Genomic DNA, 72,089 nt, shown 5'->3' on the forward strand with positions numbered 1-72,089 from the left:
AGTATACATTAGCAGGATATACAGAAATGTTATGTTACAAGTACTACTGGATTGGAAATACACCTGGGAGAGAGCAACTCTATCATATAAGAAGTGATTCATGTTTGAATCACTGTACAATACGCTGCCTTGTACAAAAAGATATACTGTACAGAAAGTTCAGTTTTGCAATTATTTTCTTCAGAATAATGAGAGTTAACATTGTTCATCATGTCTTCTATCGCTGTTTCTGTGTTTATATATTTATAAGCAGCTGTATGCCATGATATATGCCCTAAATGTCAGTAATACAGTTAAAATGCTATTTATGGTATCTGATAAAGTGGCTACATAAAATGCTATTGAGTATGTCTTATAAAACGCTTCGATAAAAAGCTGTGGAATATACCTCATACAGTGATGATACAGTGCTATGAATTTGCCTCATATAGTCCTAGGAAACATACATCTAGGGCACTGATCAAACTGTGAAACAAATTAATTTGCATGGCATCTAGTTTTGCAGTACTCAAATATATTTACTTAGAAACTAGTGTAATTTTGATCTTCCAGTTGGAAGGCAAAGAGGAAGGACATCTCAAAGTCACCATTTTGAGCACGTTAAGAAAAGAAAAGGCATGACAGGCTGCTTGTCTAGGAGTGAGGTGGACCAGGAACTATAAATAGATAGGAAAAGTCAGACAACACCATAAAACATATTGTTCTTGTGACAATATAAATCAGTTCCTCAGATTGACCTAAATGCAGTTTATTCTGTCGAAACAGGAGGGAAGAGAACAACCTTAAAAATACCTGCATGTATCAGCACATCATGGAGGTTTCATTTTGAGAAAAACCACAGGTTAGCCTGTCATACGTTATTATTCGTAGTACAGCAAAACAATAAAAAATAGGATTAACTTAACAGAAAGGACAGTATTTCAGGGAGTCTCTGTGTTTTGTAGCTTCTGTAGAGTCTGTTTTCAGAATCTGAAGTCAAGAAAAATATTAGGACTTCTAAGAGAGATCTCATTGTCAGAATGATAATGGTCTTCTTGTCTGTGAATTTTATTATTCGGTTGAGCACTGCTCACAGTAAAATACAGCTTGCTGATTGCATTCCCAAAATTTATCCTCTCTTCTTATTCTATAGATTTAAGTATCTCCCTGAGGTCCAAATTTATTGCTGTCTTCCAAGGAATTTTCTTTCTCTTGCTCTTGTTCCAGACCTGCCAGGTATCCCAGGTGTCACTCCTCAATACTCTTCCACTCTAAATGCCTTCATTATTCCAGCAATTACTTACAGAGCTTTTCTAAATAGTTTTTCTCTCCCTGGAAATAAAGGTGACCCAGGATCTCGGCTGATCTCCAAGGATTTGCATGATGTATGGCATGAGACTCAACATTACCACTTGGAGGGACAAAAACTTGTCTGTTCACTTGATTTGACCTAAATCAGAGTTGAAGCATTTATGAGCAAAAAGTATTTAATCGGTAATGAGCGAACTACACCTTCAGGATTATTATCAGCAATAGAACAGATAGACCACAGTAACACATATTGATGAGGTGTTGAAAACACATCTCAGTGCCTAATTTCCCCCAAATTGTAACATGCAGAGACCATGACAGACATGACCCCTCTGGTGGGTATTAAACATGAACAGGCCTTGATGTTTTGGTCATGTGTCTGTGTATGACCACTGGAGTGCTGAACACATGTGGAGGCACCACAGGCCTGTAGAGAAAGCTTCCCATAGAGTGGTTTGTTATTTGCTTATAATAATCACATAAGAATATGTAAATTGTAGTCTTACTTAAGCCTGTTAGTCAAAGTAAGCAATTTTCTTAACTGTTTACATTAACCCATTAATTAACCTTTAGCCTTTTTAGGCTTTTGCCTTTTAGTTTAAAAGCCTAACCTAGGTAGATTCCTCAAACTTTGAAGATGCAGGAGGAAGTATGACTTTGCAGTATTTTATACCAGAGGTAAAAAGATTATAATATGTAGAGAACTAGGAAGCTTAAAGGCAATATCCTGCAATACATCAAGTCGAATACCAAGAATGCATTTACATAATATTTAGATTTAATTTGATGATTGCCTGGGTTATCTTAGGAAGGCTTATACATTTTGTTTTCTGTTCATTGAATTTGCTGTTTCAAAAGGAACAGCTTTGGGAAAGCTGCAGAATTAAATCCTTTTATCTGTCCACTGAATTAGTTCAACTGAGGGGACAGTTATACTTATCTGTTGGACTTTAACCAAAAGCTATTCAACAGAGAAGGTGCTTCTGTCTGCTGAGACCACTGACAAGAATGCCAACAGGGATACAACTTTCTGAGCCAGTAACTTCAAAGAGAGCTGTGCTTTCATTTCAGTACAAGTCAAGGATGTATAGCCAGCAATTTTGCAAAAATCTGTGCCTTGGCATTACTCTAAACTGTATTCTGCCAAATGTTGTCAACAGCAAAAAGGTTATAATATGTAAGGGATTCTTTAAGCAATAAAGAGATGTTTCTGGCTCAATTTCCCACCCATAAATCTAAAAAAACCCTGCTTGCTTCCCATGAGGGTCCTTATAAGGCTAGGCTTCTAAACTCAGAAGTGCTGAATCTATGTACAGCACCAAAAATCAACTGTCTGTCAGAAAAAAATACAGAATAGACTTGTGCAAGCTCATAAACTACATCAAACTGTCATCTGAAGATGAGGGAACATATGATAACAAAGAAGTGTGTTCTTGATTTGTGGCAATATGGTGTGGAATTGCAGGCCTGCTAAAAGAATAGATGACAGAGATTTATGGCTGTCCACTTTGAACGAAAGATCAGATGATACTAGGCAATGAGATATGTCTGTGCATTTAATTTCCTTAGCAGATGAAACTCTCTAAAATGCTACTGCCCCCATATTCTCGTTACTTATTTGTTGTTTATCTGAAGGTGGACTGCAGAAAGGCTTTTGTGCTTGAAATCTTATGCTTTTTTCCCCCAACTATATCAATGTGTGAAAGATTCTTGTCTCCCAAACAATCTCATCCTTTGCATCATCATAGTACTTAAATAACCAATCAGCAATCAAGGCACCATTGTGTCAGGCAAAAAATGGAATCAAATCTATGCCATGAAGAGCAGTTCTCTTGATACAACACTGAGGGTGTGAAATTCATTTTTCGTTATTGTAAATGTTATTTACAGCAGTCACTGTAAAACCTGCTTTTTCCATGGTCAAACTTTTAGCTTATTGCCTTCTCTCCTCAGATGACATTAAATTTAGATCAGACCGTCCATACAGGCTCTATGCATGCAATCTCAGTAGATGATCTATGCATGTGAAAAAATCCAAGAGATGAGATGCATAAGCAGGAGAGCAAGTTTTTCTATATGCATAAATGAGATACTTTAAAAGTGTCAAATGAACATATATAAAATATGATAAATTTTTACACATTAAAACACATTTTAAGCTATGAAACTGTTACAAGTGAAAAAATGTATTTCAGAATACCGTACCTGAAAAAAAATAAATAGTGCATTGAAAGAGATGCAGTCATGCTGTTTGTTTTCATGTGTTTTTACCTGACAAGAAGTCATAAACATTAATGTCTAAAAATATTCTGTTGATAAGTAGCAAAATATGTTTGACACATTGAAGAATGAGAACAAAAAGGAAATTGTAACAATTCACATTGCTTTATGTATGGCTATTCAGCATTTATCCCTTTATTTTTAATTACTATAGCTTCACAAATTCAGTAGCAAACAACTTTCCATTAATTTAATTATTTCAAACAAACAAACAAACAAACAAACAGGTTTTTAGATTGATGTCTCAGTTCTTATATGAATAGGGAATGGCAAAGTATAATTTCTCAGCCTACTATCTTATTTTTAAAAATTGCCTGGAGTCTAAATGGTCTTCTCATGGAGTGCCATGTCAGCAGTATGTGTGTGATTCTGGAGCTCTAACACAAACTTGTAAGTGTAATGAAAGAAAATTCAACAGAATATAGCCTAAAAATCTCTACTCTGGTAGACCAAATGTACAAGCATAAGCACACTGTCAATGGTTTCTGAAATGGCAGAAGCTGAAATTAAAGTATGTGATAAAAGCCAGTTTGTTGCCGTCAAAGACATCATTCAGGTTTCTGGACAAGTTTACTGGATATTGCTTAAATAAATTCATTTATATAAAATCTAGTATCAAATTGGATCATAGCTTGTCTTATCTGAGAGTGAAGCCTATGTCTGACTAGTGGTTTAACTTTATTCCCAAGAATATTTACTTCTAAGTTAAACTTTACACACTTAACAGTGACTCACATGAATCAAAACTCACTGCACCATTTCGTTATAACAGGGAAAGTTAATGATTTTTCAAGTTTCTGTGTGACTCAGACAGTAGTGAGTAATAAAAAGAATGTACATAAAAATTATATTGATTTCAGGCAAAATAGCAAGATACTGAAGTGTCATATGAAATGTGGATCTATGCAAATCAGTTTTAATAAATAGGTTATCAGAATGCAAACAGTAAAACCAAGAAAACTACCATGAATACTAAACTGCTTAAATAACATGAAAACCATGATATTTTTTGAGAACAAATTCTATTTATTTCACTTCTACACCTGCTATGGTAAATAGGATTCCCATGTTGTTTTTACAGGTGTTGGAAATGTAGGCGTGCTGAGTCCATAATAACTAATTCTCCTCAACTTGCCCATGCTGTGCCACCTCACACACACCCACCCAAGCTGAGTGAGAAGTGCCATATGACATTGGACATTAGATGTCTGTACAACTCCTCTGTTATGCATCTCAAGCTTCTGCATCATGGAAGACTCTAATGCTTATGTGGCCTTCTGTACTCCTGCTTTCAATCCTGGAGTGAAAGGAAAGGGTGGAATTTAACTCATCATACAGGGAAAGGTTGGATAGACAAAACCAGAACCAAGGCATTAGTAAACTCTATCAGATCATGAAATAATAAAAACTGAAAAAATTATGAATTGTGGCTGATACTGTGAGAAGCAATTAAGAAAATCAAAGCTGTCCTTAATCTATTCAATTTAGTCAGCCTGATACCAAATATACAACAATATACATAAAGCAATGGTCTGTGCATCCTGGTTTGGAATGGTAGAGGCTAACAGAAAATACACAATATTAGATTTGTCCAAGTATTTGTGACCTGATTGATCCCCAAGTACCTGAAGCCATTTAATCCTGCTCTGAATGAAAGGTGGATCATGTTACATCACAGCCAGTCTATGTCAGTCCATCCTATTTTTCCGCACCTAATCACCCGAAGTTTCATCACAGTTTTCTTCCTAAAGCCATGACAAGACTGCTAGAATTAGAAGGAAATAGTGAGTTTCTCCTTCCAGAAGAGAGATATTTGGAAAGGAAAAACACAAGATACTGTTAAACTGGAAGATGTGAGTGAGTTGCAAAAAAAGCACTTAAGACAAAATAAAATCATCTGCCACCTGACATATGTTAGAAACTGAATGATTCTAAAGTCTGAAAGTTTTGCTAATTTTGAGGTAACCATAGCTTTTATTTTTATTTTCACTTCAATGAAATAAATCTAATATGGTCATCCAATATCTGAGTGAGGACTCCTGTTCAAAGAATTATGAACTTCCTTAGAAATCACTTTGATGTAAAATTGAAGGTCCGAGTCAAAGAAACACAGAATATACATATTTGGATACACAATATCTATAATAAAATTAATAATATATATAAAAATTTTCATCAAGAAAGAACAGACGGCTAGGTCAAATCATGACTCTGGGAAAGCAGAACATGTTCAGGGACCTAATAAAAGTGTTAGCATTTTATAGAGTCATTAATGGTGTTATAATTACTCTGAACAATTTTTACAATACTCATGTTCACTCAAATAAATAACAAATTAATGGATGTGGTGACTAATTTTTTGTAAAGTACTGAGCTGTAGCATTAACTTCTAAAATCAAATATTAATCTTGATTTTCATCATGCATCCATTATTAAAACAATAAAGCATTATTAAAATTCTTTGTATGCATTTTTTCTATACTGTTTTTTTTGTTTAACTCTGGAACTCTTGCCCTCTTCTTTCACAGTGAGTGTCTGTACAAGTGGTTTAAGTGCCTTTTGTGTTTTTTTCTGTCTTTTCTTCAGAAGTGCCACCTGTGTTCTTTACTCTCTTTCATTCTGCAAGTTTCTCATGTATCACCATTTGTCTCCACCTTTGCTTCTATATTTCTTGGATCCTCTATTAACTTCTTTCAGGGCTAAACCCTAATTATGGAGTGAATCGATGCTTGCATGTGTCAGAAATTGAAGCTGCAGATGCATCCAAGCCTAGGTTTTCATTGCCTACAGTTTTTAAGGCACACCTGTTTTTGTAGGCAGTACAAGTGGGAAGCAGAATACACAGATTTACATCCACTAGCCTTAGGCACTCCAGCCTAATAAAGGAATACCCTACTGGATGTGAACCCAGAAAGATAACCTTCAATATATGCTCAGAGGAGAGACTGATGAACTCCCTCATTAGACTGCTGTGGCAGTTCACTCTGTGGGTGTCTCTCTAGTGGTGTACATACTTTATTTTAATAGGAAGAAAAGTTATATTAGAAGAATGAGGTTTCAGTTGCTTCATCCTCTGTAAAACATTGCAAATCATATAAATTCAATTTGGCAGTGAAATGGAAGGTGAGTAAAGATTAGGCCAAAGGAGGCAGTTTGGCTAGTCCAGAGGTGTATAGCAGAGAAACAGCTAGGCCAGCTCCATTCTGTTGTGTTTATTAGTTAACCTGTCCCTGCACATTTTGGAATAAAGTAACCAAAAGAGCAACACATTTTGGAATAAAGTAAAACTTTAAGCACAAGACTATTAACTGCATTTTAATAGAAAACTCTTCCCCTCATCCCCCAATCCCATTTCTAACACAGTTTGCGGAGACTGACGAGTAACAGCAGTCAGGGCACCAGTTGTTGCCTCATCTTTCACAGCTATGCAGGGGAAGGCATTGCTGTGCCTCATCAGATATACTTAGGGAAATCATGCCACTCCATAAGATGCTTTCTCAGGAAAGAAAAAGGAAAAGAAGATGTTGTTTATGGAAGAGTCTTTCCTCTGGAAAGCTTGGGTTTTTTTTGTTTGTGTGGTGATACTGTTAGGGTTTCTTGTTTATTTTTTTGATCAGATGATATTTATTGCCTGTCCCAATAAGACAATCTGTATTTCTGTTTTCAGTTTAAAATTTGGTTTGGTTGCAAAAAGCAGGGAAGGACAATGCATATTGGTGGTAGTCTGTTTTGTTGGGTTTTTTTAATTGTTTAGCAAAGCAGGCAAATAATATTATTGAGCTATGAAAGTCTTAAAGTCTGTTTTTAGTCTGGTAGGTTAATAACTACAGTAATTTCACGACCACAAGGCGCACCGTACTATAAGGCACACCCCCTGGGAGTCGGCAAAATCCGCAACTTCGTAGATCAGATAAGGCGCACCAGACTATAAGGCGCACTTTTTTTGCAGTGAGGCTCCGCCCCCAGCTCACCCCACGTGGTTGCAGGTCGAGGCCCCACCTCAACCCAGCAGCCATTGGCCCCTAGGCCTGCCTCCACCCGGCAGGGGCGGTGCCGCAAGCCACCGGGCCACCCTGCACCCGGCAGCCATGGGCCCCCGGGACTGCCTGGACCCAGGAAGGGGGGTGCCGCGGGCCCCCTGGGCAGCATTCACCTGGCAGCCATGGGCCCCCAGGCCCGCCTCCACCCGGCAGGGGCGGTGCCGCAGGCCTCCGGGCCTTCCTCCACCCGGCTGCCGTGGCACTTCCGGCTCCCCCCACGGCTCACAACTCACACTTCCAGTTTGACAAATTTCACAACTTTGTACATCAGATAAGGCGCACTGGACTATAAGGCGCACTTCCGGGTTGAGGGAAAATTTTAGTCAAAAGGGTGCGCCTTATAGTCGTGAAATTACTGTAAATGCAGTTATGTGGTCCAAATAGTTCTTCTGGTGAAAAAGGATGTTTCATGATTAATTAAAAAAAAAAAAAAAAAAGCACCTTGCTTTTTAGACATGTGTCAGTTAATCCTTTTGCTGAAAAAGAAGGCTATTTTATATCCAAAGGTATCAAAGATCTTAAGTATAAGATCTAGGGAGGCAAAGGAGGAAACTAAGCTTTTGCACAAGGATGAACTTGTATCCTATGTTGGATGTCCTTGATCTTCTGAAAGACAAGATGATGGATGTCTGAATTTCCCTGTAAGAACTACCAACTTCAACTTGCTGCAAAGCTTAATCTTCCCAGAAATTATTATGTAGAATAGGAGATTCTTTCTATTATGCTTATTTCTTATGCTAAAGAGTTCAAGCCCTTTTGATTGAAATTTATCTGTATGAGAGTTATGAAAACTTTGTTGTTGTTTCTGGCACTGTTTAGTATTACTATAAATGATAAGACTGAAGTACTAAATGTTCAAAAAATGTCTGCTAATCTATACAACCACATTCCTGAAAATGCAAAAGAAGAGAAAGTAGATTTGATAAATTACAGTAATTTCACGATTATAAGCCGCACTGAGTATAAACTGCAATTCCGGGTGCCAGCAACTTTTCATTCTTTGTCCATACATAAGCTGCACCTGATTATAAACCGCACGTTACAATACAATAAAATGTATCTATTCTATCACCATCTGTTGAGGGTGCGGGCAGTGATCCTTATCTCAATGGCAGATATTCTGCTAATGGGCCATCCGTTGAAACCAGGCAGGGCATTGTTCTTTATCTTTTCACAACCCATCCTTCCTCCAGCCAGTCATTTTCTGCTAATGGCCCATTGAGTCCCACTATTTGAATGATAAAATTACTTCAACCCATTGGAAGTTGCTCCAGCCAGGGGAAAGAGCCCAACATTTCTTACCAAGATAAAACAGAGGTATTGGGACACTAAGGGAGCCCCTTTCTCCACTGGACTCCAGAGGAAAACTGGATTTCTCCACATCACCGCTGGACCTCCGGAGGGAAACTGCACCTTCTACAGGAGCACTGCTCCAACTGAATCACATCTGTCACTGCAGGAGGATGCAGCCACCATTTAATGGGACTGCTACCAACATCCTGCCTGACGGGGTGTTAGGTTGTACTCTGACTTTGTCAGGGTTTGGAGTTTGTTTCTTTGTAGTACTGTATTTCTATTTTAATTTCCCTAGAAAAGAACAGTTACTCCTAATTCCCATATTTTTGCTTGAAAGTCCCTTGATTTCAAAATTCTAATAATTTGGAGGGAGGGGGTTTACATTCTCCATTTCAAAGAGAAGTTCCTGCCTTTCTCAGCAGACGCCTGTCCTCCAAACTAAAACAGCAACTTTTTGTTCTTTGTCCGTATATAAGCTGCACGTGATTATAAACCGCACTTTGGGTTTGGACCAAAATTTTAGTCAAAATGGTGCGGCTTATAATCATAAAATTACTGTATTTTCATTCACTCTTTATTTATGCAGTGTTTTTAGATAGTTGATGCTCTCTATATTAAATTTTATTAAATATGTGCTAGGATTTTGAAGTGAAGGGTGGATAGACTTATATTATCATTGACTGATCTACAGATTTTTTTTTTTTTTTAATCTGAGAACTAGGAGGATTGTTTTCTTGTTTTGTCTGGGGTTTTCTTGTTTGTTTTTGTTTTTTTAATATCTAGATATCTATAAAGAATTAAACACTTAGATTCTTTCCAGTATCTCTCTAGGCCTTGCTTGTATATATAACTGAAAAAATCTGTGTTTGGCCTCCTCTGTGTGCTAAGGAGATTAGCCTCCTTGGCAAAAAGAGATAAAGTAGGGGTCTAAGGAGCCGAGAAGATTGCTTATATACAGTTGTAGGCATTTCCTTTATAAATGTGTTTGAAGTTACACCTCAGCTATATAGTGTAGCATGAGGTGAATCCTTTTCCCCTTTTTTTTTTACTCAATCGTTTTCTGGAGATGTATGAGACATACTGTCTTCCCATGTTGGTGTGGACCCCTTCAACTGTGGAGCATTAATTGCCCTAAATATAGCTGTTGCCTAGAAACCCCATTATACTCAGGTAACACAGCAAAAAACCTAAATTCCATCTGGCATTAGTGTAATCATGTGTGCCCTGTGCATACACAGGGAAACTGAAAAAGGGTAGTGCCTAAAATGTGCAATATCTGTTGTACTTTTAATGTATTCTTCCTCACTGTGCGAACAAACTGTAATAACTGTACGCTTAATCTCCATCCACTTTCAAAATCCTTATCGAAACATCCAATTTCTATCTCTGAATTTTTGATATCTATTGCCTGTGACAGTAGTTATTTTCCATCATAATTTTTTTTAAGGATGCGGTACTGTTCTCTTTCTTCTGACACTCAAGATATTTATGCTTTGCACTTTTTCCCTTGAAGCAGAAAAAGCATGAAGATGTATTTATAGTTGTTTAGAGGGCAAGGGGGAAATAATTGAAACAGTGCAAGGACTCTTCCTGCCTCAGCATTTCCCTTACGTGACCTTTAATAAGGAAGAGCTCTTCTTTGCTATAGAACCCTGCCTAGAAACTGTTATAGAATGACAGGACACAATTATTACCTAACACAGTCACACAGTCTGTGACTTAAACAGGTAGTCTTTTGTGTGCTCTTTAAATTAACTGCTTAGCATGATCATCAGAATAAGTTGTCTAAAGTTTTATTTCTGTTTGTTAATCAGCTTTTGCATATTAATTTAACACTTAGAGACTTACAGGAGCTTAACAAGTCTTCTTGCTTGTCTTATTGTTTTCTGGAGTATGAAAAGAGTCACTACAATGTCTTGATGTCTTTGGACTATTAAGTGGCTGATATCATCACCAGTTTTCTGGTTGAATTGCAATATTCTTGCTTTATAGATGGAAAAAAACAATAAGCATGGAGGCCAGACACTTACAAAGTTTGACTGAAAATTCAGTTGAAAACAAGCATGGATACTCTGTTATAAACATAGCTAGACTGAATGCCTTTCAGAGTTTTTTTTGTAATGCAGTTTTGTGGTATTTTTAGCAATGCCAAAATTTTTACTATTAAGTCTGGAACATAGTCTGGACTATCTGGGTTGCATTCTCTCTTGCTAGGTAAATACATGACCAGTTTTCTGAAATTGTTAGTATAACTGCATCATGTATTTTTTAATAAGATGTGTGATTTTGTTGTGCTTTAGTTTGCTCCCCACCCCATTGTGTTAGATCTGTACAGAGTACAGACAACTCTTGGGAAGATTTGCTGATGAAGCAGAGATCTGCAAAAGGGAAAGCTTGAAAATTTTTTGTTAGTTTACCATTTTTAGGCTACTGAAACTTGAACAACAGTATTAGGATTAATTATCCTATAATTAAATTTGAATTCCTGTCTTAGGCTTGTTGAAGATCATTGGAGATCCTCTAGATTTGGGCCTAACTAATGCATTGAAGGTGAAATTGAATGAGCTTAATATTTGAGTTTCTCAAGTAGTGTCTTCAATACTTGAGAGTTGAGCTTAAATACAGTATTGTGAATGCCCTCTAGAGCTTTTGCAAAAGCTCTAGAAGCCTTTTATTTTTAGTATAACTGCTGGAAATGCAGAGAGCTTGTTTTTGCCAAAGAAATTTAATCCATCTTTTTTTAAAAGATCGATTTCATATGTAGTTGCTCCCTTAATACTTCCCTTACTGTTTATTTATTTCAGCAAATACTAGTTTGTGAAAAGTGTTATGAAATTACTGGTTACGCTACTTTAGAACCTGCTTAACGAGTTGCAAATTTCAGATTTTTTTCCTTACGGCTGGACTATTCTGAAAACATGTCCTGATACTAATACTAAACCTCTCAGAAAACATGGCTTTAGTAGTTTTATCTTCATCACTGCTTTAATTTGATTTGGGATCAACACCTTTTTTTTCCCTTTAACATACTGCATTAGGGTTTTTCTGGGGAGTTTTAAATCTGTTTCATGTGGGTCTTGAAGCAGGGGTGAAAACACATCTCTTTCAAGGCAGTCATATCAACTCATCAAAAACAGCAGCAAAGGGAAGCTCTCTAATGTTTTTTTTTCTCTATATAACCCATATGCTATCAAGAGGCATTAGAAGTATATGTGCTATCCTATGGAAACTAAAATTTTCTCAGTATTGACAGAGCTTTCCAGCTATGATTAATGCAAAAGCCTGACTATTCTTACACAGTGATGATTCTTACACTATGATGGTACACTGTTTATCTGGGGAGAAATCCCTTCTTATGTAAAAATAAATATGATGTCTGGCACAGCAGGTCCCTTGGTATTCGTAAGGTTGAAGCTCTTTACCAAGGCAGCAATGAAGCTGTTGAGCTGGATTTTTCTAGGGCCTCTGTGGTGGTGGTTTTCGTTCATTTCTCTCATGTTGTTAAACCCAGACTGTGGGTCTTGTGCTCTGCACCTGCACACACTGATCGTGTTTTTGTGGGCAGGTTCATGAGGCAAGTGACTGCCACTGATAGGAAATTCATCTTTCCCCCTCTCTAGTTATTTTTTGTGTGTGTTTTGTAGATTTGAGTTTGTACTATTTAGATTTTTACTCCAAAGTCTTCTTACTAAATATTCACCTGAAACTATGGAGCAAAAAATTTCTGCTGAAAGGAGACAGCATACATTAAGCTATTACTATTAGTTAGATTTAAAGGCTGGAAGTAGATGCCTAGAAAGATAAAACTTAATTCTTGTCGTGGCTGTTTTAATATAAAAAAAAATATATTGGTTTTACTTCTCAGTCCACAGAGAGAAAGGAATGCTATTTTAAAAGACTGTTTTTTATACCTAGGTTAATACATTACACTGGTTCAATTGGAAGATGACATATAAAGGTATAAATGTTTTTTAAATGGTGCATTAAAAAAATCACTGAATCCAATAAGGAACTGTTTCCTATTTCTGCTTTCAGGTGGCTCCCATAAGGGGAGTAATACAGCTTCAAATTGCTCCAAAAAGGGAAGAGACTGATTAGTACATAAGACTGTGAATATATAGGCTGGCTGGCAGATATTGTTTAAACACTCTGTTCTTCTGGAAACTCAGCATTAAGGAAGTAGTCAATATTTGAAGATTCTTTAGGGTCTGTGTTTAGGTAGATTTCTCCACTTTAAACAGCTCTTTGTGTTAGGGTGTCCTTAAACTGTTAGGTCCCTTTAAAATCTTTTGTTCAGGCAAGTGGATTTCTCTTAGCCTACTTTTATCGTCTATCCTAAAATGACTGTGCTTTCCTTCTTTAGGATTAATCAATAGGTGTTCTATTGATTGTCCTACTCAGCTGTAAAGGGGTACCTTTTTGATAGGTAAAATTTTGCTGGAATGAAATATGACTCTTACCAGCACTTGTAGGTCAAGGTTTTCTTCCCCTGTGCTGAAGATGAAAAATAAAAATAAATCTAAAATTGAGATTGTCTTCATGCAGTACATGAGGTTTGTGTTTCTTGCCTCTCTCTTTCCTTGCTTAAATTTTTTATGAACACCTTTAGAAAATGTCTGAATCTTAGGCTGTATAAGGTATTTCATTTAGTCATCTGGAGGATGCCAAACTTTTGTTGACAAATGAATTTTCTGTGGTATTTGTGCTGTGAGAAATACTGTTTTAGGATTTTATGCATATGCCTATATTGGTAAATTAAATAAGTATGGGTATGTCATAAGCACAACTGTACTGTGTCAGTTTGCCTTAATGCCAGAACACTAGAGTCCTAGTCTTTAAAACTATAATTGCTGTTTCTAAATTGTCATTTGGGAGTAGTTTCTGAACATTGCCAATTCCTGAATTGTGCCCGAGAACAGTCTGGGAGAGCACTGTTTAATCCAGGCCAAAAACTATGCCAGACAGGACTGTTGTGACAATTAAAACGACAGATAATTGAATTCCAATGCTGTGCAACACTTTCTAGTACTAATGAAATAGTACATGTCTAGCCAACATAATAAGCTAAAAAGTGTTTTGGTTTTGTACATTTCAATGTGTCAGTTAACTTCAGAATTGACCCTTATGGGGGCACACACAAACTGCCTTAATATGAAAACATGTAATGAGTTTAAGCTGTAGACAAAATAATTGACACAGCATTGAACAGTTCAGTTCACTCGTGTGGCAAATCAGCATTTGATTTTGTAAACTAGCATGTTTTCTTTGTTTTCATTTGTCTTTTATTTGTTTTCTGTTAATGTTCTGTTTCATTATGTTAGACTATTTCAAATGTCAGAGTGTTAAGAGTTGGAGAAAAGTACCTTTATACTCAGGATTAACTAATGGTGAATATATTACACATATAATCATCCTGCTTATTGGTCTTCTCCCACTTATGTTAAAGCTGTAGATCTTTTGAGTATCTTCAGTGGGAGCAGAAACGGAAATAGGAACTTCTGGCTTTCAGCTACCAACATATGACAACTTATATTTTCTGTAAAATAGTGATCAAGTATGTTTCCACTCTGTCATACAAATTTCAAATGTTTATATAGCATGCATTCATGTTCAGCCCTTAAATGTTCATCATTATTTCTTGAGCACCTAATTGGTACATTTATAGGAAGAAATTTAAAGCACAGTCAACTGCTATAACAGACACACTGCTATCATATGGAGTTTTTTAAAAAGTAGAAAATGTTAACCTTGCTGTAGGACTTCGTCTTCACCCATTTGTGCCACAGAAGTTTGTAATCACTGCTCTACATATTATACAGACATTAAGTTTTCTGTTTTTAAGGGGAAAACATGAGATCATTTTCTCAAATTTTTCTGAATATTTGATATACCTTAGAGTTCCAAAATTTTTGTGAAGAGCTGATAAACAGGAATGGTCTAAATGCAATATGGGCTGATAAATGTATGGCTTCCAATTAGCTCCTCAGTGGATCATCAACTATGAGAGGCAGAATATTTTGACAGAGGGTAGATTTAGAGAGCAATGAAAACATCAGCCACCGATATAGTTTTCTAACAGAGGATTTCTGAAGTGATAAACCCTTAGGAAAAAAAATTCTTCAAGAAAGGAAGGAGTGAAAGGAAAGATTTGGGTATAGTTTTATGAATGACTTAAATATACTCATACAAGATTCAGTCAATCACGTTTCCAGTGTCACCACCAGCACTCCTTGGTCTGACTGCAAGTTAGCTGTGTAAAAAAAACAAAGCTTGAGATGTTTTTCTTGACCAAAAGCAATTGTATAAGGGACAGCGCTAGGAACCTCTTTTGCACAAGCAAGGAGATCTGAAAATATAGACCATCAGTGAGCTTGAGGAGAAAACTGGGGGCCTCTGTTTACAACAGCAATGCTAATTGATTTGTGAAACTGCACTTCTTTGACATTGCTTTGAAAAATGTGGAATCTGCCTGGAACGGGCTGCTGCAGAGTTCTTTATTTTTAAAGAAAGTGAACAAATAAAAAGCCTCGGACACATAGACAAAGTTATTTTGCATGAACAGATCTTTTTATTACAAGCTTATGTATGCCCATGTCATGTATCAGCCCTTCCCTGGTTGCTGTCAAGATGTTTTTTATCTTAAAACTGGATGGCTTGACCTCAGGATGCTTGTCTTCTGTGTTCCAAATGCAGACATTGCCTAACCACAGCTGACCTCCTCTCTAGAGACTGATAGAAAGTTGAGGGAAGGGAAAACATTCTCAGAAAACAAACAGATGTGTTTGACACCCAGGATTCACAACATAATACTACATGAAAGCTACCTCAGAGACTACCTGGAAGGAGTATTCAAGAAGATATTCACAGCAAGGGTATGGAGCAATAACACCTAACCTATCCCCTCAAAGGGGTTGTAGAATTGCATGAACATCCTGTGGAGAAGTATAGAAACAGTCCGGAAAAATTGCTTCAGGATTTTTGCATATAAAATAGCTTATGTACAACTACAGAGGATAAATGTCCAGTTATTTTACAGGGAGTGGGTTTTTATTTAGCAGAATTAGGCTGTCATTAGGATGCTCAAAATTCAACAAGCAGGAAAGGGATGGCAAAGTAAATTGTATCTTTCAGCATTGTTGTTTTGAAGCTTTAAAATGCATGCAATACTGAAAAAGTAAGTTCTTACATACTGGCAAGTAGTACTGCAGTTTACTACTGTATATCCTGTTGGATATAGAGTAAACATGTTGGCAGTTTCCTAGTCAGACTTGGCAATAAGAAATTCCACATTTCATGTGAAGTTTTCATTTTGTTAGAGTAGAACATAATGATTTAAGGAGTTATGACATTCAACATCACTGATTGTGAGATCACTTTAATAATTCTCTTTATGTCATGGTAGGAAATTTGTTAACATTATTAATACCTTATCTTGCACATCCATCCTGATAAGCTGACATTTTGTGCAAAGTAACTCATTAAAGTACCCCATTTTCATTTTTTTTTCCTTTCTGGATGTATTAGATATAAAGTATAAAATCATACTTGTAACGATGGAGGTTGGCTCAATAACTGCCTTTACGATTCTGTTCATTTGTGGCTTAATAGCATACTTTTAACTCAAGTAACTCTATTTCTTCTTCCAACACTCAGTAGATGAGGATAAATAGACTGAAACCCCAACAGAATAAATTATGTTGAAATGAAATAATTATGTGTCAGAAGAATGAAGGCTAATGTCTTGATTTATAATGTGAATTCTTTCTGTTGGAGAGTGTGAGGTAACTGAAATATATATTTGATAGGCCAAGCTGTCTTTGATTTGTAGTGGTGTCATGGCTAACTCACGCCACCAACCGAGGACCGTGTAGGTGTTCACCCAGTGGGGTGGGAGAGAGAATAGGAAGAGCAAATGAAAACTCATTGTTTGAGATAAAATCAGTTTAATAGGGAAAGCAAAAGCCACATGCTCACTAGCAAAATAAACCAAGGAATTAATTAATCACTTGCATGGGCAGGCAGGTGTTCAGACACCTCTGGGAGAGCAGGGCTCCATCACATGTAGCAGTGGTGACTCGTGAAGACAAAGGTCCTCACATCAAACAACTCCCTGCCCATTTCCCTCTTCTTCCCCCAGCTTTATACACTGAGCATGATGTCCTATCATATGGAATATCTCTTTGGTCAGTTGGTGTCACCTGTCCCAGTTGTGTCCCCTTCCCAGTTCTTCTCCACCCCCAGCCCCCTTGCCAGCATGGCAGTGCTAAAAGCAGAAAAGGCCTTAGAACTATTTAAGCCCTGCTCAGCAATAACAAAACATCCCTGTCTTATCCACACTGTTTCCAGCACAAGCCCAAAACACAGCCCTCTACTAGCTATGGTGAAGACAATTAATGCTACCCCAGCTAAAACAAGGACAAATTGCTAGCTTCAGGTTCACTCAGACTTATTCTCTAGTATGAGAGTGTGCAATGGTGCTTTTGCCCAGAACATGCATTGTCTTACAACCCCACGTGGAACAGGTCATACAAATTGTATTGACTATTTTATCATCGGTTTGAAATAACTGAGAAGACATTCATACTTCATTATTGAGTAATGAAGCATATTTAGAGTATTACTTCTTTAGCATAAAACTTAGAAGTGCCCATGTCTTTCATTATGATTTTGAGTTTTGTTAAATAATAAAGGAGAATGCATAATAGTATTCAATAAAATCAAACCTGTTAAAATGCATTGACTCTCCTTCAGGCATTTGCTCTTCATGGGATAGGGAGTAGATGGGGAGCTGCAGGCACTTTAATTTAGGATAGTGTTTTACTGAAGTTTCATATAATACTTGATCCCAGTTTAAGCCTTCAGATTTATCATATGTTGTGCTACTACACCTGAAGCAGTTTCTGGTTCCATTGAGAGCACAGATCCTGTGCTATTTCTCAGGGAGCAGCAGATAGATGGTGAATATATATTGCTGGTTACAACAGCTCTTAGAAGAGAAAAAATGTATCTCATCTTTGAAACTTATAAGAGTAAGATTTCTTTTTTTTTTGGCATGACAGTGCTTGGCAAATAAGTGAAATGAAAAGAAAGCATGACAGAGGAATATCTAAGTTGAAGCATCTAGGCCTTCCCTCACACTACAATATTGCATTGTAGCTGCAAGTGCTACAAGTCATACTACAAGCATGAGAAGTGATGCTACCCAACATTTGGCAGTAAAAACTTGCTCTGTAGTTGAAGGAACTCTAGCATTGTGTGTTCTTAAAGAATGAAAATTATTCACAGTACATAAAAAAATCACAAAATTGATTCAGTCATTCTTTCAGTTTTATTTTTTGAAGACTTATCCCATGATAAATTAATCTAGGTAGATTAATTTCTCCTTGCAACAGAGTTGCGGTGTACTATGCTTTACTTGTAACATCTTTTTGATGGAAAAAAGCAATTTGCTTTCCTGTATTCTATATAACCCAGTGGGATTAAATTCCTACTGTTATTACTGAATGCTTGTAAGGCAGTAGGTGGAGGGGGAATGCAGTGGAAAAGGAAACTGTCTGCTACCAGAGGCTGGAGGGAATGCAGGAAACCTGCCTTTGAGAAGCCTTTACTAATTCTTACTACAGTTACCAGTCCATATGTTTAATTGCCAACTCAACAGCAGGAGGAGGGAGCTGCAAAGCTAGAAATAGGCTTGGTGAAGCAATGGTCCTTCCTATAATGACTGGTTGCTCTCTCTTTAGATGTGGGTAAAGAAGATGGTCTGCAGGATTAGCAGCCTTTTTTTTAAAGAAAAAAAAAAAAAAAGACAAAAACTTATGGTTGTAAGATTTGTCACAAATGTTAGTCCATTTTCTATTCAGACCATCACTGTGAAACAAAAAACTCCAGTGTACAAGTGGTTTTACATGTTAAATTGCAAGACCAGCAGGAATTGAATTCTCCACAGTACTGACATTAGTAACTATCACGGAATTGTCCTTAGCTAGATGAGTCACTCTGGTAATGTCTACCAGGGAGTTCTTTTGTCCCTTAAAGTGGGACATACAGGACATACAGCAATATTTTCTGTTGTGTCACAGAATCAATTACGGTGGAAAAGACCTCGGAGATCAAGTCCAACCTATGACCAAACAACACCTTGTCAACTGGATCAATGCATTGAGTGCCACATCCAGTCTTTCCTTAAACACCTCCAGGGATGGCGACCTCACCACCTCCCTGGGCACCTCATTCCAATGCCCAGTCACTATTTCTGTGAAGGATTTCTTTCTAATGTCCAACTCAAACCTTCTCTGACATAGCTTAAGACTGTGTCCTCTTGTCCTCTCATTGGTTACCCAGGAGAAGAGACTGACCCCCAGCTGGCTACACCCTCCTTTCAGGCAGTTGTAGAGACCGATAAAAACTCCCTGAGCCTCCTTTTCTCCAGGCTTAACAACTCCAGCTCCCTCAGCTGCTCTACACCCTTTATCAGCTTTGCTCCCTACTCTGGACATGCCCCAGCACCTCAATGTTCTCCCTAAATTAAGGGACCCAAAACAGAACACAGAATTCAACATGCAGCCTCACTAGTATGGGGAGATGATCATTGCCTTCATCCTGTTGGCCACACTATTTCTGATACAGGCCTGGATGCTATTGGCCTTCTTGGCCAGTGCTGGCTCATGAGTTCAGTAAATGTGCAATCAGTCTTCCTGAAATTCTGCAGTTTAAGTAATGACTCAGACCTTTCTCATTATTCTCACTGAATTATGCTCAGAAGTAAATTAATTTTGTTACTGATTAGTTTTGTCCTTCCCATTCCTATCCATTTAAGTTGATACATGACAAAGAGCAAAATTCAATGCCAAATAATGTTGTGGTATCAGTCTGATAAGGTGGTGCAATTATATTTGAGCAAATTAACAGGAAAGTAACAAATAAAGAGGTAAATAAAATATGCTAACTTGAGACCACTACTGACAGCTTTGAGAATCAAAGGCAATCATATAGTGACTTCAAGATAATCAACAAAGAGATGCACTTGGCTGATTCCTGGAATCAAGTTTTAAGAGTTCTGGAATGGTTAACAAAGTGAAGTATTAGTTGAGTAAAATTCATATTATGCATTTATAGACTTTATAGATATTGAAAACTACATTGGTGATTTATTTTGTGGAGTGGGTTTCATCACTTTAAACTGAAGGTGGATTCACAATAGGAGCTATGGTGAATTTACCACAAAAAAAAGGGGAAGAGACAAAACCGAGGCAGTAAAATACAAAATTCTGTAATGTACTAACACCTCACTGATGCTTACTTTTCCTGGTATGATATGGCTATCCTGGGCAACGAAGGACAACCAAGTTGCTCATCCATCATACAAATTCCTCCCCTACTCCCATTTGCATCATGGCTGAATTTGAATCTGGATTTGATATTTGTGTGTTTCATCTTGCTTAAATGTTACCTTTGAAGGAAGGTACTGTTTCAACTGAATTGAGCCTGATGCTCACCAATCTTCCTTTGATAGCTTTTTATCTTATGGTAATATGAGCTAGGGAGTGGGGAACTGTTATTTTGACTCAAACCTAAAAACTGAGGAAAACCTGAAATCTTGAAAAAGAAATCTTTAAATCTGGTACAAGAACTATTATTTGCTAGTTATGGTGCATCAACAGAGATCTGAGAATGTTCATTGTGTTACAAAATGGAGAAGAAAGAAAAGAATTAAAAAAGTTTAGTTAAAAGTATAAGAGCAGCGATAGTTATGCTGCTACACTTAAAGTTTGTATTTCTTAGTGGATGATCTCTCTGCATTTAGCATATAGAAGTTTTTTTTTTTGTTCCAATTTGGGTCATTATTCTTTAAAACAAGAATTTTCTTTTAAAAATAAGTCAGAAATTATAGAAAAGCTGTGTTTCTGTCATACTTTTGGCCTTACCACATATCTATAAGGAAGGTCTATATACACGAGGAATAGTTCAATGAACTATTGGCTAAATAATTGAGAATAATTTGGAGAGGGTCAGTATGACAGAGATCAGCATTTTCCTAAACTTAATTCCTTTAGTTGCTGCTTATCATCAGTTCTTTGACTTTATGTAGCTGGTCCAGCCTGGGATCTCATTGTACTTTACTCTTGTAGAAATACATGAGTCTTACAAAAATTCTTAGTTTTTGCAGTCTTGAATTCTAGAAAAATCTTTCCTGGGCGTTTTGCAGGGACTGTCTTCTCAAGTCACTTCAGATGTTTCTTTATCAGGTGACTAGAAATCTGTTGTGACAGAGTGACATAACCATACCCAGCCATTGTGAACACAAGCATCATCTAAAAAAAAAATTTGGAGGCTGTTTAGTGTATTTGGAATGCATTTTGAAAACGTTCAGATACTCTAATCATAAGATGATGCATTTTATGCCTCTTGTTATACCTCTTATTCCAACCACTGAGGGAAAGAAACATGCTCCGTATAGTGCACTTGCCTTGTTTTGATACTGCAGTTTTAAGATAGTAAAGTTTGACATTTAGTCTATGAAATTAAATTGTTATTGATATCCAGTCATAAGATTTAGTCTCTGAAATTAAACTTTATTGCTGTCCAGTCATAAAACAATACTTGAGCCATTCAATTTAAAACTGACTGCGCAGTGTGGCTTTTTAAATACATCCTGTTCTTGCAGTGAAGGTATAGGTTTATCCATAGAGAAATTCTGAAGAAATATTTACAACATAATACATTTCTGTACTATTGCAAACACATTATACAGCAGATTTCTGTCACTTGGTTATGTAATGAGTGAACAGTGCCCTCATTACCAGTTCAAATGGGGAAATTAAAGTATTTGACAATGGACTGTTCTTTCTAGTACAAACATGGTGAAATGTCTTGTGACAGGAATAATGCAACTTTGAAGTATTTAAATTGCAATGGAAGCTTACAAAAATGAGTTCTAGCCCTTCATTTTGGCTAGAGAGTGGCCAAAACTTCCCTTAGTTTGTTCATTTAAATCATTTTCAGCCTCATGATTACTCCTGTAAGTTACTGCTTCATTAAATATAAAAACTTAGATTTTCGTCTACTTTATACTCATAGTTAAATAAATCTTCTTTGTTCTGAGATGAAGGTAAATTTATGAAATACTTAGCATTATAGTGAGAAAAGCTGCTCTAGTATACAAAGCAGAAATGTTTCTCAAGTAGAGAAGAATCAGGTCTTCGCTTTGGATTTTTTAGCCTAAAAAAATCTTGTTAGAGTTTCAGAGAGGGAGAAGGAGGAGAGGAAACAATGGTTATTAAACAGAGAAGGAAATATTTCTCTTCTTGCTTTGTGGGAGGAAATTGTTGACTTTTGAATTGAGTGATTTACCTTTACAACTGGTAAGTTGAACTGTTTCCAGAGTTGTCATGTTCTGTTCAGCACAGAGAGAGAAAATGGAATTCTGTTGATCAAATAAGAAAGAAAAAGCACTGTATTATAGAAGGGAAAAATAGAACAAGAAAACATTCCTTCACAGTGCTCATAAATTTAATTTGATGCATAGTAATTTCATGTGACTGTTTAAAATATTTGGATATAGTTTGTTTGAAGTATTTTTAGGCAAAGTGTTTGAAATAGTTAAAAGAAGAAAAAACAAAAGCTATGCTGCAAAGGCTAACGTTAAAGGGAAAACATTTTCAAGGGAGAAAAGGTAAATGTTATTTCATTAATGGGGAAAAGTGATATGTTGTTACCAAAATAGATTAAGAACAAATTGTGGTTACAAACAAAAACCTCAACTACAAAAAAAAAAAAAAAGAGAGAAATCACACATACAGTCCTTCCAAAGGCAGACTGCCTTATGCTGAGCAACAAGATTAAGTGAGGAGGATGGTCAGCTTTGTGTGCCACCTACTATCTCCTAGGAACATCATTATTAAAAACATTGTTGTATTGAATGTAACTCTATCCTCTGACAGTATCTGGAACTTATAATATGGTCAAAACACTAGCATCTAACACTCTCTTTTTTCCAGTCTGTGTATTGGCAGTAAACAGTGGAGCATCTCTGACATATGATATGAAAGATAAAAGATATGTGGAAATTAGCCAGACCTAAGTCCCGTATGGTGACTTACATGAGATGCTTCAATGCTGATAGCACAAGTGACACTAGCTAGTTTGTTTTACTTGTGTCACTCACTTACAGTAGTTTCACAAATACAAGCCACACGGAGTATAAGCTGCACTTCCGGTGCGTCGACAACGTTGATGTCTTTGTCAATAAAAAAGCCGCACCCATATATTAGCCGCACTTTCGTTCGTAGCGAGGATCCGTGTACAACTTTCACAAATTTGCCAATTAGTAACAGAATCGTGGCATAACGGGGTTTACTGACTCAGAGCGGGGCCAGGCAGGCTCGGCCCACTCATGGTTGCCGACGGGGCCGGGTGGCCCAGCTCGGCACTATGGCTTGGCGGGGCCGCTCGGGACCGGCCAGGCGGTGCTGCCGCTGCCACCGCCAGGCTCGCTCACCCCCCCCACCGCCTGCACCACCACCGCCGCGTTTGCTCACCCTGACCGGCACTGCTGGCCCCTGCGCCACCGGGCTCCCCCACGCTGCTAGTCCTGGTTCTGCTGGGTTTCCCCGCACCACCGGGCTCCCCCGTGCTACTGGCTCGGGCTCTGCCGCTCCCCCCGCACCGCTGGCCCCGCCTCTGCCAGGCTTTCCCACCTCTGCCAGGGCTGGCCGGGCTCCAGCTTGGCTTGGGGCTGCTGTGGGCTCTCACTTCCATGTTGGTAGCTTTTAGAATATTGTTAATATATTAGCCGCCCCGGAGTACTAGCCACACTTCTGGGTTTCCACCAAAATTTTGGTGAAAATGGTGCGGCTTGTATTCGTGAAATTACTGTACTTGTGTCACTCATTCAACACACAGCAGCAACATCAAGGCATGACTTAACAGTGTCAAGATCTTGATGTTGGCTCTCAGATAAATTGCACTTAATAGAATATCTGAATAATCAGAATTATTATAGTATTAAAATCAATAAGATATCTTTGTATTAATAGTATCATTATACATAATAGTAAAATAATTATTATAATAATAACCTCCAATAATTTTAAGTGAGAAATATTTATTTGTATGTTTCACTACTATTATTGCTTGTATGTAGCCCTTTAGATGAGATCAGGCATACAAGGAATCCATTCTGAGGTGACAATAAGCTCAGTTAAAGCTACCCATGTGCATCCTATCATAACATACAGGTTGCAAAACTAACCAAGCTAGTTAGTTTAGGTTCTGAAAAAGGACAACTAACTATTTCTTTCAACTGAAATGCATCTATTTAACTTAAGAGAGGTAATTTATTGTATTTGAACTCATATTGTCAAAAAGAGGAAACAAGACAACTCCTTTCTGAGACGGATACTTATTTATACAATATGTCAAAATCTCCAAATACTTTGATAATTTCAAGGAATAAATAATACCATATTTTAGAGGTAGATAGGGCAACACAAATCTAGAAATCTTAGTCATGATCATCAGATTACAGGGAAAAAATATTTCTTTACCAAAATTAAAAAGAAAATGTTTAAGTATTACTTTAGAATCTATATTTCTAACCTTTTTTTCTTTGATTGGTTCAGCTTTTTTTTGGACAATTCTTGGTCCCACTAAGGTAACACATTACTCAGAAGAAGCATTAATTTGATACAACTATATGTTATACACTTATAAAGCAGTGAATATGTTTAAGATGCAGAATTTTTTGCATGGTTTTATGTTCAATATCTTTGACACTATGGAAAGGGCTGATATGTAGTTTAGTTATATCACAAAAAAGTTAGCATGCATGTATCCCACTAACCTTAACAAGTCATGGCTCTATACTGATAAAATGAAGTAAGGATGGTACCTTGAGATTTGAATATGAAGGGAAAGCTCTTATTTTAGTGCTGGTGTTCCTCAATTATTGAACTCTTAGGCAATATTATTAAGAAAAAGTCATTTGTTGGGAGTTTTTTAAATCTCTGAATTCCTAATTATTCTCCAAGGATACATATTTGTTCTTGGACAGGTAGTTCATAGAATATTTTTCTTTAGAGAATCATGTTAATTTGCCAAGAGGTGAAAGGGCAAAATGAAAACTGAATGCTTGCTCTGCTGCTGAGAGGGAGCTACCGAAGAGTATGTTGGAATAAGATCATGAACACTCTCTTTTAACTAAAAAACATCAAAAAATCCCTAAACTAACCAAAACTCCAATCGCCCCCCCAAAAAATACCAAACCCAAATACTAGATGTTATCAGCTGAAAGATCAAATTAATAATGCATAAGATCTTAATATTACTAAAGTAGGAAAAAACAGTATTTTGATAATTTATGTTAGGTGTCATTGATCTTATCCAGAACTGATTTTAAACATTAAGGGCTGGGCACTGATGCAAATTACAATTCTCTGATACTTTTATTTCATCAGAGGTTTGCTAGTGGTCTGGGTGACTGGATGCAGAATAAAATGTGATGTCACTGAACTGAGAAACACTGAACACTTGATATTTAAAATGTTGAAATTGAAGTTACTGAAAAAAAAAAGATGCAAAACTTGTTAGGAAATGCATTAAAACAGGAATTTAAAAATTACACAGGTATAGGAAGTCAAACAAATGTTCAGGTGACAGCTATTCTAAAAAGCTCAATAACAGACCACTAGCTGAGCCATAACCCAGGGATATCCCACTGTTCTGAAAAATAAATAAATAAATAAATACCATATTCTGAGAGTGAATCTACATTCTGTAAGACCTTTTGAAGTAATCCTTCTCTACAGAATACTAGGAGGATCTTGGCTTCTGTCCAGCTCTGAGCTTTGCACAGCACAACTGGAGAAAGCTCAGAGAGGATAATAAAGGTGACCATAGGTCAACTAAACATGGCTTACCACAAAAATGTGATTCAATTGATGTTATTCTGCTTAAGATGATAGTCTTAAATATGTAAAACACTATTGCAAAGAGAACTGGAATAATTATTCTCCATGTCCATGAGAAGATAAAAGATAACTCATTAAATGATAAGAAAGATTAAGGTTAGATATTGTAATTTTTTCCAAAATGCTTAAGTGGGTAAGCACTGAAATGAATTGCCTGGATGTAGCTTCTAACTGCTGAGGAGAAGTAGATAAGCAGGTCACAGAAATTATGTAGATAAAAAATTAATGTACGGAAGTAGACTTAAATGATAATGCAACGTGTCTTTAAACCCTGTAATTTCATGGTAAATGAGGAATAGGTATGTCAGTTCTTTAGCCTTAAATAATAGAAAAGCTTTCAATTATCTTCCTCTCACATTTGTGTCAAGGGTATAGAATCCTGCACCTTTTTTTTCTCCCTCTGTAGCTGCCTGCAACCTTCTCTGGCTGTTTCTGTACTGTCCATCTCCTATATTCCTTGTCTGTAACGAGGTAACAGTCGTAATACTTCAGTCTTGCTCATGCTTTTCATCTTGGGATTCAGCCATTAGAAAGGCTTGCTATCACAGCGGAGAAATTATCCTTGGATGATCCCTACTGAAGAAGGTAAGGTTGGTTTTTTTTAGCTTTTTGTTTGCTTTTTCCCAGTGATAATTTTATTTTTTCATTTATCATGAAGTTAAGATGAACATTCATATATGGTAGTGATTCATTTGGTTCACCCAGCTCTTTTGTTCACACACCATTAAATGTTTCTGTGACACGTTTTAAGGATTTTTGTGGTTTTTAACATCAGGCCGACATCTTTCTTATCCAGAAACTGTTCTCTGCCAGTAAGAGTGCCCATCCTATTGATTTGAGAAATTCAACTGGAATGTGCAGAAGGCAAGTGATGTTCTAAAGCAGAAGACTGTGTTTGTCAAAAGGTATATAGTGTTGTCAGTTCAGATGATCTAATTTACCTCCTGCTTTTCAAGAAATCTGATTGTATTGACCAGGCTAAGGTTCAGCTACTTTTCAATTGACATAGATATTGTTGCATTTGCTCTTTTAATTCAATACTGCTTTGGACTGTACCATGGAGCTACTGCTTTTGGACTATATCCTGTATTCTTGAAGCACATAAATCTGCAATAGATTTGTAGACCATTAAAAGTTCCTTATATTTGCAACAGGAAACGAAAGTTACATCTTCTGAGGATCTGATAGCTCACATTTACCAGTTTCAACATCTGTTGTCTTTAGTAACAAAGACTCAAATTCTGTCACTGAAAGGTATTGAGTCATGACTTATTGTGCAAATATTTCTGCTGGCTTTCTCAAAATTCCTTTGGTTTGTAAAATTCACAGAAGCTGAGATTCTCTTATGCCCTCTTGTCTTCCCCTACTTTTACAAATCTTGGTTTATTATTACTGAATGAATAATGAGCAAAATACTGTCTTTAATACCTACTTACTGTGAAATGAGGCTTTAAAAAGGATGTTTACTTTCTGATAGACTTCCGGTACTTCACAGTATTTTTAGTCCTGAGATGAAGATAATCATGAGCAATCATCATAAGTACTGAGGATCTATATTCATGTATTAAATTATGTGGATGCTAGGGACACTTGATTCGAGACTCTCTCTTGGTTCTCAAAAGATATTTTCCCTCTAAATTTAACTTACACACAGCTAAGTCCAAAAAACAGATAGAAAAATTAAATTTTTATGTTAATGATTTTATCCCAGTAATTTATGCATTTTTTTAAGAAATTAGTTACAAAGTGTAGTTGCTGGGGTTTTGATTAGCTGGGAAGGCATTCAACTTACCTTCCCTGTTTATTTTTTTTTGTTGTTGTTGTTTTGTTTGTTTGGTTTTTTTTGTGGAGAACATTACCACCAATTCCTGATTTTATCTTGCCAGGCATACATCCTTATTTGCAAAACTAACATTTATATTCCAGGCAGTGTGTGGGATGTGTCGCTATTTGCAAATCATTCTAATTAACTTATTCTCCAGCTTAAGTATCCTATTAAGTAAACAAAAACTAATTATCATCTGGTTTTAATGGAATTAATCTCACTCCTTTCGTTGGCTCCTCATCACTCCCTCAATGCTCTGGAAGAGCACTTGGTTTTCTTTCAGACTGCAAAGATATTCCAGTGAAGATTAATTTTCTGATTTTTTTTTAATAAAATATGATTAAACACCTTGGTAAATACATAATTCTCTGAAAAAGACAACCTAAGTAATTTATTATTTCTAACTTCAGCTTCTTTTCTGCCAATAAATGTGTAACTTCTTTACATTTAAACAAAATGTGTCATAGATATTGAGATATGATTGTGAACTTTAATAGTTAGCTTATTTGTACTGTGATTAATAACAGAGATCTGGATCTGTTTTTTAGGTGACCTCTAACAGATACTTTAATGTACAGAAATTACAACACACACACACCATGTACAGAAATTACAACACACATACTTTAATGTACAGAAATTACAGGGCACACACAAAGACAAGTGTACTGGCTTTGCTTTAGAAGCAGTATTTCCTGTCTTTCCATAATGACTTTGAAGATGGTCAAAAAGTAAAATCCATTTGTAATTTTGTACTGTAAGAAATAGTCCTTTCCGGAATGTGAGCACAGGAAGAGTATATGGACCGAAATGCAGACTTAATAGTGTTAGTGAAGGGAATCTTTCTGTTGCCAGTCTTGCATGCTGTTGCAAAGCATTGGGAAAATCATGCTTTTAGAATGTTATTCTGTTATGGAATTTTTGTTTTGTTGTGATTTTTTTGTTGTTTTTTTTCTTGTTTTTTGACAACATCTCTAAGAGCATCAACTTCAACAGTTAACCCAAAATAAAGTCCACTATTAAACTATGCCTCTTAAGTGCCACATCTATGTACCTTAAAATACCTCCAGGAATGATGAGTCAACACTTCTGGGAGTAGTCTGTTCCATTGTGGACAACACTTTCTGTGAAGAGATTTTTAAAAAATATCTACAGTAATTTCATGACTATAAGGTGCACCCTTTTGACTAAAATTTTGTCCCAAACCCGGAAGTGCGCCTTATAGTCCGGTGCACCTTATATAATGTACAAAGTTCAGAAATTTGCCAGCACAGAAGTGTGAGCTGCGAGCCGTGGGGGGATCCGGCAGGGCCGTGGCAGGCGGGTGAAGGCGGGGCCTCGGTTCCGTGACAGCCAGGTGGAGGAGGGGCCAGGGGCCCGCGGTGCCCCTCCTGCTGGGTACAGCCGGGGCCGGGGCCCCATGGTTGTCGGGCGGAGGTGAGGCGGGGGACCCGGGAAGTGGGGCCGAGCAGCGGCGGGTGTGCCCTGGCCCCGGGGAGGCGGGGCTGAGCAGTGGCGGGCATAGCCCGGCCCCGCCGGGTAGAGGAGGACCCGGGGGCCCGTGGCTGCTGGGTTGAGACGGTGTCTCGGCCAGCAACCACGCAGGGGGAGCTGGGGGCAGATCCTCGCTACAAAAAAAAAGTTCGCCTCATAGTCCGGTGCACCTTATATGATCTACAAAGTTGCAAATTTTGCCGATTCCCGGGGGAGTGCGCCTTGTAGTCCGGTGCGCCTTGTGGTCATGAAATTACTGTAATCTAAAACTCTCCTGGCACAAAGTGAGGCTGTTTCCTCTTGGCCTGTTTCTTGCAACTTGGGAGAAGAGGTCAACCCACCAGGCCACAACCTCCATTCTGGTAGTGTGAGACAGAGAGATAAGGTTCCCCCTCAAAAACTGTCAAAAGCTTCACTTTATATATGCAATTTGTGAAATGTAACTGTACAGTATTGTAGATAATATTTGGTTGTTTTCCTGGAATTCCTACTCTTTTTGGTACTAATTGTTCAGCCAAAAAGAGGGAATTAATATTACACAATTTATCTACCTGGAACAGCAAAGAAACAAAATAATTCCATTTATAGTCCTACTTCTCTGAAAGTGTTACAGTCTCCTGTCTCCCCTCTGAATCTCCTTCTTGAATTATGCAAGTGCCTTCCCTTCCCTTCCCTTCCCTTCCCTTCCCTTCCCTTCCCTTCCCTTCCCTTCCCTTCCCTTCCCTTCCCTTCCCTTCCCTTCCCTTCCCTTCCCTTCCCTTCCCTTCCCTTCCCTTCCCTTCCCTTCCCTTCCCTTCCCTTCCCTTCCCTTCCCTTCCCTTCCCTTCCCTTCCCTTCCCTTCCCTTCCCTTCCCTTCCCTTCCCTTCCCTTCCCTTCCCACCTCCACTAGGTTTTAAGTTGTAATGTAAATATGCATGCATGGGTAAAAATCAGTTTATGAAGTTTCAGAGCATGTGGTTAGAAAAGCTGCATTGTGAAAAGACTTGTAATTAAGAAGGAAAAGTTTAGGAGGAAAGAAGAATCATGTTCATTGTTAACTGGAGGATTGAAACACAAGAGTCAAGTATACATATTCATGCATAGCAATCAGTGACCACCAGGGTAGGCGTTTAAAACAAGATCTTCAGAGAATTGGAAGTCTCTTTCCTTTTACTGTTACAAATCATTAAACTGCACATAAAAATTCAAATGCAAATTATATAATTTTTTCTAAACTGACAAATACAAATTCCTAATTATTCATGAGTGATTTGATGGATGGTGAAGTTTGCCTTTAATCTCTGGATAGTTAGAAGACAATTTTGGAAAAGAAAAACATAATAATAGCACACTTATTTAAACAGGTGTTTCCTTATAAATGTTAAAAATGCAAAGAAGTAACAACCACAGGTGAGAAATTATGGTTTGTTAGCGCTGCCCTCTGACTAGGTAAGAAATGCCGAGTATGCCTATGCAGCAACCTGAGCTATGTGTCTCAGATCCTTATTAAGCACCTGATAAGAATTTCTGATCTCTGCAAATAAAACCAGTGGTGACAGTAGCCTTTTGAAGACAAAAGCTGCTGCCCTGCTCTACACTTACAAAGTACTTCTGACTTGCAACATGATGTGAAAAGTAGGAAAATATGTTTGTTTTTAGCCTTTTCATTATCTATTAGTGACATATTTGAGATCAAGAGGGTTTATCACATCCTCTATTGACAAATTATTTTCCAACTGAAATTCATTTTGTGGTGGAGTGCTAGGTACCACAGAATTTGATGTAAGGTCAAGTATGAAATTTTCATCTCAGTGATACATTTTTCTAAAAACATGAATAAATTAATGGAATATGCAGCATTGTAGCTGTATATTTTGTGCTATCTTGTAAAGGGTTTTTGTTTGCTAAAAGATAGTTAAAATAATTGAGTCTTATTAAATAAAATTCTTCCTATTTAGCACTATTAAAGGTAAGATTACTAATATAAGTTACCTAAGGTACTTCCATGAAACCATCTCTTGTTTTGTTGGTTTGAAGCAGGAATTAACACCTACTATTTACTAGTAATTTCAAAAAATGCTATTTTAGGACTAGGTAGGGTTTTGCATGTCTAGCAGGTACCCTTTTCTTCTAGAAATCCTAGGTGTTTTTTGAAAAAGGTTGTGAACTGATTTTCAATCATGCATTATTTTTATTAGCCTTTTGATGGACTACATAACTTAAGAATTTACTTCCCAGCAAACAATATTTTCAAACAGGTTTCAAAAACTTGCCCAGGCTGAAAAAGGAATTTAAGAATGGAAACATCTAAGTGGTAGTAATAAAGCTTTTGATGCATGTGGCTGTTATCTTGAAATAAAGCCAGTGTATAAACACTATTATATTTAACACTACCGTAACAAATAAATTTACTGGTTTTTAGTTCAACACTCTACTTGAAATTTACTCCCTGTGGCAAAATTAATGATCCATGTTGTTTACTAGAAGAAAACGGTGTACTGATATTCTTCATGTAAAGCAGAAGCTGAGGATCAGTAATCCCAAATTCAATTGCACGCTGCTTAGTTTTTACTGGTAATGATCTAGTAATAATTTCTTAAGATGCTTGTAGAGGTTTTTAATGCTTCAGTTGAAGGAGAGTGTACATTCCAGTGCTACAAGCATTCTTTCTAAAGCAATACAAGCAACTCTCAAAAGGAATAGGATTTTCCCCTTCTTTAAAGTAAGGATTTGCTATTTTAATCAAGGGGGAAATTGCCAATACTAGAAAACCTTTCTTGTAACTAAAGCACTCTCTTATTTTAATTAAGAGGTGATCAGACTGTGTAGCAGGAGGAATGAAAAATTGGTTTAGGGTAAAGGACTTAGGAGCCCTTGGTAGAAGAATTCAAGAGAAAGCTCAGCTCTAGAAATTACACCACTGTTAATACCACCACCATCCAGGGGATCTGAGAAGGGAGCTTGAAGGTGTCTAAAAATTGCTTAATAATTGGTTGGTTGCCTTATACAGTTTCTAAATAGGTGTCATTTGTAGCATAATGTAAGTCGAAAGCACACAATCCCAATTCTGATCATACAGAGAGTATAGTGAAGATAGTAAGGATTTTTATGACCTTAGTGTGAGCATGCTGTTCTTAGGCTCTTATGTGTCTTTAATGTTTAAAATTTGTTTTGGTTTCATGTTAAAAAAAAAAAAAATATTTACTTTCTTACTTTTGATTAGGCTGAATTTTTTAAAAGATTTTTTGAAAAAAAACCAAGATACTGCTAACATAAGGGTGTCCTGAAATTATATCTTCAAACACTTTACAAAGTATGGTCGGGATCAAAAGAATTTGAGGGACAAGCTTAATACTGACTTCTAATAACAGTAAAGGTTTTGTTTCATGCAGTGAAATACTGGGCTATGTACTTGAAGTTCAGAGTCACAAGAGGAATATTATGCTCATATAAGATAAATTATTAAGAACATTTTTTAAAAGTTGCTAATTTATTAGTCACCCATTTAAATATATTTACTTTTCATGAATTTATAAATATAAGATTTGAAGAGTGGACTATATCTTAAAGTACAATCAGTACAATCCTATGTTATTTATTTTTATTTTCCTAAGTGGACCAAATTACTTTTTCCTGAAAATCATCTTTCTTTTGTCCTAGTGAAGTCTAATATAATCATATTCAAAATCTATAAAAACAGAAGAACTGCATTCTGAGTTGAACTTGGGGTTCATTTGCTGATTACTGCCTTTAGTAGTGCTCAACTAAGGACCAAAAAGCTTGTAATTGCAATTAGATAGGAAATGGTGAATTAAGCCTGAATCATCAGATATAGCAACTCTTCTAATCTGCTTTGAATTATTAAGAGTACTTTGTCCTTTTTCAGTATCTACTTACTTTTTTGAAGTTCTGTTATAATTATGACTTTATTCTGCCATCATGTGACAATGTGCAACAAGATGGTTGTACAAAATGGTCATACATAGTCCAGGAGGAAATAGAAGACTGCAGTCAATTATTCTAAATTTGCCAGTCTTTACTCTCAGAGGATACAGTTCTTGTTCTACCAGGACTTTTACCATTGCTACACTGCCTGTGCATCCATTCTACGCATTGGTGAGGTTTAGAAAACAAAAATTGTTTTGAAAACCATTGTAAATTATAGCTGGGCTTTAACTCTTCTATTTTTCCCCAACCTCATGATGTCCTTACACAACCTTCTGGCACCGTTATAGTCCCTTCGTCATCCTGAGACAAAGTCAAGTGTTCAGCCAGAGAAGTGAAGATATTCATATCATACATCCTATTCTCCCATGCAACCTGTCCTAGGGAAGGTAATTTGCAGATCCAGACAGAGATAGTGGATCTTTCTCAGACTCCTCTACCTACTCACCAGAACTCTGCCACTAAGCAGAGAAGCTTCTCTATCTGAAGGACTCTTTGTTTTTCACTCTAGAACTTAACAGAAAGAAGAATTGGAAGGAAAGGTTCTTATTTTTTTCAGTTAAAGAAGTAGGATTTGAAAAATAATAAGTACTGAAGTGGTAAAAGCAGAGCACTTGACCATTGTAGTTTAGAGCCAAATTTAATACAGTTCATGTACCTCTGTTTCGTTTGTTTTCAATTGTCCCCCTCTTTCCATGAAGATAGGAGACCAGTCAGCAAAATGCATTTCTTGTTTGACTGCTATAACTTTACTTAAGGGTGGCTTGCATAAATATCCCCAATCTTTGCAAGTCCTTTGAAGGGGACATGGGAGAGATAACCTGTTGTTTGGGAGACCCATGGATGTTCTGCATTTGAGAACTTCTAGCTTTGGCCCAGCTTAAATAACGATTTAATTTCTCAGACAGATGTCATGAGGCAGAAACTCAGGACACTTAGCATACTGGGAGCTCAGTTTTGAGCAGAACTAGCAGGATGTTACAGTACTGCATATAAAAAGTTAGTACTACTTTATCAGTTAGACACTTTTCTTCCCTGGAACTCCCAAAAGTTTTTTTGGATTATTTAATGCAAGCCTTACATTTGTCAGCCATGTAAACTCATATTCCAGGAGTCGCTTGGAGAAGCATATACCTGTGACAGGTTCATACTTTTTAAATCATATTATTCAGTTATAATTATCCTGGGAAAGGCTGGTGGAAGAGACATAAATGAGTGCACTCTCTACCCCATTCTTAAGATTCATGGAAATAGCAAATATGTCCTTATAATATGTCACTTCAATAATTATTGTGGTCCTCAGCATAGTCAGTTGTGGTTAGAAGTTATGATAGGGGCTTCTAAAGAGTTATACACCAAGACTTCATTGGTATAGTTTTTCAGTGCTTGGATATTGGAAGAATAAGTCTGAGATTCAAAGATTTTGAATTCTAGTCTGCACTAGGATTTGGTAGGAACAGGTAGTTCTCTGTCATCAATATCAAGTGTTTACTTACATTAGAAATTCTGATTTAAATAATCAAATTCTTAGTTGCCTGTAACTACCTAAGTAAGCTATGATGATAGAAGATGATTTAATCTCATTTTAAGGAAAAAGTTCCCCAGTGACAGACTTATCTTTGCTTTTTAATGACTGTAATATTAATAATTTCCATTTTTGAGTAATCAAAAATGACTGGGTTGAATAAATGACTTTCTTAATTGGCTAATTAAAGAGTTCTGAGTAAACAAAGTTTAAATATTGAAATTTACATCTTTTGAGACATAAGAAGCAAATATTTTTATTTTCATTACTATGTTTAGTACTTCATTAAATAGGATAATTACTTAAGTTTAATTTTTGAGGTAAACAAGACCTCATCAAGACACAAATGATACAGGAAACCTGGTACAGTGAAATAAGTTATTCCCTGTTGAATTATAGAGTCAATGAAGTATGAAAATGATGACATTTAATACCTTAAATGAAAGCTGCTTTAGGGAATGCTTCAGCACTTTAAACTGGTATCTCATAATTTGGTCTCACCTGGCTAATTCAATATCACAATATAGCTGCCAACTTTTCAAACTCTGAGTTTCTGGTACTGCTATCAGATTTAGAAAGAAAATGATGATAGGAAAATATGCAACAGTAAGTGTGATATTTATAGACATTTCTAATCAGGACATTTTTATGAGCTGTAATATTTATTCAGTTTAAAAAGCCATTCATTTAAGCATATTGTAATATGACTACTACTTCAGTTAGAGAAATTAACCTAGTTGCATAGCTTTTCCATTTTTCTGCTATTCATGAAATATAAAAGAAGGTGAAATCTTCATCCTTCTCTATCCAAATAAATTGTCTTTCTGTAGGAAATATATGATGGAGATATTGGGAGGATTGCTAAACCCACATGAAAAATTTCAACAAAAGTAAAAATTATGTTATGATTTTGAAACTTAATTCTATAATCTATCTAGACCTCGAAGGGAACAGTATTTCTTTCTATGCAAAGTGTTCCAGTACTTACTTTGAAAAGCAGATTAGTCTTATTCTACCAACCATTAAACCTGACACTGAATCCTGTCCTTGAGTCACAACAATCCCAGGCAGCTCTGCAGGCTGGGGACAGAGTGGTTGGAAAGTTTCCCAGTGGAAGAGGGCATGGGGGTACTGAATGTGAGCCAGTTGTGCCCAGGTGGCCAAGAAGTCCAATGGCATCCTGGCTTGTATCAGCAATGGTGTGGCCAGCAGGACCAGGGCAGTGATTGTCCCCCTGCACTCTGCATTGGGAAGCTGCAGCTTGAATTTAGTTTTGGGCCACTCGCTTCAAGAAGGACATTGAGGTGCTGGAGCCTGTCCAGAGAAGGGCAACAGAGCTGAAGGTTCTGGAGCACAAGTGCTATGAGGAATGGCTGAGGGAGCTAGGGTTGTGTAGCTTTGAAAAGAAGAGGCTCAAGTGAGGCCTTTCTACTCTCTCCAATTACCTGAATGGAGGTTGGAGGGACATGAGGGTCAGTCTCCACTCCAGAGAAATGAGTAACAGAACCAGAGGAAAGAGCTTGAAGTTATGCCAGGGGTGGTTTTATTAAGTATTAGGAAAATTTTCTTCACTGAGAATGTTGTCAAGCTTTGATACTAGCTGCTTAGAGAATAAAGGAATTGTTGAAAAAAATGTGGATATGACACCTGGAGACACAATTTAGTGGCGAAAATGGAAGTGCTAGCTTGATGGTTGAACTCAAGGATCTTAGAGGCCTTTTCCAACCCTTAGGATCTTTGATTCTTTATAATTTTTTGTTTATTGAAAGAGCACATTACTTATTGGGGGAAAAATTCTTTTTAAGTCAGGTTTCTTTTGGTTGATGTTTATGCACTGAGACAGTGCTATAGATAGATAGTTATAAATAAAAGCTAATTGCTTGCAAGCCCCTTCACACTCACAAACAGACAAGGCAAGCATGTACATGATATCATGGAACCTGGGTAGCTTTGCATTTTCGACTAACGTTAATATATACTTGGACATTTGAGTGTGTCAGGCTAAATTTTAGCATATAATTTACCCTAAGAAAAAAAGTAGCATAAGCACTACTTCAAAATCAGGGGAAAATAGTAAATGCATGCATTAGAAATAGCTATCTTTCTGCTTTTCTATGCTAGAATAAGAAGAAAAGACCTCACACTGCTAAGAGCTCTAGCATATCTGTATCAGAATGCATAATGGTAATGGTGTCCCTCTCTGCAATTTCATAAATGCACAGATTTTGTTGGAACGCTTCCTTGAGTATATGTCTTCATGCCAAACTAATGGAATATGCTTTATCTCAGAGACAAAGAGAAGTATATATATGACAATGGAGCATGAAAGTAACATGTGGTCATGTTTGATTTCGTCATAACATTTATTGTATTCCCTACTTTATTATGTCTATGTCTTGAATTGCTGAGATTTTACTCTTGACTTTTACTTATAAAGGCTTAATTCTTCTTTACAATGAAAACAGTAAATACTTTACTATATGAATTAAAGTTTTAGGGAAAAATTACAGAAGCAGCACAAATTACAAGAGTTGAAATCTCTAAAATCCCAGGTATTGTCCTAAAAATCCTCAGGTATAATACAAAGGAGGATAACTCTATGAGGTAATTCCACAATGGCGTGTTTTTTCATGGTTCATATTTTCTAATACAATTAAGCTTAACATACTTACTTATCTTCCACGTGAAAAACAAAGCCACCATATTCTCTAATTGGGGTACATAGATTGCGATGCAGATACTCAGGTTGGTTTTGGTCGGAAGGGAAAGGCACCTTAAAAGTTTTGTTTTCTTACATAGTTACTTCACCCAAAGAAGTTGAGGTTAGATTTAGATGATTCATACTGTATTCTGAACCTATCTGAAACCAATGTAATTTCAGAAGCCTGCATATATCTAATGCTTCTATCTAATTTATAGGAAGAAAACCAGTGTAGTCTGTTGAAAAGAGGGGAATAAGGGTTGAGGAACACAGTGAGGGGAAGTATCTTCTATGTCCACCTAAATATCAACTTAAAGCTGAGAGCTTAGATGTGAGAGATCTACCTAGCAATGATTCAAGCTGGAGTAAAGAGGGAGAAAGCAGTAGGTCTAGGGGAATATTAGTTGTGCTGCTGTCAATTAGTATGAATATCAATGCACCAAGTAATGTTTTTGATCACTACAAAGGCATTTAAAAAAAAAAAAAAAAGGCCTTTTAACTGTAAATTTTAGTCTAGCAGACCTTTATGATGATCCTCTCACATTAATGAATCATATGTGCTTCACTCTGAAATTTTTATCATCTTTACAATTATTAATATTCATCACACTGGGGTTTATAGCTGTAGACGACATTGTTATTAATAAAACATTAACTGCAGAGTTGAACAGCTGGCACATTCTGTAGCAGAACAGGCTATCATAGCATATGGAGGAAGGGAGTGGTCCTGACCTAGGGAAACCCCAGGCAGTTGCTGAGACCTGCAAGGAAGTGGCAGCTCTCATGTGAGTGACTGATGAGGTGTGTGTGAGGCCACGAGGAATGGTGTCACCCCCTATGCCCACAAAGAGCAGCTCTGGGGAGCATGAGCAACCAGGAGCAGAGTGGACAAATAGGACCTGGCATGTCAGCCAGAGCTGACACAGAAGAACATGCAGGGTGAGGGTGCTTCTTGGAAGGAGAGGCATTCCACTTGCCAAGAGGAGACACTTGCTCAAGTATCTATTGGAAGTTCCTGGAATGCATTAACAATTGTATAATATATATTAATATATATTATATATTATATATTATATATTATATATTATATATTATATATTATGTATTATATATTATATATTATATATTATGTATTATGTATTATATATTATATATTATATATTATATATTATATATTATATATTATATATTATATATTATATATTATATATTATATATTATATATTATATATTATATATTATATATTATATATTATATATTATATATAAATAGTTGTCTTCTCCATGTGATAGAGGAGTAGATGAGGAGAGAGGTGTTTTGCTGGACCCTGCTCTCACCAAGATGTGGGGAATGTGGATCTGGTTACAGCTATAACCATCCAATTGCACATCAAAAAGACACTGACAGCTGTGAGGAGGCTGCACACCAAACTCTGTATACACTGGACTTTAGAAGAGAAAACTTTGGCCTCTTCTGGAGTCTACCTGGTAGAATAGCATAGAATAAAGCCCTGGAGGGAAGAGAATCCCAAGCAAGCTAGTTGATATTCAAGGATCACCTCCACCAAGTTCAGGAGTTATGCACTCCAACAAAGAGGAAGACAGACAAAATTACCGGGATGTTAATGGAGGGGAAAAAATATCTCCTGGTCAAATAAAAAAGCAAGCCTGGAGAGCATGGAAGCAGGGACAGGTAGTCTGGGAGGAATATAAAGAGATTTTCTGAACAACCAGGGATCAGGTTAGGAAAGCTAATGCACTGACAGAATTAAACCTGGCCACAGGTGTCAATGGCAAGAAGTAAAGCTCCTATGGCTTATGTCTGTGATAAAATGAAGACTAGGGAAAATAGGGCTCCACTTTACAACGAAAAGGGAAACCCGGTTTTCTGGGATTTGGAGATGATAGAAATGGTCAACAACTTTTTTGTCTCAGTCTTTGCTGGCAAGTGCTCCAGCCACACTGCCTGAGCTATACACACAGAAGGTAAAGGCAAGGATTGCGAGAATAAAGAACTACCTGCTGTAGGAGAAGATCTGAGACCATCTAAGAATCAAAATGATGCACAAACGCATGGAACCTGATAAGACAAATCTGTGAGTCCCAAGGAAACAGGTGAAGGAAGTAGCTAAGTTGCTACCCTTATTTGAGAAGCCACTGCAGTTTCCTGGAGTTCTCAGTGACTGGTAGTTACCCCTTCAAAAACAGGGGTTACTTCTTCAAGAATGAGGGTAGTCAGGCACTGAAACCAGTTGCCCAAAGAAGTTGTGGATGTTGTATGCCTGGAGGTGTCCAAAGCCAGGTTGGATGGGATTTCATCCAACTTGGTCTAGTGGACGGTGTCCCTGGCAGAGGGTTATAACTAGGTGATATTTGAGTTCTCTTCCAAATTCTATGCTTCAATGATTAAAAAACTGCTGAGACAAGAATCAGGATTTTTTTATAACTGTTAATTGCTATAAATAAAGCGAAACTGTGGTAAGTAATTTGCTCCTGGGTGATGAAAGAGTCTATAAGACTTTCCTTTGCTAGTCATGAAGGCAGAAACTAACCATCTTTTAGCTCTTCCTTCCCTCAGCTGTTTGTTCATTGAAAATTTTGTTTAATAAGTAAAAAGATTTTTTTGTATGCTATGACTTTAAAGCACAACAAACTATGTAGAAGGGTTTTCTTGGTAATTTTACTTTCTTGATTGCAAAGATTTTTCAAACATATTTTCATATATTCATATACCTTCATATATTCATGCATAATTTAAGGATTTCAGGCAAACAATTCAGTCTTTCTTTGATGAAGAGGTACAATAAAGAATAAAGCCAAATACAGAGGTCTTCTAAAGCTGATTTCCAGTATCTCTTAAGCAGTTACAATTCCATGAAAAATTTTTCAGTTGTCTTTATTTGATAGTTCCCAGAAATTATATAGGCTAGTATAAACCTGTTAATGTGGAACACGTGTATGTCCTGCTACAATTATTTTATTATTTGAATAGACAATTGTGGGAGGGGAAAGGAATAGTTTTTAACGCACACATGGAAAGTATGACCAAAATCTTAGAACAGGATACAGATATTGACTTGCATCTAGTTTTGCTTTGGAGTTTTCCCATTTATTTTATTGTTAGGGTGATAGTTAAAAAAAACAATATATAGCTTGACATTCCATTTGATCAGGGGAATATAACCTGACAGTATTGCATAACACTTTTCTTTGCCTTATCAGCCACCTAGAGTTTTCTAAGAACTTACTGACATAGTAAGCATGTTAACAGCCTTTTGTTTTAATTAACCTCTAATGGCTCACCCATTAGTACATGTAAAACACAGTCACAACTCAAGAGCCCATGACAGCACAGATAATCAATATAAAAGCAGCTGAGACAACATGGCTCTGGCACTGTAATAAACTCCATCCTTTAGGTGTACAGGTCTCCCATAAACAGTTGGATGTTAAATTTTCACTTCTAGTTAAAAGTAAACTTTGTGAGCCAATCATCTTGAATATTGACATTTCTTTCTCTATGAAAATACCTGTTTTGAAATTTTCTTCTGTATGATTCTTCTTGCACAGTTAATAAAGATCACAATGGTATTTTAAAAAACCCCACACAATTAATCCATTCTAGTTTTAAGTCTGTGTATGCCTACAAATTAAATTTTTGGATTAGACATTTTTGTTCTTGCAGTCATAAACTGGAAAATTCAGAATTTTTCATCTAATACTAAAATGTGAAAAATAACAAACCTGATAAAATATAATCAAGATATTTCTTTTATGAGAAAAACATGACTTGTTTATCTTTCAGTCTGTCATCACCTTCTTACAGCTATTATTCTGTCTGCATATCTTTTCTTTCTCTGACTTTGATTTTTGGTGAATTGAAGCTTTTGAATATCTTTTGGTTGTTGCTGCTTTCGATCATAAGCACTTCAAGGTGGTTGTAGGGTATCTAAATGAGGCTTTGATATACTTCCTTCTTGTATTGCAACCTTGCTCTGATATCTGTTTTCAAAATGGGAAAAAGGCTTGTTGTTAAAAGAAGTCTCTGAATGTTTGTTGCTTCTGCTATAAATGACTACTCAAATCTAGGTGTGGTGCTATGTCCAACAGAGCTTTCATGCATGGGAGTAAACCTGACCTGTGCATTTACATAGAACCAGAGGCTGACACATCAAGTACCTGAATTTCTTTAAATATTGCTTAGTAGAGCAAATTCTTAATCTTAAGGAGCAGCATAAACAAGGCTTGATCTATGTGCTGGAATGCTTCCTAAAGTTTAGATAGAATTATGGAATATACACCCAGAATACCATATATTTACCTTGTAAATACTCAGGAATGGAGATTACAAAGCATTTAAACACCTGACTTACATTTAATTTCAGTAGTGCTGGGACTCCAGAGTGCCATAATGACTGAAACTTTCTAAAACAATCTGCATTTAAAAATGGATTATGGAGGTGGCTATGAATTCCTCTAATGCACAGAATTTCCTGCTTAGATAAAATTCTGCAGAGTGCAGGATTGAATAAAAGGATGTCCTCTTTCATAAGAGAAAGATGAAAGAGAGAGAGGAAGGTAGGCCATGGGAATGTTTTCTTCTACTTGAGTATAGTTAATGTAGGTGAACAATGCTAATAAAGATTAATATCCTTAAGCTTGAAAAATTGATTTTGATGTCAGAGACTGGATGTGTTCACTCATCAAAGTTTAGCAATCTAAATTTGGGGACTTAAAGTGAGATACCTCTGCCCTTTCTAAAATTAATAGCTATGGAATAGCCTCTGAAATGGTTGAATGATTTGAAGAAGAAATCTCACACAGGTAAGACACCTGTGTAATGTTATGATGGAGCTTAAAATTTTTTTAACTCTTATTTAAAGTTGTTAAAGCTGACTGTGTGTATATCCTTTCTTTCCAATATGTATTACATTCTGATCTCATATTCTGTCTGTTGGTCATATAACTGGAGCTGTGACTGTAATTAAATGATCCCTCCCCTGAGGAAAACACAAGGCCTTCATCTCCTCCATAGACATTAATCTTTGCTGTGTTATGCATGGCCACACTTTCTTCAAAGTGCGCTCTGTTAGTGTACATCATTCAAAGCACTGCAAGGAATTAAGGACCCTCTTAAGCAAATCACTTAATTCCTCGACTTCACTTACGGCTAGGGTAGTCCAAAAGAACAAATAAAATCATCTACCTCCTTAAACTGAGGGTAATAAGTACCCTGGTTACTTAGAAGTTACTTATAAATTTTAAAACATGTTTGTTTCTGTGCTGTTTGATCACTGGAAGATGATTTGATGTAGATTCTAAGTCAGTTGAGTATTAAATAATCTTTAAAGCCTGACACTTCACATATGCTTATGAGAGAATTAGAAGTCATGAGAAAGTGAATTTTGACTTTTATTCTTACTATCTAAGTAGTTCCAGATCTCATATATTGAATGATAGTAGTAATAATACTTAAAGGTTCATTTGAAGGTTGCTGTGAAAAAATCAGCTCCTCTGGGAAAATAGTATGGGAATTTTGAAAAGATATATTAACACATGAGCAGGATTTCATATGGAAATGGGTGTATTTGGGATTTTTTGCATTTGGAAAATTGACTTTGTGAAACCAAAGTCCTTTAATACCTCATTTTGGACAAAAGATTTCTTCAAAATATATAATAAAATGGGATAACAATATTTAAAGTACAAAGAAAGACAGCTTCTCTGTAAACATGGAAGGAGAAATATTATTCAACTAGGCAGTGTATCTTTGTTCTTTCAAGTAGCTGGTTGAAAAAACAATAGGTGTTTTGAAAATTACTGATTTTCTTCTTACATTATTGCATCTAAATATATCTTGAATAAATAACTTGACCTCCAAGTGCTGAATTGAATATTTAGAAGTGTTCAGGTAACATAGAAATATTTTTTAAAATCTTTGTCTCCTAACATTTGGAAAAATGTGTATTTGAAAGTAAGCAGCTAATTACATTATATGAAAAATAAATACCTCAAACTCTGCTTCTGTACATTACTGTAATATTTTTTCACATGCAACTCTTATGGACCCTGTTTACATTGCAGAATATCTAAGGAAAGTTTTATTTTAAGACCACTTTAGAACTTGTGAGTACTTGTCTAGCAGTAAAAACGCTCTGTAATTCACAAAATGATGATTATAAGACTAAGGTGGTTTTTTTTTTTTTTTTTTTTTTTTTTTTTTTTTTTTGTTTTTTTTAAATAAAAATTCAGACTCAAGGGTTGGTTTACCTTTTACTGTCTTATCCTCCCTGGGAGCTGAGCTAAAATTATTGCCTCACAGAAAGCCAAATAGCCTAAGCTGATTAATGCATTTTTGTTAACATTTGTATCAGATTTTTGGAACTCTGATCATGAAAATACAATCTGTGGTCTGTATCAACATAGTATTGCTCTTCTCTAATTCTTGGTTTGTGGTGAGCTAGAAAGTTCGTTCAGAAGACATCGTTATGCACGAGGAGTTTGGCCCCGCCCTCTCCATGGCGTTAGCCAATCACAGCTGTACCAAAGTTATTTAAGCCGGCGTTTGCCGAGAAATAAACACATTTCACCGTCGACTGTATCAGTGTAGCGAGTGATTTGTCCGGCAACTGGGATTGTAAAAGTGTATGTGTGTGTGTTCGCCGTGGCCCACTCTAACCAAGTCACCACTTGCCTTCGTTTTTCCCCCAACGAAGGCAACATTGGTTTAAACTTGTTATCTGAACACCAATCATTAAACAACATACCAGTAGGTGACTTTGGGTCTATCAGTCACCAGGATCATGCTCTTTGCAACACAACTCCCCAAAGTCTCTCAGTGATGTAACCAGGCACTGTCCTGCTTGGAAGAACATAGCACAACTTAAGCACTTAAGGATACTAAAATGGTGAAGCATCCTTAGGAATAGAGATCTCAGCAAAAGTTGTATGAAGTGTGTTTATTCAGTCCCCCATAATTTTGATTTTTTCTTTGGCAATGGGGAAAAGATAATTCCTAACTTTTAAATGACAATAAAATTAGCTTGTGTTCTGGGCTGTAGATATGCTATGCATCAGCATGCTAGTTGTTGTTGTTGTTTTGTTTTGTTTCATTTTGCTTTCTAAGCCTGATAGAATTGGCCTAGTGTTGGCTCAGAGGTCAAACAAAAGAGGCATTATTCCCACTTCATGTTCCAGGACCTCACATGTTCAATCAATTTTTCCTTTCAGTTTATAGAAGCTTTTGGAACAGGGCTCTCTGTGCATTTGTAATGCCGTACACGTTTCATGTTACCGGGTAGACAAGGCAGAAACCAAGTCATTCAGTTATCAGTCAAGTCAATAGAGAATCCCAGTATTGTAGAATCAATCAGGCTGAAAAGGAACTCAGATCATGAAGTCCAACCTGTGACCAAACACCACCTTGTCCACTAGACCATGGCACTAAATGCCACGTCCAACCATTCCTTGAACACATTCAGGGATGGTGAGTCTGCCACCTCTCTGGGCAGACGCAATATCTAACTAACATTTCTGAGAAGAATTTCCTCCTAAAGAAAACAAAGATGGTCTTTGGGATCCATGATCTTTTGGAGTTCAAGGAGATGAGCTTTAGTCTTTGGATTGCTTGGTATACATGAGCACACGTATTGTGAGTTTTCTCTTGTGCTTATAAAAAAGAAATGAAATCTCAAATTTTTTTTTTTATTTTTATTTTTTTTAAATTAGAAACTCTGATCTGCTTCATTATGATAATTAGTACTCTGACATCAGATTAATTATTGGAACCAATGCTGAGGAAAGTGAAAGAGTCATCAACAGGAAGTATTTAATTTACAAACTAATGTACTGAATAACATCAGTTTTAAAACACAAAGTAAAAGAGAATTATTAATATATAATCAATTAACTTTGTATTTAAAAAAATAAACCATCATACAAAGAAAGCATGAAAGGGACTAAACACTGTCTTGATAACATGCATTACTTCCATTACTTCTATAACATTACTTCCATGACCATTGAACAGCTGCTTCATTTTTTTTTCCCTCCAACAATAAACTGAAAATTAATGTTATTTGCCTGTATGTTATGGTTTTCTTTCGTTTAGTGGAATCCCTTCCCCTGAAGTAAAAAATAATATTGAACACTATCTGGTGAGTAACCTGGTATCCATAGGAAAGGACTAAAGGTATTTCTCAAAAACTCCCTTGGCTCAAGACAAAACAGGAATAAAAGTTTCTGTTGCTATTGAAACATGATCCTGTAAAAATGCTATAAAATCTTCTATAGAACTTAACTAAAAAGCAATAATCTGCAAGGATGTTTAATTGTTTTTTTGATAATTTATGCTTGCGCATATTTTGCAGCTATTTATGGAGAGATCTCATAACGGTATTAAAAGATCTAAGATGAGTTTTATCTGTATTTTCCATGTCAGAATTGAATTTTATTATAAAAATTCCAGTAAGCACAAATTATCACTTTCTATTTTTAAAGCAAATTAGAGTTTGGTATGTTTAAGAAATGTAGTGCTTTAAAATGCGAAGGAAGCATTCTCATTATCATGCTTGTCATGTTATCATTCTTTTTCATGTTTTGGTAAGTACATTACTGAAAATGCTCAATAAAAAAATGCAAACACGATGACTAGTACTGCAAGCTGTTATATTTTGCTGTACTGCTATAGAAAGCTGCTGTGCCACTTTAATAGGGCTTGGTGGTTGTAAGATACAGAATGGTTGTTGAAATGGATAGGTCCTTATATAAATGGCAGTGAAAACCAAATGCCTCTGCTTTACTCAGCTCTGGAACTATTCTACAAAATTGCTTTAAATATTTGGATGGCTTTGTCAACACTTAATGAATTCTGGCCATCATAAATCTCAGATGCCCTCTCTGAGTAAAACCCAAAATTATCAGAGTTTCATAGCCTAAGCTGCCCTTGCCATATGGCGAGTGCAAATGTTTCTAAAGCAGCAAATGTTCTGTCAAGAGTTCCCAGTGATGTTTTGATTGGATTGCTCTATTATCTGAACAAGTCTGCCAAAAGAAAGCACCTGCACAATGAAAAGTGTGCAGAAACTGCCAGTCTGTAGCAAGGGAAAGAAAGTGAAGCATGTAGTGACAAGTTACCTGCCATCAGAAGATATGCTGCATAGGTTGTAATAGATTCTACAGCACACCTGATGTCACAAAATATCTCTTGCAAAAGAAGAAAGGTAGGGAGTGTGTGTGAAAAACTAACCTAGCTCCAGTAAACTTCTGCCCTTGAAGGTGCCAAGTCATAGCTTAGTGTGCTGTAAAAGCTTACAAAACAATAAACTCCTCAGTAGCTTCTTAGCCAGACCTTTCCAGAGAGGTTATCAAACAATATTTCCAGAGAGGGTAGATATGTTCTTTTCCATATTCAGTTCTAAGATGCCAATGCTGTATGCAGATTTTTATTCTCTTGGACAGTCTGGCCTGGAGCGTATTATTCACTTGTTATAACTGATAGCTGAATATGCAAATGCATTAAAGAACTGTCAGAAGTAAAATTATTTTTTCTCTTCTGAGGAGGAATGCTTAATGAGGTCCCTTTACTATAGTCTACTTTTCTGGACTGTATATCATCTTTAAGTAAAGTTATATTTTGCACTAAAAAAGTTTTCACATGAACATGTGAGAGTTATTATCTGTTATGTATATAGGTTTACAGGTCATTACCATTTCTGCCACTGGGAAGGATATGTAGCTATACTGCACCTGTTGTTCTCAAGAAACAATAAAATTCAATCTTACCTAGTAGGCAGAAGTGTGTGAAGTGTTACCAGGACATGATCTCTGTGCAAATCCCTTGACTCGGTCTTAGTGCTATAAATTTTGCTGTGTACTCTGTCATGGAGCTGAAGGAAGGGAAATGGTGCAGAGAGGGAACTGTAGATCAGATCAACAGAACAGAAATAGACCCTGTCAGGGAAAAAAAAAAAAAGGCAACTGGATGGTGGGGGTTGGGAGATTTTTCTTTTAGTATGGTAGATTAGAGTTGAGTGGGAGTACAGTAAAAATCGGGGTGGGGGGCGGATGGGGGAAGATACATGGCATTAACAGTTTTACGAGGACATTTTGGGATAGATTTTTTTTTTATCCCCACTGAAGAAATGGGTCCATCCATCTGTTAATGGATTTTAAAATTCCAGTTTAAGGTCAATAAAATTTAATTGTCCTTCCAGACTTACCTTTACATATTGCATTTCTAAATTTTTCCCACAGTAAAATTTCATCAAAAATAAAAGGGAGAATGGGAATATAATAAAAGTGAGTTGCCCCAGTAAAGCACTGTCTCAGCATACCTGATACCTGATCTTCTACCTCTCACAGGGTCAGTGCAGCTGTTACATAGACACTGCATCAAATGTCAGTTATGTACTGTCCAAACTAACTGTGTAGATGTTTTGAAAGATTTATGTTCTAGACCACGCTGTAACAAACCTTATCAAACATGGCATCAGTCTTGGGACTTGCAATGTTCTAGTCCTCAGTAAAACATTCTGTTAAATAAGTTAGTTCAAAATTCCTGGAGGATGTGTCTTACTCTTTAAAATTCCAACTTGGAATAAAAGCAAACGTGAGAAAAAATTATTTTGTCTTTGGAGATCTGTCTGATAGAGGTAGAATGATCTCTGCTATCAGCATTTCTGTAATTCCTGGAGTGTTGAAGTGAAATTCTCACTTTCCCTTTCCCAAATTATGCTTTGGGTGTTTAAAAAAAATCCATTTTGACTTTATTTTACTCTGTGCATCCTTTCATAATTCATCTGAGTATGAAGTTGACAAAGTAGAAGAAAAAGCATAATGCTATTTTGCAAAATATTTTTTTACATTCTCTCAACTCACCATCAGTCCACAATTGCCTGATATTTTTCTTCTTTTCTCTCTTAGTGTCCTACTATCCAAAACAAATCACAATCTAATATGGCCCTAATGCAAAGTTGTTTATTCTCACATCTGTGATGTATCCTGTAGACTATAATTATTTCTGTAAGGTTTTTGCACCTTTAAAATTGTATTTTTTTCTTCATGAATGCTAAGAATGGTTTAGGGTTTTCAGAGTGCTTCAGGCAGTAGAAATGAATTATATTTGGGTCTTAACCCTATTTAATATTGGAATTTGTAACTGTTTTCTTCCTTCTTTTTCATTATTGCCCTACTTAATGTAAGATGTTTTGAAAAATAAAATGGCTCAGAAATAGGGAAAAAAGAGTTCTATGAATGAAATGTCTTGAATGCTGCAAACATGCAAGCAGATCTCTAGAGACTATTTGTAAAGACTACACAAAGTAGCTCTTAGTTATCACTGTATAATTCAACAATAATTATATGAATGATATGAATGCAATTGGTAGGAATACTTATTTAAAAAAAAAAAAAAAAACCAAACACCCTACTAAGATTATTCCTTTTCCTGAAAGTTCAATTTGAAAAGCAGCAGTTAACACTGATTGAAGTAAATGCATTATATTACCTTTTAAAATCTACTGTCCTTTAAGTTTCAGGCATTTTCTAGAAGTTTTTCTTTAGTTGCTTATGTGTGGGGGGTGTGGAGAGAATGTAGGCATCATGATCTGGTCGGCAACATACATACCTCCATTATAAGAAAGAAAATACCTCTGACAAGGTAAATGAATTTATTTATATGGTAGTCTTGACCTTTTCCATGAAGCAATAGAAGTTAGCCACTGGATTAAAAAAACTGGAGTTTTTTGTATGAATGCCCAGAGATTAAAAATATCTTGTTTTGCTTATACACAGATATTCATTTTAATTATATGATATTAATGCTAAAACCTAAGTCTAGATACAGTGGACTATAAATCTTATGAACCACTGCACTACAGGCATTTCTTAATGTATGTTTTGAAGAGAAAAACATTTAAAGCAGGTATTTTGTAAATCAAAGGAAACGTTTCACTGGCAACTGTTGCTGGCAGAGCCACAAAACTGGTACACCTGCATGACAAAAATCGTATCCTAGTGATGCCAAAATAAGGAAGAAGTCTAGACATCTGGTGATTGGAGTTTTTTTTGCTAGACTTAGACACATTCATCAACCAGCAGGTTTATATTGGATCCATTAAGTCAAAAAAAAAAAAAAAAAAAGGGGATGTTTTTTCTAAAATTTACAGGCAACTTGCTATGCTTGTTTTTTGTAAGAACAATATGAAGAACAAGAAAAAGGTTACTTCATTCTCTGACTCTTTAATTCAATTATATCCTAAAACTCATTGTGTGCTTCAAAAATAAATTAACTCGAGATGTTATTCTGCTCTCCATCTGCTGCATTTCTTTAAATGCATTACTTCCAGTCCTCGATCAGTTTAAGTGATTTTTCTCCTATCAAACCCATAGGCATATTTTCTTTTTTTTTAATGCCTCTGTTCTAGAAATTGCCTCATAAACCATGTGACTCTCTAGTTTACTCTTTTTTTCCTTGCATGAAAAGCAGCTAGTAAAATGCAGCTAATGGCTGTTTTATGTCTATGCTTCTGTAGACTTTGTAAAAGCATGCTTCATGCTTTCCATCTGTGGTCTGTGTCTCACTCACAGAAGAGAGCATGTCATGGTAGAGAAATTATCAGAGTACAGTTGCATTGTTGCCCCTTGATGCTGAGAGGAAAAATGGCAGAAGAGGCTACTTGAGATAACCAGATCTTGGGTTGTAATTCAGCTGGTTTCCTCACTCTTGGATGTTCCCTTCCAAAGCACTTTTGCTTTAGTTTGATCGGCTGATACAGCTGCTCAAGATTTCCGTAGTAGTATTAGCCATGTTAAATAAAAGATGTAAAAAGCACAGAATGTTTCCTGTCTGCTCTTCGTGGTGTAAGTACAGCTTTAAGATCAGTGGAGTAAACTTGTGCAGATTTCTCCCAAGTATTAAATGAATCTTGAATTAGTAGCATAGCTAAATATTTACGGCCAACTAATAAATCACAATTATACTTGGTTGATGGGAGCTCAAGGTAAAACATTAAGTTTCACTGGTTACCAAATGGGGACTGGTCAGAAAAATTGCAGCACTTTTCCTAAACCATTTAAATACTCTAAGATATAATAGCACTACCCAACTTTTAAATTGCTATGTATATTTATATTCAAGCTATCATACATGGAAGTCAACCATGCTTTCATTGGATTAAGAGTAGCTAGCCTGAGACTGTCCAGGAGGCCAAAGAAGTTGGTACAATTTCTTTAAAGATACGATTTGTGACTGGGCAAACCACTCATTCTTGCATTTGTTTTTCTCTTTGTAAAATACGTATAGCACTTGTATACATTAAAGACTTCTTATTATGTGCAATTTTGCATTTTTAAAATAGTTTGGCATCCTTACATGAAGATTTATTAAGAAACATAGAAATTAACAAATCTTCAAAGTAGATATATGTGCAGTTGAACAGATGTCTGTCCTGATACCTTTATGCTGCTCTAATACTGCCTTCATAGAGACAAAAATTGAACAGCTGTTGAGTTTTCAAATGAATACAGTGAAATTGAGCATTCATGTCATGCTGATAGCAATCCTAAAAACAAAAAGACCAGTTTCATGCCACTGCTCCAGTATTATCCAGTACAATTAGTCTTAAGAATCCTATGTAATTGGTTTGTCTAACTCTGTTAGCTGAGGTTTTGAGCTTTGAATAACTGATTCAAGTCTCACCTCCTTCCCAGTAAAGCCCATAACTTTTAGAAATCCGTGGCATATTTTCCACTGCTTGTACATGGCTGTGCTGGTTTTGTCTAGTGTAGAATTCAATTTCTTCACAGTAGCTGGTATGGGGCTGTGTCTTGGAATGGTGTTGAAAACAGGGTTGATAACACAGGGATGCTTCCAGTATAGCTGAGCAGGGTTTGCCCAGAGCCAAGAGCTTTTTTGCCCCTTATCCCACCCCTCCCACCAGCGAGGAGGCTGGGGGTGCACACGAAGAGGGGACAGGTGACCCAACTGGGCAAAGGCACATTGCACACCATATGGTGTCATGTTTAGTATCAGGCAAAGAAGGAAGGGAGGGGACATTTAGAGGGATGATGTTTGTCTTCCCAAGTCATCATAACAAGGGATGGAGCCCCACTTTCCCAGAGACGGCTGAGCACCTGCCTGCTGAGCTCCACGGGAAGTGGTGAATGATTTCCTTGTTTTGCTTTTCTTGTGTGGGAAAGTTTTACCTTGCCTATTAAACTGTCCTTACCTCAAACCCATGTGACTTTTCCTATTTCCTCCCCCATACCACAAAGGGAAAATGAGTGAGAGGCTGTGTGGGGCTTAGCTACTTGCTGGGTTAAACTCTGACAATGGCTTATGAGAGTCAGAGGTTTCTAAATGAGTTAAAAAGAGACTGGGACACAAAGGTTCTGTCTGAAACACATACACTATTCAAGTTTTCTTTAGTCTGTGTCTGTATTTTCTAAATCAGAGTGAGAACACTCTAACTGTAAAGGGCAAAAATCTAAACTGATTTGAATCATCTCTCTTTCTGTACAAGACTGTATATAAGGGGTGATTCAACTTTTTTTTTTTGTTATCAACCAGACCAATTTTTTCTGAGGAAGGCAGCTGCTATTGTCCTATTCTCTTCTCACTTTGCCTGGGATGTTCTCTAGCTCACTGATGCTTAATGAATCCCAAAGCATCCTCCTCAAAAGAGAAAATATTGGGAATTTTCAATCTCCTTTTGGGAAAGAAGGTTCCTTGTTCAGACAGCAAGTAACTTAGAGGCAGTAGCATTTTTTTTTTTAATTTTTATTTATTCTGCCAACACATACTTTTCTCATGGGAAATGACTTCCAACCCAGAAGGTGAATATTGTAGGTGAGCAATGGAGGTATTAAGAAATTATTTATCATCTTAGATTCTCATTTCTAAACAGCCATATGTTTAGTTATTAAACCTTTGTAAGCATTGAGCTACTGTGTATGAGAAGGTGGAAAGTAACCAGTAGATTTTAGCTGTCAGTGAGATGTAAGAAGGAATATAGTAACATGGGAAAAAACCTTCATTTTTAGTGACGAAATGATTCAGTCCTCTGAAATATTGATCTAAGTGTAATGGACCTTTCATCGTAGTTTTATTTTATTCTAATCTATTTTCTAAGACTATATTTTTGAGGTTAGTTTTGTATTTGTCGTTTCTAATTTTCATAAAATATAAAAATGAACACATAAGCCACTTATTTCTTGATTTACTTCAAAGGCCACTAACTCACATAACTAAGGCAGTTGAGCCAAGATATTTTTAAAGGCATTTCACTCTGTTTAGACTAATATCTGCCCTCTTCAAGGAATCAACTTCAAAAAAAGTCCTAAGTATGTGACTTTTATTGCAGATGGTAACTACAGGTATTTTCTCCTCCTTTGATTTTGAGGAATAACTCTTCTCCTACCTTTCCCTGCTTAATAACTGCTTCCAAACTCTTCTCAAATACAACCTCTTAAAATGAGAATATTTTCTTTTTAAAGCTTCACTGCCAAAAATGTAATAATTCCCAGTATGTGTAAGACTAGATCACTTTTTTCTCAAATTAGATGAATGTGAAATACTTAGTAGTTAAAAGTTCTGTAAGTGAATAGGCTATCAGTAAATTTCATTAAATTATTACATTTTGCAAGGAAAATATATCATCATTTCTAGATGTACTTTTGATACTGTGAAAACTAGGATTAGCTGATTGAACACAAATAGAAAATTACCACAGTGAGCTGCTTCATATTCCATTGAAACACATGGAAAATACTAGTTTAGGCACTTATGCTAGTTGCAGGTTTTCACAACATTAACTGACACAAATCAATAAATAGTGAGAAGCTATTTAAAAATCTAAATAGTAAAATATTTTTGCGCCACCAGAAATAAGCGGGGCTGAAATACAGTAAATTCTTATAGAATTACTACTGAGGAAAACATGCAAGTCTCTGGTGACAGCAATCTGAATGAGAATTTTTAAACTGTATGATTTCATATGATTTTTACCTAGTCTTTAGTTCTTTCTAGCCAGGAGACCTTAGTGTTATACCAAGAGGTCAGTAGTCTTTTTGTGTATTGGGAAAAATAAGGTACAAAGAATAATAATTGGATGTTCTGGTTACTCACTATGCCATAGTGGAGTGCCTACCATAGTAGAGTGGAAATACAGCTTGCATTTTGTGAGTCCTCTCACTTGACTGAGTGGAAGGAAATAGTTGCTATGCTTCAATTTATGATCTCAATTCTTGCTGTAGCATAAGCTTACTGATCCTACCAAAATTCAGAAATACTTCACATTAGTTGAGGCTGAGTTTCATGCAGTCAAACTGCATGTCAGTAATTATGTGATTTGCATTAACTTATCTCCAATTATCCTTAATATTCATTGATCTATTTATACACATATAAAAACTATTATGAGAGGTTACTACTAGGTCATTAAAGTGAAAACTTTCCATCTCCAGCTTGACATTTAAAAGCCAGAATTAGGAATTTAATGGCTCAGTATGATAGATTTGTATCCCATGAAAAGCTCTGGTATGTTTGATGAGAAACCATGCAGGACCTTATTAGTAGATTTTTTAATATTCTCCAGAACTTAAATGTCTTATAATAATTAGAAAGCAGGTAGAAAGCCAATTTTCACTCCATGTGCTTTTGGACCAGGTAGAAAACCAGTTAATTTGATTCTAATAGACTATAATGGGGAAAGTAAAATTCTAAGTGGTGGGGTTAATCCAGACTTTTTGCAGAACTCAAAACTCATGGAAGATGTCTTGCAGTTTTCCTATGCTTCTGTCTCTAGCTGAACATAATAAGTTGTCTTAAAACAAAGTAAAAATACTGGAGGACTAAGCACCCATCCAATCTCAAGTGTTCAGTCCAAATTATACCAAGAATCTGTGAAAGAGAATGAAAAACATCCTGTGTCCAAATCATCATCTCCAAGAAGCTGTGGGATGAAATCCAGATACAGGAAGTGGATAGCATCCTGCTGCTGTGAACTGAGAGCCACAGAAAAGAGTTGTAGAGGTGAAAAACTAAGGAAAGAGTGAATCACTCCTAAATCCTGAGATGTCTTCCAGATGTCACTTCTCATAGGCTTCCACTGGAGTAGTGGGGGGAGAAATGCAGCAGCTGAGGAAACTGATGGAGTAGCCACCATTAGCTATGGCAATTAAATTGTGAAGGAAATGGAATGACATATTCCATCAAAAGTTGTAGGTAGCTGGGATGTTACATTAGCACAATTAACTTTTTCTTTTTCATAAGACAAGATCAAGAATATCTCATACACCATTTTCCCTATATGAGTAAACCAATACAGTATTTTTAAAGTATTTTATGTCCTATTTCCCCATCCCGCAGAAAATAAATTTGCATTCACACACAATAAGCATAGAAAAATGCAAGTATCTTGTTCTAAACACGCAAGAAATATGTCATAATCATGCAAAGGAGAATTTTTCATCCAGAAACTGAAATTCTTAGTACCAGACGTGATCAGAAAATCCATGTTAAAGAATCTTTATGCAACTGAAATGGATGGGATTAACACGGTGGTTTAATAGACGATGAGAAGAGAGAATACAAAGAACTCTTCAAATCCTGTCAAACAGAATTATAGACAGTAATTCATAGGTTGAGGAAATTTTCTTGTGAAGTAATTGTTTTCAAAGCTATCCAAATGGAAAACTCGTCCAACAAAATATCATTTCGCTAGTGTCAGTCTTAAGACTGCTTTAAAAGATATTTTCCATTAACAGAGTTTGTAAGTATTGTAACAGTAAAATAAATTTAATTGTTGGCAAATGTAGGAATTTTAGAGATCTCTTGTGTAGCCCTGCATTTCCCAATAATGCACTGTTTTTCTTAGTTGCACCACTTTCTCTACTGTAGGAGTTAATAAAAGTTCCCCTATGGATGTTGAATGTTTTAAGCCTTTCTCTACATACTTTTGTGGCTAAACCTCCTATAAAACCAGCAAATCTTGTCACAACCAAAGGAAAAGAGCAAGTGAAGTCCATGCATCAACAAGCATTTTGGGTTCAACTTGGTTGAAGTATTGATCTTCCATGGATTTGTTTTCTTCCATCAGTAAAAGAAAATTTTGTTGGTTGTATGTCACTGAGGAGAATTTTAGTTACTTTTCATGTAGTTTTGTGGTTTATAGCAGCGCTTTAAATTAAATATAAAGGTCACACAGTAATTTTCTAGACAAATCCCATACAAAGCAATCATAAAGACCATTAGGTATGACAGGAATGCTCACCCCACAAAGAAATAAATTCAAGCCTACTGTGATATCAATGTTAAAGCAAAACCCTTTTGCAACAGGAGTTTCTAAAAAGTCCAACATGCCCAATGTCAGTATCATCTTTTTGACCTAAAACAAACAGCAAAGCATTTAAAACTCCATTTAGAGTCCTGTCTAAAAGTTTCTGATGAATCTTCTTCCCAATAAAAGGAAAAGCATTACTGAATTAAGCATATATTCCTCTTAACACATGCAGACACAAATGGGTAACATTAGCAGTATTTGTTTTCTTAAGAGAAAGATAACTGCATATTTATTGTCTGTGGAAGTGAGTATTTGACAAAGTAAACAATCACAGAGTTACTGAAAGAGGAGTTACTGGAGAGTATCCACCACTGAGCCAAAAAAAAAAAAATTCTTGTAAGAAATGTATTTTTTCTTCTAAGGCCTTTTTGTAAAAAAGGATAACCACATATCTATGTGGCTACATAGATGGATAAATAGATCTCATTTTCTGTGACTAGAAGCATGTATGAAAATTGCCGTTTAAATAATTTCATAGTTATTTTTAATGAAAACATCTGTTCTAATTCTAAGAGCATCTTCAAATGAACAATTAATAATATAACATTTTTTTCTATATATTTTGTTCCAATGCTATGCATTTCATGTCATCATATTTACAAGTATCAAAATTAATGAAAGTTGATAATTTGGAAGTAGACTATTAAAGGACATGCACAATGAAAAAAAGTGTTTAACATTTAAAAAAAATATTTATTTATTTAATCTATATACAGACTTGGCTACTAATGTCTTTGGTTTAAAAGGTGAGCAACCTTTGGTTTTGGATAATGATGTACACTGGTAATTAGATTTTGATCTCTGTTCCACACCTTTGTTCCCTAATGCCACAAACGACTGTGTAATCTAGGTAAAATTTGCTGTGAAGAATGGGTTTATCATCTTTCTTCAATTTGTCTTGTTTGCTTAAATTTTAGAAAAATGCATTCTGCTGGTTGCCTTTTGTTTTATAGTGGCACAATGCTCACATTAATACTCAAGTCTTGGTGGGGGCTTTTAGATACTATTGGAATACAGATTCTTTTTTTTAACCTGAATTTTATTCTGCCATTCTTGAGAAAAGCATTTTGAGATAAATTTAGGTCTCTCCCTAGAATTTTAACTAAGGAGGAGCCTGTAAAATAAAAGTGAGTATATCATGGCCTTGACTAAACTTGCTAGTAGAAATACTTGAGTTTAATTGGTGCTTAAGTGTTCATCTGTTCCTGGCATTCTATCCTCAAACCACAAGACTTTGTGGGCCCGCACTGCAGCTTATTTGACAGCAGCAGAAACCTAATTCACTAAAGCCTAATTCTAAATTATTAACTTGTTTGTCAGCCTTATTGCAGATCTAACATCAACAGTGTTCTCTTTTATAACACCAATCAGTACAGGTTGAGTAGATTACAGTCATCAGCTAAACTGCATTCACAGCTATTCTGTTTTACCAAAATAGCATTAAAGTAGTTGAAGTGCATTCTCAAATATCTCTCTACCTCTTTACTGTCAGTCCCTCATTTTTCTTTCACAGCCACAATATCTCTCACAAAGACACTGTGTGTTCCTTTTCACTACTGTTAACATATACATTACTATATCCATCCTTTTCCTCTAGCTCATCTGTTCTTATTTAACACTCTGACAGTAGTCTTGGGAGAGAAAGAACCAAACACATTTTGCAGTCACCTTCCCAAGCCAGGAGGTACACAGTGCTGGCCTGGATATGTGAAGGAGATGGGCAAATGCAATAATTTTTCTGGAACTTGAAGGTGTTCAAACCACTCCATAAGCCAGGTGACAATAGGATATAATGTGGGAGTGAAGCAGTCAAACCTTATTTCTTTCTATATATATATATTGTCACATGCACAGGTTACATGAAAGCATGCTTGGCAATGTTTCTAAGTCTTAGACTACTTGGGAGGAAAAAACTGCTCAGTAGAGTTGAATGTAGTGCAGAATTATTGAAAATAAATAGTTTCACTTCTACAGTAATATTGGGCTGCTAGATATTTTTTAACTTATCTATATTTAGAGGAATTATATGAAATTTCTGTTCCAAGAAATGTCCAAGTTTCCTTCTGAAGTGACTGCTGCATCTCATTGCTCTCAACAGCACTGACACAAACTGTCACCTTTCAAAAAACATCTTGCCTTTTGCTTTTCTCCCATAGGAATAAAAGCTAGGAGATATTTGAGCATCTTACACTGTTAGAAGTCACAGTCACATTCATAAGAGTGTGAGGTACAAGACATTTTGCAGTTGGATAGTTCTTTATAGAGCTTTACTTCTGGAAAACATCCATGAGTCTCTAGTGTTGAACCTTCAAAATCTAAGAGAGAACAAGCTATTAATTAAAAATAATGTAAATTATTAAAATTAATTTTTTTTTAAATCTTGAAATATTTCAGTGTACAGTTTTAAGAGTGTATGCTCTTTGTTCTTTAGGGAGAAGGGTCAAAGGAACTGCACAAAGCACTGCTTTTTCTATAGACTCTGTATTTAAAGGATTTATCTATAAGTGGATTCACTTTTCAGAAAATAGGTGTAAATTAAATGTCCCCAGACCTCACAAGAGAGACTGAGTCAACAGAGCTTTGTCGTATTACCTGCATAGTATATTTACATATTTACTATATGGGATGTGTTCATTGGGGCTCACTGTAGCACCACTACTGTTTCCCTTGTGGGTTTGGTTTACCTCAGCACCTACTTTGGCATGAAACTGGATTCTTGGGCATTGGATTTCTGCAGGTGTATGTGTGTATGCAGTGGTTGTTGAAGAGAGGCTCCGTGGCCAGGATGACTAAGGCGTGATGGGGTATTACTCTCACATGAATCTTCTCAATAAGCAATTTGTGATTGGTTTTGTGTTCTTCATGGAAGACTGCTCTGAACGGTTTTCCTTTTTGTTGTTCAGTACTGAAAAATTATGAAGAATCATCTTTAAGACTAACCAGGCTTCTATCTCCAGAATGTTTTTGGCTTGGTTTTGTTTTTGGTTTTTTGTTTTTTGTTTTTTGTCCCAAATTAATTTGAGCATTTTAATTTCACTTTTTTGCCCCATGCAGTGACAAGTCACTAGTCATAACTCAGGAAACTGGGAAACTGTACTGGCACATTTGACAGCATGGATCAAAAGGTATATAATATTCTTTTGACAGGAAATATGGAAAGCTCTCATTAAAGATATAGTTAGTGACATTTGTTGATACACCAATGATGACATGTTGGTTTATGTAATTTTGATTATATATCTTCTTTGTATAGCTTCCTATTTAATGATCAGGAAGGGATATTTTCTATATATACTTTCTTTTGTATTGTGGCTAGGTATTTCCTGCTATTTTTTTTTACCTGAAGTTCCTTACATTTCTTGTTTTTAATTAGGTAAAAAAGTCTTCTGCATATAGAAGTGAAAAATTGGTGATCTGTAATGTGTAAGGTTATGGACTTGATGCGCATTGTGTCCTTAGTATTCTTGGGATAGGTATCTTTAACTTGACTGTATTCAGCAGATAGGAAACATGGTTCTTGCACCAGTAGATCCATTATGATCAGTACTAATGGGCCATTTGTCAACTTCTGCCCAGAGTGAGTGCTGTACCAAGCAAAAACAGACTTGGTGAGGTAGAGGCCAACTCCCATGGCAACTCTATCAAAGCTGCTTAGATGATAAGCATGGTATTTCCATTCTTCAACAAAGGGAACAGTGCAGTCTTTTGTGTTGCTGGTAGTAGGGTACAGCAGGTAAAACATTCCACAGGTGGCCAAAACTGGTAAAAGGAATTAAAAATAAACATAGCTTTAAAATGTGAGAGGATTCTTGTGTAATTGAACCTCATTTTGGACATATACTTAAAGAATTAAATTAGTTCTACACTTGCAAGGAAGGTGTTTCTAGTTTGCTAGATCTAACAGTCAACTGACATGGTTTCCTTCTCAAAACTCTCTTTGGAAGGACTTTCTCTTTTTCAAATGTTATAAAAAGCAGTAAGACTATGCCGTTGCTGTGATGATCCTGTCTAATGAAAGCTTTATGCCTCCCTGCCCAATGGCCCTGCACAGCTGGCATCAAGAATCGGCTGTTTCCAGAGCAGACTGGCCGAATTCATGTTGAATACCAGTAGTGGGACAACTGTGCATGACAAATATGTTTCAGACACCTTTATATGTCTTCTCCCATCAATGAATTAGCATTTTTTACACTTCTCTGTTTGTGCACACATCACACATTAAAATGGAGCTGAGCCCTGAGAACCAACAGCAATTTGTTACCATTCGTGATAGTTGGGACAATATAGTGCAGTATTCTGTTCCTTCTACTGAGACTTCTGCCTTTGCTGCTTTCATTAATCATATTCCTGATGTGAGAGACATTCCTGCTGTTTAAAGCTGAGAAAATTAGCTTTTCAGGATGATGGTAGACAAGCTGTTGTAAAATGAGAAGTGGTACCCCCAGGCCTACCACAGTAGAAAAAACAAATTATAAATATGTGATGACCCATCACTCACTGCATGTTTGTAGTGAAACCATCTGGGTCATCTCCTACAGACATCTTTCTGTTGTTCAGAAGCTGCTGATCAGGGAGACAATACCCACTGATGGGACAGGGCAGTAATCTGCACCTGGCATGACAGTTACCATTCAGGAAATATAAACTACACACATATGGATGTCTCCCTAAAGGTGCCTTGCTCTTGCTATAGAACACAAGCTCACTTTCTTAGAGTTAATGTATTCATAAAGAGGTCGCCATCAGCAGCCTTTTAATATTTGTGCTCTTTTTAAAATGGCAAAATAGAAAATAGAACTGTCTGAATCCCACCTTTCATCTCACAGATGGGATCCACTTCCAGCTCCCACACTAGCTGTAGCACAAACCAGGAGACTGACAAAGCAATTCCTGTGCCTGGTGATCTGCTTTTAAATGACTGGGGGATTAAATATAAATATATTAAAATATATTTTAAAATATTTATTTTTTAAATGGTAATAAGAAAAAAAGTTCATTTTTCTCGTAAAATTTCTCATAATCTTGTGTATGAAGCGGTGAGTGCAGTGTTTTGTATTCTTCTGAGGAGATGTGCTGTTGTACCAGGATGAGGATTCATATACAGGTCACGGAACACTAGTGTAATTGCTGCACACCAGAGGAGCACAGTCTTGTAACCCTCAGCACCTGATAGAGCAGGTGCATTTGATTAAGCTCAGAAACTCACGAAAACTCATTGAGATGAGAGTCAACACAATGGTTGAAAATACATGAAATAAGAAAAGTTTAAATAAATAGAAGGAAGTCAGCAAAGATTCAAAAGATATAATTATCAGAGGCCATCATAATAGTGCTTAGCCTAACTCCTTAACCTTAGCTTTTTATCTGAATTAGCTAATAAAAGATTACCTTTACTACTTAGATGGTGTTTACTGTTCTCTCAAAATTTAGGAGTTTCATCTTCCTCAGAAGAGATGCTTAACATTTTCAGAAACAGGTGAACAATGTCAGAGATCAAGGCAATTTTTTATAGTCAATAAATTCAGCTAAATTAGGGGGAAATTATTTTAAATTTAAAAAGATTTTTAGTGATAATTGTGATTTTATTTATTTTTTCAGACAAGTACATCCTTTCCTCATCCAGCCACAATTTTCTCTATCACTTGAATTTGTTTCAAATCTTCAGTAAACTTTATTGACCTCTTAACCCTGCAATTCACTTTTTATTTTAAATGTCCTTTCTCCCTTCATATTCCTCAAAATCCGCATCTTAAAACTTTTAATTGATTTTAAGTAAGCCCGTGCACCTGGTTTAAAGATTGAGCAAATCATACAGAATTTTTTAAATTTTTAGATTCATGAGCTGGCAGTCAATCAGCTGGTCAGTCCTATGACATTATTCCCTCAAAAACCTCACTCTGTCTTTGTTTAAGCTTTGTTTCAATATGTTTTTCAGAGGTGAAAACTTATGCCACAGACTTATTTTTTTGTTTTCTTAGGGAAGTTTTTGCTTTTCTCCCACTTGGTCCCAAGGGATGCTGAGCAGGCAGGATTGCTGCTGGGCATGCATTCTGCTGCGAGCCCCTCTGTGACTATGGGACAGAGTGCGCCTGTGCTGTGGTGTGTGGCCACAGCTCCAAGCTGGCCACCTTATGCCACAAGGAGAGCTCCTTGAGAAAACTCTCATCCAGGCTTTTGCAGGGCAGTGGAAGATATGCAACAACTCGAAATCACTCATGGAAATTAATAATTTCCAAATTATCCTCTATGTTAGAACAGACTTGCTGTCTTCTTGTGTTGTGCACTGTTACTTATGCATGAACCAGTCACTGCTCTGATACTGTGAACATTTATGATTTTCAGGACAAACACATGATTCCTCAAAGAAAGGGGTATTAAGCATCAAGATCTAATTCTACATATTCAATGTTGTTCTTTCAGCCTGAATTTCTTCTAATCCAGTTGAAGTGAGAGAAAAACTTAGACTATGTAATGTTTTGCCTTCAGAGGTTCCTTCATTTTCATGGGATTAGCAGGTCAGTCTCTGTGTGTGGCTTGCTTATTCTGCCATTTTATTAGACAACTCAATGCTGCAATATTATAGCAGGAGCAATTTGCACACTATATTTGAATTTTAAAATAATGGTTTTTGAATATTATCAGTTTCTGAGGAAGGTAGGTGTTTAGAACTGTTTCATAGATAACAGAAATGGATGACCTTATTAAAGTATTTGGCTTTAAACTTTAAAATGTTGTTTCAGAAATGACCTATACTGTTTTTTATTGCGAAAGTGAATATTTTGGGAAAATAGAGTAGATCAGAAGAAGAAACTTAAAAATGAAACTCTTTTGAAGGTCTGCTGCATTTGCTGGTAGCAGGAACTGTTTTCCTTACACATGCATATTTATTGTTTTCTCCTGAAGCCCAACACAAAGCAGAAAATTTCTTTTTATCTGATATCAGTGAAAGTGATAACCCTTACTGATATCACTCTGCTTTCTAAATGCAGTGTTTCTTCCCTATCCTTGTCTGAGAGAACTACATATAACTGATATAAGAATACAGAGTAATATTGGTGTTTTTCTTTTCTTTGTAAACATGCTTCTGTCTATATATAAACACAGACCCAGCATAAATATATATAGTCTATACAAATGCAGAAAATGCAAGGTAAGATCCATTTCTAAGTTTTTTTTTTACATTTCCAATCCTATAGCTATATAACATAGCCTAACATTCTCAGCAGACCCCGTGAAGCGATTCACACAATTTATGAAGTGTTTTGCATGCAGGAACTCTATAAAATTATGTAGGCATCTGTTCCTGCAGATGCTTTTGGAGACATGTTGAGCTCTCAGATTGAATGCAGTTACAGTATGCACATTCTGAAAATTATGAATGTGTTAAATCTTCTCCAGATAAGAGCTAAAAATTGAGATTTCATTTGTTTTCTAAGACCCATATGTATGTGTGTGTGTGTGTGTGTGTCTATACACACAGAGAACATAGAATTGACTGTTCAGTGACTGCTGGTTTTGAGACAATAAGCTAACATCCTTTTCATTGCTCTATTACTGAATACTGGGCTGCTGACTTTTCCTTTTTGCATGAATAAAAATAGAACATAGAAAGAATTAAAATATCTGCCCCTTTTTCTAGCTCCAGGTAGATAGGAGTCTGTCAAATACCAGGTATTTTTGAGGCAGCAAAGATACTGAATTTCTGCTGCTTTTTCTGTTCTCACAAGAAGATTTGTTTTCAGGCAGAAGGGACAGATACTAATTTTTTTTCTAACTCATTAATCCCGTTGAAAATGCAATCAGAATTTTAAACTACTGATTAGATACTGTGATTTTTGGATAGTTTTAGAATGTATAGTTAATAATATCACATGTAAATATCACAAACCGGTTCTATTTCAGATTACAAATATGGAATGAAGTTGGGAGTTACAAGTATAGGCATTGATTTGACATATGGAAACATTATGCAGCTTGTTTTAAAAAAATAAATAAATCCAAAGAATGGGGAAAAATCTAGAAAGAAATAATACTGAAAAACATGAAGTTGAAATTACATCGTGTGTTGACAGGGGATTTAAATATGACCTATATCAGAAAAAGGCAACTGTGATTTTTAGCTGCTCTCACCAATGCTATGAATTGGAGAAGCAATTACAGTAATTTCACCACTATAAGGCGTACCCTTTTGACTAAAATTTTGGTCCGAACCTGGAAGTGTGCCTTATACTCCAGAACACCTTATATATGGACGAAGTTCAGAAATTTGCCAACCTGGAAATGCAAGCTGTGAGCCGAACCATGCAGTGCTGCGGGGCTCAGCAGTGGGTGGGGGGGGGAAGGGGGCGTGCATCCTGCGGGGCCATGGGGCTCAACGGGGCTTGGCATGTGTCCTGGTTTGGAGGACAGGTGTCTGCTAAGAAAGGCAGGACCCTCTCTTTGAAATGGAGAATGTAAACCCCCTCCCTCCAAATTACTATAATTTTGAAATTAAGGGGCTCTCAGGCAAAAATATGGGAATTAGGAATAACAGTTCTTTACTAGGAAAACTAAGATAGAAATACAATACTACAAAGAAACAAATCCCAAACACTGACAAAGTGTCTTGGGTTACAATACAGGATGTGATCAAAGTATCTATTCTATCACTATCTGTTGTGACTAGGTAGAGCAGTAATCCTTATCTCTGTGGGAGATACTCTGCTAATGAGCCATCCATTGAAACCAGTAGGGCATTGTTCTTTAACTTTGCTCCCCCCATCCTCCCTCCAGGGAGTTATCTTCTGCTAATGGCCCACTGAGTCCCACTGTGTGAATGATAAAATTACTGCATCCCATTGAGAGTTGCTCCAGCCAGGGGGAAGGGCCCAACATTTCTTACCAAGATAAAAACAGAGGTTTTGGGACACTAAGGCAGCCCCTTCTCCACTGGATTCCAGAGGGAAGCTGGATTTCTCCACATCACCACTGGACCTCCGGAAGGCAACTGCACCGTCTACAAGACCACTGCTTCAACTGAATCACATCTGTCACTGCAAGAGGATGCAATCACCATTTAATGGGACTGCTACCAACACCCTGCCTGATGGGGTGTCAGGTTGTACTCTGACTTTGTCAGGGTTTGGGGTCTGTTTCTTTGTAGTACTGTATTTCTATTTTAATTTCCCTAGAAAAGAACTGTTATTCCTAATTCCCATATCTTTGCCTGAGAGTAGCTTGATTTCAAAATTATAATAATTTGGAGGGAGGAGGTTTGCATTTTCCACTTTCAAAGAGAGGCTCCTGTGTTTCTTAGCAGACACCTGTCCTCCAAACTAGGACACTGCTACCAACACCCTGCCTGACAGGGTGTCAGGTTGTATTCTCACTTTGTCAGGGTTTGGAGTTTGTTTCTTTGTAGTACTGTATTTCTATTTTAATTTCCCTAGTAAAGAACAGTTATTCCTAATTCCCATATCTTTGCCTGAAAGCCCCTTGATTTCAAAATGACAATAATTTGGAGGGAGGGGGTTTACAGTCTCCATTTCAAAGAGAGGTTCCTGCCTTTCTTAGCAGACACCTGTCCTCCAAACTAAGACACAAAGTCAGAGTACAGCCTGACACCCTGTCGGAGTGACACCCCGTCAGGTAGGGTGTTGGTAGCAGTCCCATTAAATGGTGGCTACAGTCCTCCTGCAGTGACAGATGTGGCTCAGTTGAAGCAGTGGTCTTGTAGAAGGTTGCAGCCTCCCTCCAAAGGTCCAGCAATGACATGGAAAAAAATTCCAGTTTTCCTCTGGAATCCAGGGAAAAGAGGGCGACTTAGTGCCCCAGAATTTCAGTTTTTATCTAGGTAAGAAATGCTGAGGTCTCCCCCCTGTCTGGAGCAACTCTCAATGGGATAAAGTAATTTTATCAGTCACACAGTGGGACTCAATGGACCATTAGCAGAAGATAACTGCCTGGAGGGAGGATGAGGGGGTGCAAAGATAAAGAACAATGCCCTACTGGTTTCAATGGATGGCCCATTAGCAGAGTATCTCCCATGGAGATAAGGATCACTGCTCTACCTAGTCACAACAGATAGTGATAGAATAGATACTTTGATCACATCCTGTATTGTATCCCAAGACAGCACGGCTGGCACAATTGTTAGTAATTCATTACTTTGTTGCGTGCAGATCCTCTCTGCAAAAAAAAAAAAGTGCGTCTTATAGTCTGGTGCGCCTTGTATATGGACAAAGTTCAGAAATTTGCTGACTACTGGGGGTGCGCCTTATAATCCGGTGTGCCTTATAGTCGTGAAATTACTGTAATTCTTTTTAAGCCTCAAAACTTCTGTTGTAAGTGTTCTGTTGCCATAATTTTTTAAGTATCTTACCAGAATGCTATTCATAAGACTCAGATGCAGAAAAGAGCAATGAAAGTCATTGGGAAGAAGAAAGAAAAATATCTGGAAGGAGAAAAATAAGAAACATGCAACATGGAGAAATGTTTGACTTAATTTTATTAAACTCATACATATATTAATTACCTGATTAATGATATAACAATGTAATTAGTATATGTAATTTAAATATTCAGATGTTTTAGCAGAAGAGAAATTGCTTCATGTAATCTATCTTTTAGCATAGGTGTGTGTGCGCAGGGGATTAATTGTTCCATTTTTTCTACAGGAATTGTGACTCCTGGAAAGAACAATGTTCTAAGAGTTAGATGAAACTGAATGTAATTCTATGCTATCATTCATTTTTTATTGCCATATCATATTTTATTTCATATCATCTCTATAGTGAACAGCCTATTAAATAACAGGTGGACTTTTCTTTGCAAGTCTTTATTCAGTTTGAAAATTCCTTTCCAGGAGAGAGATGAAAAATTATCTCCATTTGACAGGTGGTAAAATGGCACAAGACAAGGTAAAATTTCTTCAAAGCATCCAGTGATTTTAAATCTTAATCCAAAATGACAAAAGCTTACTTTTTTTCAAGTAATTTACTATTTGAATATTTAGTAATTTTGAGCCAGTTTTGTGATATTCATGGGTACTCACTAAGCTCTGTCAATAAATTCTGTATTTTGGTCATTTAATGAGATGTAAAACCAAAATTATAGTCATTCATGAGAGACAGTACTGGGAGAAAAGGTTGTTAACCATTACACAGTAATTTTGAAAGAAAATACACAGCACCTACTTCCATGGGGAGAAGTGCAGCTGCTCATGACTGTAATGCATTTTCTCTGTCTTGTGAGAGGCATTTTTTCTTCATCTTTCCCACTGTAAATAAATACCTCAGTGTGCAGTTTTTGTGCAGGTTTGGGGTTTTTTTGTTTATTTTTTGAAGGTGCCCACTTCTATATATAGAACTAGAAAAATCTGCAGAGAATTGACTATTGAATCCTAAGAAAAATGCCCATTAGAATTGGATGGGCAATTTTAATTCCAGTCTTCTAAAATTTTGTGATCCTTAGTTTTGTGACCTTTTTCATATATCTTCTAAAAATAGTCAGGAAAATTTGCATTTCAAAACTTAGACTGGTATAAAAACTGTGAAAAATTTGTGAGATTGATAGCTAACTGACCTGACTGGTAGGTAATACTGATGCTCACAGATCACAATTTTTGGTGTGGGGTCAGATTTTTTTGTGTTTGGGATTAATATTGACTCTAGTCTATTTTCACCATCTCTTACATTCATTTTTGCAAGGAAGCAGCAGTATACAGAGAGCCTGGTGGGGCAGGACCATGTGCTCCTCTGTCAGCCTCAGCTGCAGCAGCAAGCAGGCCGGTACTATTCTCAGAGGAATGAGAAAGGGTATGTCCCTGACAGACTGACAACTGTGTGTTAAAATCCAAACTAGTAGAGCACCAGCAAAGCAGCTGTGAAGAAGCAAAACAACAATAAAAAAGATAACTAGCATTTATTTTTATTGTATTTATGACAGTAGTTTCTTTTTGTTGCTATTTTAAAAACTAATAAAAAAGTATTATATGATGAGGTAAATAGTTACCATGGAAAGTTTCAGCCTTCATGTATGAAGTTTAACAAAATCATGAGAATCTGAAAATGGATCCAAAAATTGGAAATTACATGCAGGATTATGTATAAGCAAGCTAATATTTATAAGTTGAGCAATGATCCAGAGATAAATAGATTCTGCATATGAAGTCAAACTTTAAAAATTAGAGAGGATGATATATCTATTCCTTTTCAATAAAAGGAAGAGTAGTCATAAAATTATCTGGGTTGGAAATTACCTTAAAAAAATGTTTCAACCCCCCTGCCATGAGCAGAGACATCTTCCAGTAGACCAGGTTGCTCAAATCGCCACTGAACTCTTTCAGGAATGGAACATCTGGATCTTCTTTGGGCAACCTGCCCCAGTGCCTCATCACCCTCACAGCAAAGAGTTTCTTCCTAATATCTAGTTTAAACCTCTTCTCTTTCAGCGTGCTCCCAGTGCTATAACTACATGCGCTTGTGTACTTTGCAGGAATATTTATTTTATATCGAGGCACATCTTAAATTCAATTACTGAGAGATGCCGCTGTCCAAATTAAGGTGCAAACAAACCATATGCCAAAGTCACTAATACAGAATTTTTTAACAATTAATGTGAAGTTGAGAGATAGAATAAGAGAGAAGAGAAAAAGATCAGTAGAAGATAGTCAACACCTGTGGATCCAGTAGTGTCCTAATAGTCTCTCTTCACGACAGGCTTCTCAGTGGTTGAGATTGTTCAAAATTTTTCACCATTTATAAATTTTAGCAAACAAAGAAACTAATGCTTACTGGCTACACAGAACACAACAGCATTTTATCGGTTTAATTATCCCCTTGCTTCTAGTGCTAACTAGTCCACATTTTCAGTCTTTCTCTTTATAGTTGGTGGGTTTAGTTAGTGGGTTGTGATCTTCTCCTGCCAGAATTACCTTTTACCCATTCAGAGGTGATTCAGCACAGTTGCTAAGTTGGCTTTCCTTGTGGTCCATAAATTCTGTATTCTTTGTGTCCAATATCCGTGATATGTTCTTTTCCCTCAGTTTTGCTAACCTCCCCTAGGTCTGAGATAACACCTGGAAAATAGTACCACATTTATCGTATCCCATGTTCTCTCTGTGATGTCTTCTATTCGAAGTTCTGGACATCCATGAAGGCATATTTAGAGGTGCTCTCGTATTCAGTGGTCACAGATACCATCTATCCTATAGCTTGGGGTGATCTTTGCTTGACCAGTGATATATGTACAAACAGTTGCTTTACATGGTTTGCCACAATGGCAAATTCTGTCCAGATGTGGTACCAAGACGAACTAACCAGACCTCACCTCTGGCAGGTGTGGAGTTCACACCATCCTGTTCCATTCTGTGCTTGTCTCATAGCAAAGTCCTTCTGTGGCCTGAACAGTGTTTGAGAAAGGAGTCTGTGTTTCTTAACTCCTTACAGTATACGACACTCTTCTGATCTTAGGTGTGAGTCCGTCACACAATTCTTATGACTCTTGTAATAAACTAGTAACACATAAGACCTCACAAAGAGCAGACAGAGAAATTCAGCATTGTCCATTTTTGCCTTTCATAGATTTCTAGCACTTCCAGAGGTAATATTATTGTAAATGACATTGGGAGTCTGTTGCTGTTTCTGGGGCATGGCATATGACTGGCGCTCCAGTTCTGTATGCATCTGGAGCTGCTTTGGGAGTGATTGTACTCATATTCATGATACATCAGAAAAAGTCTTTTAAAGATTAATCTTGATATTTGTCCAAATTTTTTCCTGGGACACCTTGAATGACTTAGTATTTATCAGAAACATTCAAACTCTCTTGACTTCTGTTTTCTAATGCAAAACTTGTTTATTATGGATAAAGGGCTTTATTGTTACCTATTTTTAATGGAAGTCTAGAGGACTGGAAGGCATTAAGGAAATAATAAGCAGAATTCTCTTCTGAGTTGTATCAATAGAAACATGTTTCAGAAGTCCTATGATAGTTTAAGCATTGAATTTTTTTTTAATAATGTCACAGCATGTCACTGAAACCTTTAATTGTGTATACTGTATTCCCACATCTGCAATTATCTCATTTCACTAGCATGACACTTCATTAATATAGAGTATCTCATGCTGTTGTGTTCTGAACAGCAAGCAGTGAGGGAGAGATTGCAGACAAGACCCTGAAGCCTTGAAGTTTGGTTCATTCATGGCAGTTTGTCAATTTCTCACCTAAAGGTTTTGTTCTGTTCATACTGTGAGGTTATGACTGTCAAGAGAATTTCTATAAAATGAAATTTTACTTTCTTCTAGGTGTCTCTTGAGCTGAAGAAAGATCAAGCGTGGCATATTTATAGCTCTACATAAGAACATCTTTGACCATCACTGTCAACATATGTAAAACTTGCATGGTACAGCATGAAAAGACTTAAAAAATAAAGAAATAGGCCTACTATAGACACAACTACCAGCAAAACTCCTTAGTACACAGAACTACTCAGTGTTTTTTATTTTGCCTCTGAGTTTGCATGGAAGTTGGATTTTTAAAATATTTTGGCACTCAGCAGAAATCTTGAAATTCTGTGCCCGTCAGTGCTCAAAAATAATTATCATTTCACAAGGCTTACTCTTTGAATTGGTAAGATTTCTTGTGAATTGATAAAAATACATTATCTTTGCCCCACAGGCCACATATTGCTTGCACAAACTAATATTGCTTATCTATATGTATCAGAAATAATCTCATAAAATTTGCATGGAATGGTCAGTGATCACAAATTCAAAAACATTTTTCTCCAGCACTGCAGCCTCGGGTGTGTGTATTTGTGCAATAGAACAATATTCACTAGCTTCTTGTTTCTCCCACACAGAGTAATGTCAATCCCCCTAAAGCAGAGTTGTCTTACTTCAGCTGGTAATCATAGCACTTTTCTTCTGAATTTTGGTATAATTTGATGAAATTGAAATCACCATGTTGCATTTTTCTTCCTCAGATTAGACAAACAAGCTAACTAGAATGATTGAAAGGAATTTTCTCTTAAAATTATCAAGGAGGTATGGGTAACATAATGCTTGACTATGTGACTGCAAGAGATTTCCTTGTTTCCAGCTGTCAATTTTCCATGAAATTGAATTAAGATATTTCTTACAACTAGCAAAATTGCAGCAACATTACATTGACTTTTATTGCTTAGAAGCAATGCACTAGATCTTTATCTGATTAGAGTAATGGCTACCTTGTTGATCACATCAGTATTATCCTTCTGTTAGAGCTGTGTGAAAGTCGCCATCTTACAGAAATAGCCTGTTAGCTATGGAAATTATTAGTATGCTGGCCACTGGCTGGCAGAGTCAGACTATGCCCAAGTTAGTAAGGCTTTCTTTTATTCAGGCTTGTCCTCCTTTGTACTGTCAGAAAGTTCAAATAAGATACTTTTCGCCAGATTCTTCAGAAACTCTGTCATCTGTAAATTTAAATTGCCCTCTTGATCACATATAAGAGCACCTGACAGGCAAAATAGAGATGCAACTCACAGTGTCACTTTTGATTATTTAAAATTTAAATTGATTCGTACAAATAGTCCTGCGAATAGTTCTGGATACCATTAGAAATTTCTCTTATCATTTTAGAAGTTTCAATGTAGTGTATTCCTTTATTATATATTTTTCAATTTAAGCTCCATCGTTTTATTTTTAAATAAGTCTTTCTATAAATAGAATTTCTAAACAATCATTCAGGTACATATAGAAAAACATTCCTAACTACTGCTATTCTCAGAATCTTGACTTTCAGGAGTCTTACGTGACAAGTGAACACTGCAAAAATCCTAGAAAATTATTTTGACAGGAATCAAAAGAGAATACTTAAATAGATGTTTTGTTATCCTCACAGTTAGCAAACTTGCCAGCTCGGACTAGAAACCATATTTCAGAGCAAGGCAGCACAGGTCAGAGGATGTTGAGCTGTCACTTACAGGCATAAATATTCACAAAAATAGTGTTTTATTTTTAAACTCAGAAACATAACAACAGGTTTGTCCTTAATATTTCTTTAGAAAAGCATACTTTAGAACTTACAGAATTACTAAGATGAAAACCGCTGAAACAAAAGAATTTATGTTTTGTGCTTGAAATAAAAACAATATAAACTATAGCAAATAATCAATTTCATTCCACAGACCATGTATTACATAGCCCAAGTTTTATATTGCAAACAAAATACTTCCAGCTAGTGCCTTAAAAAAGTTATTAATATTTGTATAAGCTTGTCCTCTTTCCAAAGTAAACTAAACTAGAAATTTTAAAAGCATATAATGGATGGTAATTATTCTTTTGCTAGATTAAGGTTACTTAGAAAACATACAAGCAAATAAACAAAACCCCTACAGTTTAAGTACGTAAGTCAGATGAAAAGTGAGATAGCAGTGTCACAG

This window comes from Catharus ustulatus, chromosome 1, assembly GCF_009819885.2.
Source record: "Catharus ustulatus isolate bCatUst1 chromosome 1, bCatUst1.pri.v2, whole genome shotgun sequence".
Lineage (NCBI taxonomy): Eukaryota > Metazoa > Chordata > Aves > Passeriformes > Turdidae > Catharus > Catharus ustulatus.